We start from the raw sequence: 72089 nt of genomic DNA, 5'->3' as shown, positions 1-72089 counted from the left end.
GTATAGCATAGAAGTATATATCATATGATACATGTATAATCTATCATATGTAACAAATATAATATATAATTATATAATAGATTTATATTTATATAATATGTGTTTATATTACATATTGTACATAATATAAATATATTCATATAATACATAAATAATAGCTATAACAAGGGATTATAGTTCTCTGTAGGTGTTCCATGTCAGAGTTCCCCTGAAATGAGTTTAGCAGTATAGAACCACCAACTGGTATTTATAAAAGGAGCTTCATAGACTTCCTAACCCTCAACTGGAGAGAGAGAACTCCAGCGGAATCACCAGCTTCAGAGACCAGGAAATTTGATTTTTAAAATAGAATTAAATCTGAAGGCACCAGTGAGTGAGCTAAGAGTGACTCTTCTCTATGTTCCAAAGAGTTGGGACACTAATGCATTGTTGGTAGAGTTGTGAACTGATCCAACCATTCTGGAAAGCAATTTGGAACTATGCCCAAAGGACTATAAAACTGTGCATACCCTTTGACCCAATAATGCCACTTCTAGGTCTATATCCCAAAGAGAAAGTCTTTGGGTGGGAATTTAATTGAGGTGGGAATTTAATTGAGAATTGAAGGAAGCCAATTAAAGCAGGAGGTAAAGATGAGAAAGGAGAGTATTCCAGGCTTGGGTGACAGCCAGTGAAAACACTTAGAATCAGGAGATGAACCGCTGCGTTCAAGGAACAGCAAAGGAGGCCAATGTCACTGCATCACAGAGTATGCGAGGGAATGTAAGGTGTAAAAAGACTGGAAAGGTAGGAAGAGGCCAGGTTATGAAAGGTTTTAAAAGTCAAACACAGAAAGTTATATTTGATCCTGGAAGTGATGGGAAGACACTGGATTTTATTGAAGGGGAATAATATAGTCAGGTTTTTGCTTTGGGAAGATCACATTGACAACTGAGTAGAGAACGGATTGGAGTGGGGAGAGACTTAAGGCAGCAGACCCACTAGCAGCTATTGCAATAGTCCAGGTGTGAGGGGATGAGAGCTTGCAGTAGGGTAGTATCAGTGTTAGAGGATGTAACAAAGATAGAAAGATAGAGGACAATGAAGAGAGAGGATGAAATGAAGATGAAGATAGAGGATTAGTGAAGAGAGAAACAAGGGGAATTGACAGCCTATTGGGGGTAGGGTAAGAAAGAGTAATGTGTCCAGGATGACACAAAGGTTTTGATTCTGGGTGACTAGGAGGATGGTGGGTCCCTCAGTAGTAATAGGAAGGTTAGGAAGAAAGCAAGGCTTATGAGAAAAGATGATAAGGTTAGATTTGAAAGGGCTGAGTTTAAGATGTCTGCAGGACAGCCAGTTAGAGATGCCCAATAGACAGCTGGATATTCAAGACTGAAGGTGGGGAAATAGGTTACGGCAGGACTAGTAGATCTGAGAATCATCCACATAGAGATGGAAAATTGAAACCATGGGAGCTGATGAGATCACCAAGTGAAATAGGATAGTGGAAGAAGAGAAGAGGGCCCAGGACAGAACCTTGGAAGACACCCATAGTCAGCAGGTGTGACCTGGATGAAGATCCAGCAAAGGAGACAGAGAAGTAGTCAGACAGTAGGAGGAGAACCAGGACAGAGAAGTGTCCGGAAAGTCTAGAGAGAAGGCATCAAGGAGAAGTGGGTGGCCTATAGTGCCATAGGCTGCAGAAGTCAAGGAGAATGAGGATAGAGAAGAGACCTTCGGATTGGATAATTAAGAGATTTTTGGTAACTTTGGAGAAAGCAGTTTGGGTTGAATGATGAGGTTCAAAGCCAGACTTTAGAGTTTAGAAGAGAGTGAGGGGACAGAAAGTGGAGGCATTTAGCCACGAAAGAGAGGCGAGAAATATAAGATGATAGCTAACAGGGATGAACAGATCAAGAGAGAGGTTTTTTTTGAGGATTAGGGAGATATAAGCATGTTTGTCAGCAGTAGAGGAGCAGCCAATAAACAGAGACTGAAAATTATTGAGAGAGTAAGGATGGTAGAGGGCAGCTAGGTGGCGCAGCGAATAGAGTGGTGGTCTTGGAGTCAGGAAGATTCATTTTCATGAGTTCAAATCTAGCCTCAGATACTTACTAGCTGAGTGACCTCAGCCAAGTAATTTAACCCTTTTTGCCTCAGTTCCTCATCTGTAAAAGGAGATGGGGAAGGACATGACAAACCACTCCAGCTTCTTTGCCAAGAAAACCCCAAATGGGTTCACAAAGAGTCAAACACAACTGAAATGGCTGAACAAAGGATGGTGGAGGAGAAAGTCTTTTGGAGAACATAGGATGGAATGGGAGCACTTGTGCATGTAGAAGGATTTGCCCTGGCAAGGCATCTCTTCATACAAGATAGGGGTGAAGGAGGTCATGGAAGAAGGCATCTGAGTGAAATGAAATGAGGAGGATAAAAGGGAGCTCTCAGTGAACGACATCAATTTGGTTTTCAGTAAAACATGAGGCAAGGTTCTCAGCTGAGAGCTGGGTGAAGGGAAAGCTGTGAGAGACTCAAAGAGGAATGAAGGAGTTTGGAAAACCCACTGTGGTGAGTGGTATTGTGAACTCATTAGGTAGGTGTAAAAGGATTGCCTAAGTACAGTGAGGACACAGTTGAGATTATATAAGCCAGATTTGTAATGGATGCAGTCAGCTAGGTTTCATGATTTTCTCTAGATTTGTCCAGTAGCATGAGCGTAGGAGCAAAGGCAGTAAATGATGGGATTAATCCTAAAGAGGAGTTTGGAAGGGCAAGATTTTCCAAGGTGGCAAGACCCTCAAGAGAAGAAGACAGTATAAAACTGAACTGGTTCACCAAGGGGTCAAGATGGAGAAGGGAAGAGAGTGTAGCCAATATAAGAGTGATGACCTAGGAAAGAACCAAAGGATGGAGAGGTTAGAAGTTGCTGCAAGGACAAAGTACAGAGTTCGGAATTGCAGAAGACAAGGTAGAATAACAATAATTACCAGATAAAGGAATTTCAGAGTTCATGAACATGGATATGGAACATTTGTGGTTGGTAGTAAAGGGATGACCATCTCTTTGAGTAGCTGTGGTAGAACAGACAAGTAGATCACAGGAAATAAGTAACTGAGGAACTGAGAGGTTAGGGTATATGAGGGAGTATCAAGATGTATGGTGAAGTCCCCTAGTATGAGGGCAAGATTTGGGGAGGAAAGAAAGATTGTGAGCCAAGCATTAAATTCATTGAGGAAGGAAAGAGAGTGTCCTGGAGGTCAGCAGACACCAGCTACTACAATCTTGATTGAGTGATAAATATGGATTGAATAAACCTCCAAGGAGGAGAGGTTACTGAGTAATGGTAGGAGAGGGAGAGCCTGGAAGTGGCAATAAGGAGGCAGGAGTAATCGACTTCCCCACCTTGACCAGTGAATGGGGAAGTGGGGAATTGGAAAGGGACATGAGTGAAAGCCCTAGAAAGGATCACCAAGGAAGCTGTATCATTAGGAGAGAGCCAAACCTCAATGAGTGCAAGAAAATGCAGTAAGAAAAGGTTTAAGAGGAAATCTAGTTGATTATCTATGGGGCAGGCCTTCCAGAAGGGTTGGGCAGCTTTAGGGTGGGAGGTTGGGGAGGTCGGGTTGGGGAGGATAGGAATAAGGGAGGAATCAATAGGGGATGGAATTTGAATAAAGGCAACCAGGAATTCAGAATCTCTGGGATGGGTTGGGTATGATGGAGCAGAAATGTTAACAGTTGAGGAATGTGTTCAGGTAGGTTATCATTGTCTACAGGGGTTCAGCCTGAGGTAGACTTGTCCCAGGGAGTCAGAAAAGCTCTATATGTGTGGAAGGCTGGAGGGGGGAAGGAAATAGAAGAGGGAAGAAGGGCACCCAGGCAAAGACAAGACAATCTGTGTAGAGCTACAGGAGGTCAGAGAAGATGCTTAGAGGAGAGCAAAGGAATGGCCCAGGCAAGGCAAGCTATGGGGAGCTATAAATTCATTTATTCAACAAACATTTATTAAGCACCTACTGTGTACCAGGCACTGTGCTAAGCACCAGGGATACAAAAAAAAAAAGCAAAAGTCCCTGTGCCCAAGGAGCTTACAGTCTAAGGGATATAGATGGCCAGAGACATAGGATGGAATGGTGCAATTAATGGTTGTTAAGTTCATAATAAAAAATAAGAAAATTAAATCAATATTTTTAAAGGATGGATTGAAATTCAGCCAGCAAAAGACAGCCAGGGCCTAGGAAACAACCTGAGCAAAGGCATAGAGGCAGAAGAACACAGGGCAAATTCAGAGGAAAGTAAATGGCTTAGTTTGACTAGAGTGTAGAGTTTACTGAGTGAGGCAAAGCCAGAGAGGCAGGGGCACCAAAATGAGAAGGCCTTAAAAAAAAAACATCTATACATATGACAATTCATAATTTGAAAGCTAAAGACTACTTGCTTTAGGAGAGAGAGAGAGAGAGAGAGAGAGAGAGAGAGAGAGAGAGAGAGAGAATAAGAAGAAAGAGAGAATAAGAACAAGGAGGAGGAAAGGAAAGAAGGAAGGAAGGAAGGAAGGAAGGAAGGAAGGAAGGAAGGAAGGAAGGAAGGAAGGAAGGAAGGAAGGAAGGAAGGAAGGAAGGAAGATGGAAAGAAGGGAGGGAGGGAGGGAGGGAGGAAGGAAGGAAGGAAGGAAGGAAGGAAGGAAGGAAGGAAGGAAGGAAGGAAGGAAGGAAGGAAGAAAAGAGAGAGGAAGGAGAGAAGGAGGGAAGGAACAAATGAACAAACAAATGAAGAAAGAAAAAATAGTGACTAGGGAGTGACATGTCAAAACTAAGAATGGCTCCAACCCTATTTCTCAGAGTCAACACAGGCCAAACTATATGGTGATTGTGTGTGTGTGTGTGTGTGTGTGTGTGTGTGTGTGTGTTTAATTGTATCACCAGCTAACAACACATAAATTCAGAATGATGTCATGGCTGTCTGAGTCTCTGACTCGCTCTTTTTATCACACACCCGTCACGCCACAGTTCTCTGAGGCTCCCAGGGTACCGATGCCTGACTCAGTAATAAACTTTGACAAGCTTTATATAAAACTATAGCTCACCTTCAATTCCCAGGGCAGCCATTGGGTGGGTGATTAGTCACCCGCACACATCTTATCTGTTTGAAAATAAAGGGAGCTCATGTTGCTTCCCTCAGATTAGGGCTGGGGCCTCGCAACAGGAAGGCAGCCCATAGAGATGACTGCAGTACACAGAGCACATAAAAGAAGGAAAAATAAAATAAACTAGGCTCTACATTCCTATCACAAAGTAAGAAACTTTATGAGTTAATGGTAACACTGATGTCTGAAAAGCTAAAAGTAAAAAGTTGTTTTTATCCATGGTATCCCTCGAACTGAGAATTGGTCAGTTATTTTTTTTTTAATTTAAAAGGGTAGTTGACTGAGATGCACTAGTTTTTTTTAAGTTTAATTTCATTTCTTAATTAACAAAAGCCTATTTTCTCTCCCTTACATTAAAAAGAAAAAGAAAAACAAAACCCTGTAATAAATATGCACAGTCAAAAACAATGTCCTCATTGGCCATCTCTAAAAACGCTACATCTCATCCTGTACTCTGAGCCTACCACCTTCTGCCAGGAGAGGGGTGGCACACCTCATTATTGCTCACATGGACTGGTAAGTGAGATCCCTTGAGGACTGGATTAAACAGGACCTCAAACACTGTAAAATGGATATGGGGAGGGTAGAAAGCTGGAAGCGATTTGAAAATTCAGGTCCACACTGGCAATTATGGCAGAATTCAAAAAACAGCTGAAATAGGGACAAAGATGAGAAGAAAGGCCCTTGGGATTTGGATTGGGTGGCCTTTAAGACTTCCCAGCATCCACTGGGTTCATCATGGGGGCTTTTATGAGTCACAACCCACACCGAGCCAAAGGGAGAGGGGAGAGGAAAAACAATTTGAGGTGTAGAGTCCACAGCTGGAGCCAGACTGGATTCCTTACATGGTTGGGCTCAGGCACAATCACTTTTCATCACTTTTAGGGGCCCCACCAGGTTTAAAAGCCCTTTCTTGGATCTGAATATTGTTCAGCTTCTTTTAGCCCGCAGAGCATGAATAGGAGCAGGTGAGCTCTTTTTTTTTTTTTTTTTGGTCATGATGGCCTAGTGGCTAGGGCACAGGACTGGGAGTCAGGAAGACGAGAGTTCAAATCCTGCCTCCAACACTTACTAGCTGTGTGACCCTCCCCCTCAACCTCCGTTTCTGCAGCTATTAAGTGAGGGGATTGGACCCAACGGCCTCCAAAGTCCGTTCCAGCTCTACATCTGTGATGCTTGACTTTACAAGTCTTGCACTGACAGAAGCTCCTGGTCAATAGTCAACTCTTCATTAGACCTAGTCCATAGCAGCCCACCAATCCAATGATTACTCATTTCCTTTGTTTCTCTCTTCTGCCAGGCAGTAGCAGGAAGAACAGATGTGTGGTAAGTAAGTGGGGGTGAGGGGGCTGGTAAATTCAGGCAGGAGGCCTAAAAATCAGAAACCCAGAGGGCTGACAGCACTCAAGTCGTCATGTCAAATTAGAATGATACTCAACAGTTCCTTTTTTAGTACTGCAGACCTCAGAAGAATAGGACTCTAAGGGTAGAAAATTTAGGCTCCCAAAAAAGGTGTAAAGAGGAGATACCATATCTCAGGGCAGGGGAGCCAGAGGGAAAGCCCCTTCAAGATTCACCAGCTGTGTTTATTAACAGAGCCAGCAACATCCTGCACTGAAAGACACATTGATCTTTAAGAGCAGTGAAATTCAAATATAAATATACATGGAGTCAGAGGACCTGGGCTTGGTCAAGTCACTGATCTGGACCTGAGTTTCCTCATCTGAAAAATAAAAGTAAAATACTATTACTACTACCTTGTTCTTGTTAGGAACGTACTTTGTAAATTTGGAAAGAACATTCTAGGAGTACATGAGTAGTTTTTAGATCCACAAGTGGGAACTCACTCTCCAGCCCCCAACCCTAACATTTTTTTTTTTTGGACCTGGGTCTTACTATCTCAGGCCAGAAATGTAGCGGCCACTCACAGGCCTGATGCCATTTACTGATCAGCATGGAAGCTTTGACCTGCTATTTTTTCATATTTGGCTATTTCACCCTTCCTTAGGCAGCCTGATGACCCTCTGAGGGGGGCCACCATACTGGTAACAGACTTGGTATGGACCCTTAATGGGGTTAATCCTGCTGTAGCTCAGGACTCCCAAACACAAGCAATCCACTAGTCTCAGCCCCCCCAGCAGGAGAGATGACAGGCATGGACTACCATGCCTGGAACCCAACCCTAACAGTTACAGAGAGTTGCCCGAGTCTCCGAGACGTTAAATGACTTGATCACGGCCAGAGCTACTGTCAGAGGTAAGATTTGAACCCAGGTCTTCCTTACTCCAAATGCAGCACTATTAAATAAACCACATATTCTCTCTATTATTGTTGCTATTATTTGTAAAAAAGGAGGCAAGGGAATGTTGTTGTTTGTCCTTCATTTTCAAAGATGATAACTGAGATTATAGATACAGAGCTGGAGGGACCGCAAAGGCCTAGACCCAAGCCTTCCTAAAGCCCAGTAATGATAGTAACCTGCCCAAAGTCACGCAGCTACTAAGTCACTGAGGCAGGATTTGAATCCAGGTCAACCTGATTGGAAGTCCAGGGCTCTATCTATTGTGCTGTGTTCCCTCCGTGGTTCTGGATTCTATGATAGATCTCTCCCATCCTGGGTCTTTCCCTCTTCCTACACGAAGAGCTAATGATGCATCTGCAGAAAGAAGCAGGCATTTCTAAAGTATTTTAGTAGAAGTTTCCATGGTAGTAAACGTTTAACAGCTGGCTCTTCCAAAAGGACAACCCACTTTTAAGCCCAATCCATATTAGTAATGTTTTCTCTATTCCAAAAAAATCAAGCCCTCATCTGAGGAGAAATTAGTATTTCTCTCTTATATCAGGACCAAAGTTTTTCCCTTTTTCTACGTCTTCATCCAGACACTAACCAGCATGGTAAATCTCTCTTAGAGATTTACCCAGACCAAGATCTAATCAGGCAGTAAAAGAAATTGGAAGGTTGGACCAATGAATGTATTCCTGTTCATTGTGTTTGCTCAGACAGGTCTGGGGAAAGACTGATTCTCCCTATTATCAAGACAGGTGATACGCAAATTGATGTCTCTGACCGAGATTTGAGTGACCTAAGTCACATACCCCAAGACCTTCCTTTTAATATAGCCCACACCTCCCATTGCGTTAACCAATCCGAATTGATTCCCATCCCTCAGGAACACCTGCTCTTCAAAGGGCATATGAACTGTGACCCCACCACCGTTAGGGGTCTTTGGTCTGAGAAAGACAGCCAAATGACCATCCTTTTATTAATAACCTGCTGGCCTTATTAATAAAATGATTAAATTACCCAGAAGCTATGTCTCTCAAACCTTTTCAATCATCCCAAGCATAAAGGTTCACGTTGAAAATTTAGCATTCAGAGGCTGTTGGAGCTGGCTTCAGAAAATCCACCAAGGATCTATTCACTACCCACTCATGTACTATGACTATCACAATAGAATTTTTCAAAAATGAAAATTCAAATGCAAAGCCAAGAACATGTTTGTCCACCAGAGGTCTCCAGTGGCTTTTCAAATCAACAAAATGCTAACTAAATCTGCTTGTCTACAGGGTGACTGAGTGCTACTCCCTTCCCTCTTCCCATGAAGACCCTGACCTCTCCTAGAGCAGGGACAGATAGACTGGGGAGAAGGGAAGAGGAAATAAACAAATGGCATGGTAGGGAGAAAAGAACCCAAGGTCTAGGTTTAAATTTGCCACTTCACAGCTATATGACTTTGAGTAAGTCACTTCAAATAATCACTTCACCCCTTGGGTCTTGGCATAGATGTAAATAATGTGTATGTGTATGTATATACATATAATGTGCATATATATATATATATATATATATACATATATATATAATGTATACAATATAATTTATATACAGTTAATGTAGCAAATGAGGGGCTAGACTAGATAATCTCTAAATCTTCTAAATCTGTGATCTATGATCAGTTGTGAAGTGCAGGGCGCCACGGGAGGCACTGGTGTTAAGGAAACAAAAATGGCACCCTCCCTGTTCCCATTACTTGTCCACAGTCATGCAGTCAGTAAATGTAAGAGCTAGGATTTGAACCCGCTTTCACGCTACCACATCTATAAAATGACAGGACTAGACCAGATGATTTCTAAGGTCTCTTCCAGTTCTAAATCCTATAATCCTAGTTCCCATTCAGGTTTTTATGGGTTCAGAAAAGCAGACTGTTAAATTTTCAATGTGAGCATTCACATCTCAGTAATTGGCAAACTACAAATCAGGGCTTGATTTATTATTTTGTTGATTTGTCTAGACTTAAGAAAGTGATGAAGAAGAGGTTAATGATGCCAATTACTTAAAAGTGTGTCTCTAGAGAAAATCTGGAACTAATATATTTTAATAGTTAAAAATGTTTAATAATATAATAGGAAATATTTAACAAAAATTTTAAAACATATTTTTAAAGTGTGTCTTGCATACTTTTTTTCAGAGCCCATTGTTACACATTTACCAATACCCCACCTAAAGGTTGCCAAGACCAAAGTCATTTTCTAATAATATTATTAAAACATCACAATTACACTTCCAGAAAATTGCAAAGTCTCTCTATAACATGTTCAACCATGTTCAGATTCATTCATGGTTCCAATGGGATGAATAATAATTCATATGTCTACAGTTCTCTGCAGTTTACAGCTTCCCAAAACAACATTTCCCCTAACATTTGGGGGCTTTTATTTTTTCCCACCAGAACCAATTTCAGACTACTAGAATGCAAGTTCTTTGAAGGCATAACCTATTTTTTAGGGTCATTTTTGTCTCAAGAATGTGACATGGAGTATAGACCTTTATATTTTATCAAATTGAACTGTACTGACTAATGACATAAAATAAGTTATGCTTGTATGCTGCGGAAACAAATAATACCAGGGGAGATTTTACTTAATTTGCCAAGGGAAATAACATTTCACATTCAGCCATCCATCAAGAAACCAGGGCTTGCCATCAAGACTATGACTGATGCTTCATCCTATAACCTAAAACCTTCAAACTAGAAACCCAGAGGCCATATTCTATCCCTTCCTTGGGGGAGCTAATCCATTCAGTTTTGGACTCTGCCCTGGGGCTGAGCGGTCCTGGTTTGGGGATGAGTGAAAATTCAGCTAACTTAGATCTAGGCAGCTCCAGTCACTCACCAGGAAACCAAGTCCTACCCAGTGCAGGCAACTTATCTCCTGTCTCACTTTACCATGACCCACCTAGCCCGCCCCCCTTTTAAACTCTTGCTCTGGGAATGGTAATCAAATCAATAGTGCTGCTGCTGCTGAAAAGAGCATAACAATGAACTGCCTCAGTACAGCCTCAGACGTTTACTAGCTGTGTGACCCTGGACAAGTCACTTAACCTCTACTTCAATTTCTTTAGCTGAAAGAACGAAGACTATAACAACACCAACTAGGGCAGCTAGGTGGCTCAGTGGATAGAGCACCAGCCCTGGATGCAGGAGGACCTGAGTTCAAATTGGGCCTCAGACACATAACACTTACTAGCTGTGTGACCCTGGGCAAGTCACTTAACCCTATTGCCTAGCCAAAAAAAAGAAAAAATTTTTTAAAAAAAAGAGTCACAATTTCCCTGGAAACTAAGCCTAGGCTACACAAGGACCCAAGAGTTACGAACACAGGCCTGATACGTCAGGACTGGGTGATGGGTGCCCAAAGGAGAATTTGGGTTTGCTCCCTTCCCCAGGCCCTGCCTTGCCTCAAAGCTTATACTCCCACAAAACTGAGGCAGGGCTGGGTACAGGGGTCCTGAGGCTGAGACCTGGGGGAGCAGAGAGAAAGGCAAGGAGGAGGTGCAACATCTAAAATGCAATCATTTGGCTAATCTAATAGAGCCGAACAAACATCATGGGTTTTGCCAGTTTATAAGCATGTGGTGGGAGCCTGCCAAGATCAGGAAAGAGAAAATATGGATCTGCCTGGTGAAAACAAACATTTTCAGCAGGCTCAGGAAGCTTTCCCCAGTGTATAGGGGACATTTGGAGAGTGCCAGTAACAGGGAAGCAAAGGTCACTGGCAGGACTGTAGTTAAGTGGGATGTCTGGGGATGTCGTGAGAGTCAGATGAAATAATGCAAACAGTAAGTGCTACATAAATGCCTTGTTGTTGTTGTTGTTGTTGTTAGCCCGAGTCCCCAGCTGCCACTCTGTGGATAGCTTCACTCCCTGAGCCTTCTACTGCACTCCCACTGGGCTCAAGCAATGTTTTTAGAACCATACAGGGGTGTGCTGGTATATGTTTAACAACCAAACTCTCTAGACAAAGAAGGAAAAAAAAAACAACATGCACATACACTTTTAATCTGCTTTATTAACACTTTCTTAAGTCTGGACCATTCACAAAACAATAAAGCAAACCCCGATTTGCCAGTTCCTGAGGTGTAAATGATCACAATGAAAAGTTAACAATCTGCTTTGGCAAGCCAATGGGCCCTGGCTGCAGCAGAGTCTGGTGAGATGTCAAGGAAAACCACAGTGTGGGGCCAAGGGAGGGTGGGTAGTTTCCTATACATTTCACAGGACCTAGAGCTGAAAGAAATTTTGGAGGTCACTTAGTCCACCCCATTCATTTTACAGTTGAGGAAACCGCGTCTAAAGTGGCTTGCCCACAGTGACTTGCAGCTAGGTGGGGCAGTGAATAGAATGCCGGCTCTGGAGTCAGAAACACTTGCTAGCTGTGTGACCCTGGGCAAGTCACTTAAACGAGTTTGCCTCAGTTTCCTCAACCATCAAATGAGCTGGAGAAGGAAATGGCAAACCACTCCAGTATCTTAGCCGAGAAAACCCCAAATGGGGTCACAGAGAATTGGACGTGACTGAAAAATGACTGAAAAACAGGAAGTAGCAGAGCCATTGTCATCACTGCCCTTAAGTAGTGCAGAAAAAAAGGGACGATGGGAGGGACAGAGGAAGGAAAGAAAGAAGGAAGGACTTATTAAGTGCCTACTATACATCAGGCACTGGGCTAAGCACTTTGATCCTCACAGCAACCCTGAAAGGTGGGTGCTGAGGAAACTAAGGCAGGGTCACACAGCTAGTGTCTGAGGCTGGATTTAAACTCAGTTCCTCCTGATTCAGGTCTACTGCTCTATGATTCAAAGCCAGGTCTCCTGACTTCAGATCCAGGACGCTCTTTCCAAACTTGAACAACGGGAGAAAAACAATAGATCCTGGTGGAAACAATTTGGGACCCAGAGCCAGGAGTCGGGTTGTAGGCCAACACACCAGCTGTGTTCTCCTTGGAACAATACAATTAACTTCTTGAAGTCTCATTTTCCTCGTCTGCAAAATTAGGATACTAATTCCTCCAATTCTTCTCGCAGGGGAGTGTGGTGTAGGGCAAATGAGAGAATTTATGTGAAAGGCGTAAAGTGCCATATGTCGTTTCCCTGATTCTCTTCAGTGTGGTAGGTACAGCACTAGGTATGGGAGTCAGGAAGACCTGAGTTCAAATCCTGCCTCAGACACTTGCTAGCTGGGTGACCCTGGGTAAGTCACTTCCCCTCTGTCCGCCTCAATTTCCTCATATGCAAAGTGGGGATAATAATAGCACCTACCTCCCAGGATAGTTAGGCAGCTCAAATGAGATAATGCACAGGAAATGTTTCGCAAACCTTAAAGCACTATTTAAATGTGAGCTATTGTTTTTATTCTATCTTCCTAACGTGATTCCAACTTTCTAGCCCTTTACTTACCAATGGCATGATTTCTTTTAGGCCTAGCCTGGTTCCTTTTAGGCTGCTATGTGGCATAACGGGTAGAGCAATGGACTTCATGCCAGGAAGATATGAGTTCAAATCCCACTGCAGGATATAAGATGCGTAATCCTGTGCAAGTCACTTCTGGGAATAACAATCATACCTACCTCACAATGCTATTATGAGAGTCAAATGGGATAATGATGTGAAAAGTGCTAGGTAAATCCTGGCTGATATTAGCAGTATCTTGTCCGTGGACAAATGCCAATCAATGCAAGGTCATCTGTAACTCTGTACTACGCCAGTGCCTTGGTGTCTGAAAGCTTGTGCCTCAACAGCAGTTTCCTCTTCCAAAGCACGTGACCATACATCATCTCCTTTCGTCCTCTCCTTTAAGCCTTGAAGGGAGTCAGCAGAAGCATTATTCTTCTCATCTTCTTGATTAGGAACTGCAGATGAAGGGGTCAGGCCAAGGGGTACTCAGACAATTGGTGAGAGAGTCGAAACTGGAACCCAGGTTTCCTGATGCTGACTGAGCCCAGCACTCTCTGTTTTCTTGGGACCCCGTGTTCACCAAGCAACTGAAAACTGTCTAACCTGCCCTCCCATTCCCACTTTGTCAGACTCCTATCTCCCCTCTTCCTCCTCCTCACTCCTGCCATAATACAAGGAAACTTCAACATACATATGGAGGCTGCCTCAATTTCCCCAACTGCCCAATCCCTCTGTCTTCTTGTCTTCCATGGTGAATTTCTCTACTCTACCTCAGTTGACCCCAGGGATGGTCACACCTTTGTGATTTTGTCATTACCAGCAAGTGTTTTATTTCCACCTCCATGAACTCCAAAATTCTTCCTCCTGGTCATCATCTTTTATCATTACACCCTTCTTCCTTACGACCTCCCAACACTGCTCTTCATCCTCACAATGACCTTCAATCTCTCAACCTCTGAATATTTTCCCAGGCTCACGGACTCATGGACTGCCTGACTACACCCTCATTCTTGACTCCTTGGTGAGCCAATTCCAATCTACAATGCACTCTATTCTTCAATCTCTTGCCTGCTTTTCCTCCCTCTTATCTTTCCAAACCCCAACCCTGAATCAGTCCCACCATCCATTTATGTTCTGCTGATCAGAGCCAGAGGAAACTGTGAAGTCATGCTGATGGAGCTGGCTACAAATTTGTTATCAAATCTCATCTTGGCCCTCACCTCAGCAAAGCAATCCTTTTACTTCTCCCCCATCAATTCTCTATCCCACTCACTGCAGCAGCTATTCCAGATTTCAGAAAACAATGATGACATAAAAAACAAAATACATCCATAAAACCTTATTTTTAAAAAAGCCATTCCTGCAAAGCATCTCCATTCCCCTCTCATTCTCTTCTAAACGTTCTCCGTTCTGACTTCTGCTTTCATCATCCGACTGAAACAACTCCATCCAAAGCTACCAATGATTTTTTAACTGCCACATTTTATTAACTTATTATTATTTTATCAACTCCATCTTTGTCGACAGCTTTGCAGCATTTGACCCTGTTGATCACCTTCTCTAGGTTGTCATGACCTTCTATCTTGGTTCTCCTCCTACCTGACTGTTTCTCCTCGGTCTTTTTGCTGAATTTTTATCTAGGTCATGCCCACTAGGGGTAAGGCTCTGTCCCGGGCCTTCTCTTCTCCCTCTGTCTCACCTGGTATCTCACCAGTTCCCATGGGTTCAATAAGCATCACTATGCAGTGACTCCCAGATCTACGTATCTAACCCTGACCTCTCCCTTACCTTCTCATCCCATATCACCAAAAGCCTACGTGACTTTTCAAACTGGGTGGCCCATAGGCATTTCAAACTCACCATTTCTAAAACCGAACTCTTTCTTTCTCTCAAAACCCACCCCCATTCCAAGCTTCCCTATTAATATGAAGGGCACTACCAGTCTCCTCATTACTCAGGCTCACAACCCTGGAGTCATCCATGACTTCTCACTCTCACACATCCTATGTACCTAATCTATTGCCAAATCTTATCATTTCTTCCTCCACAGCATCTCTCATATACTCCCTTTATCTCTAATTACAGAGCTACCTCCCTAGTTCAGGTCCTCACCACCTTTAGCCTGAACTATTGAAATAACCTCCTAATCCGTGCTCCCACCTCAAGTCTCTCCCCTCTCCAGTCTATCCTCCACTCAGCTGCCAAAACGATTTTCCTAAAGCACCCATCTGACCATGTCACCCCTTTATTCAAAAAACTCCAGTGGCTCCCTAGCACCTCACAGATCCAGTCTATAGCCTTTTGTTTGGTATTAAAAGCCTGGCCCTTTCCTACTTTCTTCAATTTTCCTCTCCGTATACTCCATCATCCAGTTGTACTTCATTGTCCAGCCAACTTCTTGTTCCTCACACACACAGCATATCCCAAATTTGCATTCCACTCCCCTCTGCCTAAGATACGCTCACTCCTCACTCCCAACTCTTAGAATCTCTGGCTTCCTTTCACACTCAGCTCAGTGGCCATCTGCAGCATGAGGTCATTCCTTCCTGCTTGCCCCCCTCAGCTGCTAAAGGCTTCCCTTCTAAGGTTACCCTCCATCTACTCTACAGATATCTTGCATGAACCTGTGTAAATAAATGTTATCCCCCAAGTTGAAAAGTAAGCTCCTTGGGGGCAGGCTCGATCCCATGGTTTCTACACATATCATAACCAAGAGAAACACCACACAGCTGATTACAGCATGGAAGAAGGGGTTCGTTCCTTTTCTGCTTGCTATGCAAAGGCTGGATCTATTGATGAAAGTACGAAAACCTTAAGTAAAATGTATGTTTAATCCAAATTACTCCATTCTCCAGTGGAAGATTATTCAAAGAGCGCCCTCTTGTGGTCACTGATGCCATCTTCCACATAAATGTATTAACATGGCGGGAGTTAGACAGAAGAGGTGTTTTTAAGGGTCAGATAATGCCAGAATGCTAGAGCTGGAAGAGGCCTTACATGGTCTGGACCATCTACTGGAAAACAAAGGGAAGTCATTCTTTCACTTGTGACTCAGTCACAAGATCTTTAAGGGATGGCAGAAGAAGGAAACCTGGTTCGGCATTGGCCAGTTGTATCACCCCAATCTTCTCCCAGAGCTTCAAATGAGGGCTTCCAACTTCCTTGGATTCTGCTAATAAGCCGGAGAGGGGAGAGTATGGTAAAGTAGATATGAAGTCAGAGGAGTTGGGTTTGAATCCTGGAGTTACTATTTACCACCCACGGGGCCTCTGGCAAATCATTTAACCTTTTTGGGGACACAACTTCATCTGTAAAGTGAGGCTGTTGAATGAGGATAGCATGGTGTATATAGTCCAATGAGCACTGACCTGGGTGCAAATCTCTTTAGGCAAGTCACTTACTCTTACGCAGCTAAGTAGCATAGTAGACAGATAGGCTGCCAGGGCCTGGAACCAAGAAGACAAGATGACTCATCTTCCTGAGTTCAAATCTGGCCTCAGATCCATACTAGCCATGTGACCCTCGGCAAGTCACTTAACTCTCTGTCTCATTTTCCTCATCTGTAAAATGGGCATAGTAACACATCTCCCAGCTTTGCGAGGATAAAATGAGAGATCTGTAAACCTTAAAGTGCTATATCAATGCTGCCATTAACCTCTATGGGTTGTTTCTTCATCTGTCACATGGCCGCTGAGGTCACTTTCAGCTTTAGTGCTATGATCCTGTGAATAAATGACCTCTGAGCTCCCTGTCCTCTTTAACTATGTGATCCTACAACAATGTCCATTTGCCTGAAAAAAAAAAAAAGGAATTTGATTTTAGACCCAAGTTTATATTCTGGAAACTGTCTTTGCGCTATCCCTCCACAGGTGTAGATCACGACCCCTGCATGACATCTCATCCTGTGATATTCTTGTCAATCGATCAGCAAGCATTTATTAAGTGCCTACTATATGCCAGGCTTGGTGCCAGGCACGAAGACCAGACAATGAAACAGTGCCTGCCCCCAAGAAGCAGACATTCTATCAAGGGGAATGTGCATATGTAAGCATAAAATATATGGAAAATAAATAGAAGGCTCAGAACCTGAAAAACAATGCCTAATGGCTATGATATACTCTTCAGCACTTCATCACTCCGCTCAGTGAGGCAGGGATCAACCATGGCTGCTGAAGGCTGAAGCGCCTGCTTCCCACCCGCTTCCCACCTGCTTCCCACAGACCTGAGGCACAGAGGGAGATGCACACTTCCAGACATGGCCAAGGTATGAATTGTTTTGTCCTGGCTCTTCCGATTTATTGACTAATTCCCAAATGTTGACTATTTCCTTACAAAGAAGGCTTTTATTTTGAGAAAGCAGGGGAGACGTATGAGGATTCAAAAGGAAAGAAGAAACGTTTTTAAAATACCCAGCAGCAAGCAGAAGGAAGTTTTGAAAGAAGTGCAGGCAAGCAGGGTAGTGATAGTGTTACTGTGTTGAATCTGTGATGTTTTTAAAGCAAGCTGCAAGATATATACTCACAGCTTCACACACAAGCTTCTTTTTTTCCGTTGTTCTTTGTAAATGCAACTGTTTGTATTTGTTGATGTTTGTAATTTAAAAATCAAATTAAAGGAAAATTAGGGAAAGGCACTAGCAGCTTAGAGATGAGGAAAGGTTTCACGCAGGTGTATCATAAGCAGGGTTTGTTTTTTTTTTAAAGAAACAGGGTTCTAAGAGGCAAAGGTGAGGAGAAAGTACATTTCAGGCAAGGAAGACAGCAAGTATAAAGGCATGGAGCTGGGAAATGAAACATCTCAAGGGGCAACAAGGTGGCCACTTTGGCTACACTATAGAGTACAGGAAGGAGAATTAAGCATTAAGGCTGAAAAGGTCAGCCGGAGACAGATTATGAAGGGCATATCTAATTGTCAAGGCAATAGGGAGCCATCAGTGTTTGTGTGAGAGGGTGTCACGGTGAAACCTGTACTTTGGGAGAATTGCACTGAGCGGAAAATGGACTAGTGCGGGGAGAACTAGGTGACGAGGAGACCAATGGTAGAGGATTTATCCAATGGGCTAGAAGGGCTTCCTCTGGATCTTTTACCCTCTAAATCAACCAGTGCCTCTCTAGGGCTTCCCACTATGGTCCATTATGCTCACTTATATGAAGAGCACCCCCTCCACTTCTGGTCATACATGACCCTAATAACATCATTATCTTTAATGACATCCATTTTTGAATCTCCATTTTAAGGAAGACACCTAGACTGGCCATGTCTTCACTCTTCTCCAGAAGGCACTCCTGGCTTTCCTTGACTTTCTCTACAATGCCCCAGTACCATATACCTTTTATCTTTTCTCTCCTCACCTCTTTTAACTCCCTTCTGTATACTGTCTTCCCCTGTTAGTATATAAGCTCCTTGAGGGCAGGGTCTGCCTTTCTTTCTGCTTCATTTCTCTCCCCAGAACTTAGCACAACATCTAGCACTCAGTAAGTAAGTGATAAGTGCTTGTTGGGCTTGACTTCTCACATAGAAGTTATCTCTGGTAAACATGCTATGACCTTCTTATCCTCATCATGCTTCTTTCCACTGTTCTTTGGGTCACTGGTCATTTGGATCCTTCTGATATCCTGGTCTTCCGTTATTTCCAGCCATAGAGCATCAGCTAGAGAAGGCTGGAGTTCAAGAAATGGGCTATTGTGACATCCAGTAGCAAGTACTCAGCACTTTCCCAAATGCAGCCCAGTCTAAAGGCCATATCCACAACAGCTGTGTTACAGCACAGGGGGGAAATACTGTATTTGAAATGGGAAGTTGTCAAGTCAAACCCAACTCAGTGTCTGACCTTAGGTGAGTCAAAGTAGATAAGTGGTGCAACGTTAGAGTGCTGGGCCTGGAGTCAGGAAGACTTGAACTCAAATCCAGCCTCAGACACTTACTAGCTGTGTGACCCTGGGTAAGTCACTTAACCTCTGTCTGGCTCAGTTCCCTCAACTATTAAAAAAAATTAATAACACCAGGGGTGTTGTGAGCATAACATAATATTTGCAGAGTGCTTGGCAAACCTTAACATGCCATATAAATGCTTGCTAATCTTATTAAACCTCACTGGGCCTCAGTTTTCTTCCCTATAATAGAAGGGGTCATTAAACTAAATGACCAATGAAGCCATGAATCTCAGCTCTGGTGTGTTCTACAAAATGGGAAAGGCTGTAGATGGAAGGTGATAGAAGATTGCACCTGCTGTTTACAGACCACCTGAGTCAAATATGGAAAGAGATTAAGGGATTTAAGAGATGTTGTCATCAAGCCCACCCCCTTCCTTTACAGATGAGAAAACTGAGGCCCAGAGCAGTTGTGACTTTCCCAGGGTCCCAAAGCTAATAAATGTCTGAGACCAGGTTGAAAGCCAGGTCTTTCTGACTCCACGCTCAGTGTCTTCTCCACTGTGCCATGCTGTTTAAACTTCTTCCTGAAAGTTGGCCATAAGGTGATGGTTTCACTTGGCCAAGGAAATCCATGAAATGGACAAAAACACCAGGGACAACAGCTACCATGAATGGCATTTTCTGTGAATACTCTCAGCTGCAGTATTGAATGAAACAAAATACTATGTATGGAGCAAGTCATTCCAGAGGTAGTATAGGAAATAATTTTTAAATGAAAAATTAAGTTAATAAATAATCTTTATAATGATAGCAAACATTAAAATTAACTAGACATAGCTTTGGCTCTCAAGTTGGATCTCAGAAGAATTCCTGCCTCATTCGCTCATCAGTGCCTCTGTGGAGTGTGTGTATGTCATTTTTTTCCTCCTTACATTTCGCTGGTAAGCTGCTTATTCAAGTAAAGAACAGCCTTTGGGTTCAGGATCCCCAGAAATGACTAGAAAGAAAGGAAAAATGTCAAATCACATGCCTCTATATTCCACTTTGCACATCCCTGATATTTGGTTTAGCTAGACTTAAGTAAGTCCTTCCTACTGAATTCTCTAAGGAAGAAATGGCAACCATGCCCCTTTTCCCTCCAAAACCATAGGTAACCCTTTGTCTAGACCAGGAGTGGGGAATCTTTGGCCTTGAGGCCACATGTGGCCTTCTAGGTCCTCAAGTGAAGTCTTTTGACTGAATCCAAACTTCACAGAACAAATTCCCTTAATAAAAGGATGAGTTCTATAAAATTTTGGCCTCAGTCAAAAGGTCACATCCAAGGAAGTCTAGACTCTACCTATACTTATTAAAAAAAAAAAACCTAGGATATCTTAACAAGTGGGATTGTCACCCTGAAATCTCCATGATTAACCCCACCAAAGCTTATTACTGTTGATATGAAGACAAGATGGAATCATTGCAAAAGACAAATGGTGATTTGGAACTTTTTAGCAGCAGGATACAAATTCAAGATTTCATCAAGGTTTCATCAAAGTCAATGCCCACAACCATGACCCCTTTTCTCTAGGGATGGGGGAATCAAACCTGTCACAAAATGTCAGGCACAGAACATTAAAATGAATCCAAAACATGTCAATATCACTCAGATTCTTCCCTCGCTTTGACATGTTCAGCGTCATGGCCCCCAAGCAGCACGGGACTCAGCCACAGACCCAGATATAGACATTTATCCATTCAATATCCAGGGAATGCTTCAGCATCACAAGATTCCTAAATACCTCTCCCAAACAGTTGGAAGCCAGGACCATATGGAATAGACACAGAGGGGAAGGGGGAAGGCACTGGACTATTGAAACCAAGCCACCACACCTTGTAGTCTTACCTGGATGTGCGCTCATTTTCTCTCCTATACATTGCTCAGTGAACATCACCCAAGATCAGCCTCCTTAATATCTACAGACCAGCACTGACCCCACCTAGTTATTCTCTACTATTGAACCTAGGTACAGTAGAGCTTCTGAAGATATGTGACTCCACATCACCGTGCTGCCATTCAAATAAACTCAAGTGGCTCCATATCACCACCAGTATCATCATCATCATCATCATCATCATCTTCTTCTTCTTCTTCTTCTTCTTCTTTTTTCTTCTTCTTCTTCTTCTTCTTCTTCTTCTTCTTCTTCTTCTTCTTCTTCTTCTTTTCCTTCTCCTCCTCCTCCTCCTCGTCATTCAGTCATGTCCAACTCTTCACGACCCATATCACAACAGGCCCTTCTCTCCTCCACTATCTCCCAAAGTCTGTTCAAGCTCATGTTAGTTGCTTCCATGAAGCCATCTACCCATCTCATCCTCTGCCGTCCCCTTTTCCTTTAAGCCTTCAATCTTTCCCAGCTTCAAAGTCTTTTCCAATAAGTCCTGTCCTCTCCTTATGTGGCCAAAGTACTTAAGCTTCAGCTTCCGGGTATTCTAGTGAATTAATCTCGAATTAAGCTCTCTAAGTATGGACTGATTTGATACCCCTGCTGTCCAAGAGACTCTCAAAAATCTCCAACATTATTCAAAAGTGTCACTTCTGCAGTGCTCAGCTTTCCTTAGAGACCAGCTCTCACAGGCATGCATTGCTACTGGAAAAACCACAGCTTTGACTACATAGACCTTTGTCAGTAAGGTGATGTCTCTGCTGTGTAGTGCACTGTCCAGATCTGCCTTAGCTTTCCTTCCAAGGAGCAAGTATCTTTTAATTTCATGGCCGCAGTCACCATCTGCAGTGATCCTGAAGCCTGAAAATATAAAATCTGACACTGCTTCCCTTTCTTCTCCCTCTATTTTGCCAGAAGTGATGGGACCAGTTGCCAAGATCTTAATTTATTTTGTTTAAATTTCAAGCCAGCTTTTACACTCTCCTCTTTTACCCTCATCAAGAGGCTTCTCAAATCTTCATCGCTGCTCACATTTATATTGCACCTACTATGTGCCTAAGAGTGCACTAAGCGCTTTACAATTATTATCTCATTGGATCCTCACCACAGTCCTGAGAGGTAGGTCCTATTATTACCTTCATTTTAGAGTTGAGGAAACTGAGGCAGACAGAGGTTAAGTGACTTACCCAGGGTCACCCAGCTAGTAAGAGTCTCAGTCTGGATTTGAATTCGAGTCTTGTTCCTGGCTCCAGACCCAGTGCTCTCTCCACTGTACCACCCAGCTGCCTAAGTCCCAGCTAAAATCCCACCTCCTATAGGAAGCCTTTTCTGATCCCTCTTAATGCCAGGACTTTCCCTCTGTTCCTTACCTCCTGTCTGCCCTGTCCGTATCTTGTTTGCACATAGCTATTTGTCTGCGGTCTCCCCAGTTAGACTGGAAGCTCTTTGATCGAAGGGAAATGTTTTTGCCTTTCTTTGTATCCCCATGCACTTAGTGCCATGTCTGGTATTCAGTAGGCACTTCATAAATGCTTACTGACAACTGAGACCTCCAGAGGTTTTCCCAAAGCCACCCAGCCTTTCCTCTCTTACACACACACAGGCAGCTCGTGAGCATCTGATATGCCTAAGAGCGGTCGGTCGGCACACTCTAGGAGAAAGATCCCTGGAGTGGCTGTTGGAAGACCTGGTTTTGAATCCTGGTTCTGCTTCTTAACACTCCTGTCACTTAATTTCTCTGAGCCTCAGTTTCCTCAGCTATAAAAGGAGGTGATTAGAAAAGAAAAGCTCCTCTCAGAAACTAGAAAAGGCTGGGAAACAGGAGAGAAGGGCTTAAAATAAAAAACTAAACCAAAAACAGGCTGGGAAAGAGGCATCTTCCAAACGTAAACTGCAGAACAAGGGTGGGGGCAGGAGATGGGGGTGAGGGTATACAGGATGGGCGATGGGAAGTGGGGGTGGGAAGAAATTCCCTATTTTACAGGACCTTCCCTAGAGGAGATCAGGCAGCGGTAACTCACTCTGTAGACCTCTGTCTCTCCAACATTTTTATACAATGAAATTAAGTTGAAACGAACATCACAGAGCAATCTGGAAGTGGAAAGACATGCATCCAAAGTCACAGAGGATTCTGGAAGCAGGTAGAGATCATCTCCTAACATTGCATGAGAAGCCGAGATACTTCTGCTTCACTCTGTATAATACTCTATTTGACAAGATTACAGAATATTAGAGTAGGAGGGCACCTTAGGACTCATCAATCCAGTCCCTTTGTTTTACAAATGAGGGGCAGAGAGCAAATGACTTTCCCACAGTCACCTGGGCTATGAAGTGCCAGAATCAGATCTTGAATCTAGGCTTAGACACTAAGTCCAATATTCTTCCTTTTAGCGCCGGGGGGAGAATGGGGAGAGAGGCATGTCTTGACCCGAAATTGCATCTTGGTAGGAAGTTCCCGGTGAGGAAGCTTCCATTCCTAAAGCAGATCAGCAGTCTTAGAGGGGTGCTGGAGGAAGTGGAAATGGTTAAATAACTTCCCAGGGTCACACAGAGGAAGAATTTAAAACTAGATGGTCCTAACTCCAAAACAGGCTCCCTGTCCACACTGCCTCTGGGCTCCATTTTGAATTAAATCCATTTCTATGAGTTAATCTTGGATTCAGGAAGACTTGAATTAAGTTCTTCCTCTGATACTGACTACCAATATGAGCATGGATAAATCATCCTCTGATCCTCAGGCAATTCTGGAAGACTTCATCTAACAAGTTGCAGAACCACCTCTCCACACCATGAAATCCACATGGCTGTATGGAAAAACGTGTTCTGAGTTCCAAAAAACTAATTTACAAATAAATGGAACACTGGGGACAGCTAGGGGGTTCAGTGGATAGAGTGCAGGACCTGGAGTCAGGAGGACCTGAGCTCAAATCCAGCCTCAGACACTTACTAGCTGTGTGACCCTGGGCAAGTCACTTAACCTTGTTTGCCTCAGTTTCTTCATCTGTCAAATGAGCTGGAGAAGGCAATGGCAAACCACTCCAGGATCTCTGCCAAGAAAACCCCAAATGGGGTCACAGAGAGTCAGATGAAGCTGAACAACAACGAAGGGGCAGGATGGATGAGGGGCTAAGAAACAAAAGTGGGGCATACATTCTGGGCACAGATTCACAGTCTTAGGTGGGGAAGGAACTTCAGAGGGCATCTAGTCCAATCCATGGACCGGAGTAAGACTGTCCTCTACAGCATATCTAAGGAGCGCTCAGCCACACGCTACTTATTCAACGATGGTGGCAGAGAATTCATTACGTCCCAAAATAACACTGTCCTCTGAGATAGGTAAAAGTGTTAGGAAGTTTTTCCTCAAATCAAATTGAAATCCCTCTGCTACATGTCCATTAGTAAATTCATGTCACCATCTCCCTGAAGTCATGGTCCTCTTTGAGAACGAAGGACAAACCACAACCTGGGAGTAGTCCGAGCTGCCTGAATGGGGATCCAGCTGGCCAGTTCCAGTTGGGTAACAGCTCATCCTCTTCTCTCTTCTCCGCTCCTCTCCTCTTCTCATCTCATCTGAAGGTGCTCTGCCCAAAGGAAGGTAAATTTGGATGGCTGAAAACTACCTAGTTAACTTGGGGCTTACTGGATGGATTTTTTTCTCAATGACCAAGCCTTAAACCCAATTCACTCTGGATCTCATTGACTGGACAATAAAAGGTCCCTGCACAAGCACCACTTGGTGGTTAATTTTGGGGCCCTCCTGGCTCAGAGTGAATATAAATACTGTTTCTCTTTTGGCCAGCAACCCTGAGCGTCTTCCCCTCCCAGTTTGAGTTTTTTATTATTATTAAAGTGGCCACCCTTTGACTCACTTCTTAAAGAGGTCTATGCGCTGAATGGGCATTGCCTCACTTGTAGTGAGAACAAAAAGACCTTAGCTTAAAAAGGGCCAAGGACTGCCACTGCCTCCTGGGTCATCTCCAGTCATCCTGATCAATACCTGGCCAGTGGAACCAGATGGCTCTGGAGGGGAAAGTGAGGCTGGTGACTTTGCATAGCCCTCCCTCACTCAAATCAAAGTCAATTGCAAGTCATGTCAGCATCTCCCTGATGTCGTGGTCCTCTTCAATAAGGAAGGACAATCACACGTGCACAACCACAAACGTGAAACCAACTTTCCTGTCCAACCTAAATTTTCTCTTCTCCTGGCTAAATAAACATCACCATTTTCTTCAACCAATCCTTCAATGATATTTCCCGGACCATCATGTCATCATAGATTTAGAGTTGGGAAGGACCTCATAGGTCATCCAATCCAACCTACTCATTTTACAAGTGATAAAATTGAGGCCCAGAGAGGTTAAAAAACTTATCCATTGATGAAATACTTCATCCCATCAGTAGTAACCAGCAGGACTGAAATTCAAACCCAGAACTTCTAGCATTCACTCCCATCTTGCAGTCTTTCTACGATGACACCCACCTCTCCTCCACAGTCTAGACTTCCTGTAGTTTGTCAGTGTTGTGCCTAAAGTGTGGCTCCTAGGACTGAACCCTAGTTCCGATGGGTTTTGACCAGGATAGAGCCCAGACAAACCACCTCCTCCACTGCTCCAGATACCTTGCTTCTCTCAATGCGGCCTAAGATTGGCATTTTTTCCACATATTAAGCCAAAACTATCCATTGCCAGGGAAGACCACTTTGGGAAGGGCCCCAGCTATGTTTCACATCGCCCACACCTAGATTCTCTCCAGAGTCTTCTTCTCCTTCCCTTCCTGCACAGCCCCCACTCTAAGGCACTCTTCATCCTCATCCCTTTACCATCCCTTTACCTTTGGCTGCACCTGCTAACAACGTAAGTTCCTTGAAGGAAAATGCCATCTTATTTGTTTATATTCTGGATCTCTACCAATTAGCAGAATACCTATCACATTATAAGTACTTATCTAGCTATCTGTTTGTGTATGTACCCATCTGCTTCTGTCTGTCTTTGTCTACCTATGGATCTACTATCTACCTACCTACCTCTCTATCTATCTATCCACTACCTATCTACCTAACAACCTATCTACTATCAATCTATTATCTACCTACCTTCCTATCTATCTACCAATCTACTTATCTACCTATTGATCTATTTAGCTGTCTATCTATTTATCTTTCTATCTACTTACCTATCTATTGACTATTTATCTATCTATCTGCCTACCTATATATCTACCTATCTACCTACCTACCTATCTTTTTATCTACCTATTATCTACCTTTCTATCTACCTATCTATTGATCTATCTATCTATCAATCTATCTACATACCAATTAACTATCTATTTTATCTGCCTATCTATCTGCTATCTGTCTACCTATCTACCTATCTGCCTATCTATCTACTTACCTATTTATCTGTCTACCTATCTATCTATCTATCTACTTACCTATTTATCTGTCTACCTATCTACCTATCTATCTATCTATTTATCTGTCTATCTATCTATCTATCTATCTATCTATCTATCTATCTATCTATCTATCTTATCTGTCATTCCTACTCATTGCTCTTCATTTTGCTCCCAAGTGACAAGTAAAACCAGTCTACTCTGTCTCCCCAGAGCTAGGAAGCAGGGTCCTCTTCCAGAGCGGCCTCTCTTCCCCACTCCAAATCCAGGCACTACAGTTGCCAATGATGACTGGCCACCTGCCAGAGCTTGCAGGAGGATCCCTAGAGAAGCTGGAGCCACACACTGCATAGCTGCGGCCACCATGCGAATGGAGCCCAGGAGGATGCCAAGGACAAACACGGGCAGGGTCCTCTCCTTATCAGGCTGCTCATAGACCAGGTATGGTCCCTTGGAGGCCTCCTCCCGGAATTGGGACTGGAGCTTCAGCAGCATGTCCAGCCTTGACCCTTCAGAGCAGATCCGCCAGCAGCCATGGAAGTGGGGGAGGCATTTAGATGGAACTCCTGGTAGTACAGAAGAGAGAAGGGATGGTAAAGGGATATTTCCCATCCACCAGCACAGATTTGATCCCTCCCCAACCAGGGGCATGTACATCACCTCCACCCACCATTGCCAAAGGCAAGAGAGGAAAGTCAAAATGTCTTCTCAGGATGCAGGGGATGTCTCTGAGTCAGTTACAGAGGTTACTTACTCCCTGTTACCCAATCACTTACCTTGAATCCCTGAAGCAAGACCCTCCTGTCTCCTACTTTCCTGAAGGTACAAAACAAAAATTCATCAGATTCTCCAAGGGGAAGGCTTCTGAAAAGGAGGAAGCCAGCAGGGAAAGAACCTCAAGCAACTCTCTCAGAACCTCAGTTTACCATCTGTAAAGGATCTTTACCCTGCCTCCCTCATAAGGATGTTGCAAGAAACAATGAAATAATGGATTTCAAAGCACTTTAAAAAATGTTAAAGGCCCACCCCTCCTGAAGAGGTGTGGAGCCTGCTTCTGGCCAGAAATGTCTAAATCCTCTGGACTTTCTCTGTAATAAACCTTCTTGATACTAAATTTTTGGTGTCAAGAGCATTTCTAACAATTTGGCGCCCAACTTGGGGCTCAATCTAGACTTTGGAAGGGACAAGGTAAGACATCCCTGGAAGAGCGCGCCCACTGTATTTCAGCGGTCTTGGTGAGTTGAGCCTTTCCCAGCTGAACTCCTGATCTGGGACCACGTGGGAGAAGTCCAGGGGATTGGGGAAGCTGCCAGCAGACCACGAAAGCCAATATATTGGGCAAAGGAGTTTTGTGAGATGGAACTGTTACTGATTAAATGGCCCATTGCAGATACCTCTGGACTAAAGAAATTAGTTAACTAGGAATTTTATGGTGATAATCATTTAAGATCAATTGAGCCCCAATAATGGCCAAAATCCTGAATTGATCTTTTCTTCCTGAATAAGCTAAGAAAATGTAAAGAGCTATTAAAATGGAATTGATGATGATGATGATGATGATTGATTGATTGTTACAATTATCACTCAGATCCTGCTTCGTCCAGGAAGTTAGACCAGATAATCACAATCCTCTACTCCTACAACACTGTCTATCCCATTCACCGGGCACCAACCGCCTCCTGCTTTGTACCGTTCTGTAGCCGGCTTTCTTTCTTTCTACTATGTTCACAGCCTAGTTCTCCTGCTAGACTATTTGCACCTGGAGGACAGGGACCCACCTTTTACTTCTTTGTATTCCCTGAGTTAATTTGCATGGGAGGTGTTTAGTAAATATTTGCTAACTCACAAATTTCTAGTCATCTACTTATTAAACGGGAGTGACTTTGGAGAAAAATGTCTAAATCAAACAATAAGTATTTATTAAGTGCCTGCTATGTGCCAGGCACTGTACTAGGCCCGGGGAAGCAAATGAGTCAGTCCCTGACCTCAAGGAGCTTGCATTCTATAGGTGGAGACTACAAGCTATAAATATATTCAAAATAAATAAATGCAAGTAAATGTGGGGGGGGGCAGTCTTAGCAGTCAGAGAGAGGAGGAGTCAGGATGGGTCTCACGTAGTAAGCGACATTTGAGAGTTTTAAAGAATATAAGGAATTCTGAGAAGTAGAGGTGAGGCAGGAATGAATTCCAGGTATGGGAGATTGCAGGTACAAAGGCAAGGTGAGGTGTCATGGTGGAGCAACAGCAAACCTTGCTAGGCCACAGTGTGCAGGAAGCAGAGCAACGTGTGATGATAAGCTTGGAAAGACCAACTGAGGCTGGGTTGGGAAGGGCTTTAAAAACCAACCAGAGTGATCCTGGAGGCAATAGGGAGCTTCTGAGGCTCACTGAGTAAAAGAGTAACATGACGCAGACAGACAAGCATTTTAGGGAAATGTGCAATGGTGGCTGTGGGACCGATGGCCCTTCGTGGTGTGGCCTGCTAGCAAGTCTTACGCTTCTCAAAATCCTGAAGAATGCATAGCTCAGAAGGTTCAGTGCTGCCCCTCCCTCCCCTGACACCACCATCATCCTCAACTGCTACCATTCATTTCTCCATCATTCCAGAGAACTGGAATTTCACCAGTAGGAATATTTCCTCCATTGCAAGCCCCTAAAGTCTTAACAGCTGGCTCTTCATGAGTTGCTGTGGTCAAAACAAAAACACAAAATTCATGACCTAGCAGTAGCCAATCTTCTGGTGATGGATGCCTTGGCATTTAGATAGGTTAGTTTGCAGATGACAGGCATAGAACCCCCTACCCCAACCAACACACCACAACCATCTGTGGCCCAGACCTTTCTACCTTGGAAGGACCCACCAGAGCTTGGGAGTTATTGGCAGAGTCTTTGAAGGCCCAGGGTCTACTTGGCATCATGATTGAGATATCACAGAAGAACTTCAAGCGAAGGCCCCAAGACCCACACCAAAGAGAAATTATCATAGGATTATAGACTGAGAAATTGAAAGAATGATCTTTACAATCAGCCCTGGAGTCAGGAAGACCTGAGTTCAAATTTGGCCTCAGACACTTACTAGGGCAAGTCATTTAACCCCAACTGCCTCTTTAAAAAAAAAAAAAAGGAAAGAAAGAAGGAAGGAGAAAGAAAGAAAGAAAGAAAGAAAGAAAGAAAGAAAGAAAGAAAGAAAGAAAGAAAGAAAGAAAGAAAGAAAGAAAGAAGAAAGAAAGAAAGAAAGAAAGAAAGAAGAAAGAAAGAAAGAAAGAAGAGGAAGGAAAGAAGGAAGGAAGGAAGGAAGGAAGGAAGGAAGGAAGGAAGGAAGGAAGGAAGGGAGGGAGGGAGGAAGGAAGGGAGAGAAAGACAGAAAGAAAGAAACAAACAAACAAACAAAAAAGAAAGAGGAAGGAAGGAAAGAAGGAAGGAAGGAAGGAAGGAAGGAAGGGAGGGAGGGAGGAAGGAGGGAGGAAGAGGGAGGAGGGAAGGGAGGGAGGAAGGGAGGAAGGAAGGGAGGGAGGGAAGAAGGGAGGGAGGAAGGAAAGAAGGGAGGGAGGGAGGGAAGGAGGGAGGAAGGGAAGGAGGGAGGGAAGAGGAGAGGAAGGAGGAGGAAGGAAGGGAGGGAGAAGGAGGAGGGAGGAAGGAAGGGAGGAAGGAAGGAAGGGAGGAAGGAAGGGAGGAAGGGAGGGAGGGAGGGAGGGAGGGAGGGAGGAAGGAAGGAAGACCTTTGAGGTGATCTAGTCCAACTCCTTCATTTTACAGTTGAGGAACCTGAGACCCAACAAGGTTAAGTAAGTAGAGCCAGGATTTGAACCCATGCCCTTTGCTCCAAGGCCAGCCCCCTTTTACATCTGCACCGGGAAGGTTCCAGCTGCCCCAAAGGTTGCCACTGACCTTCCTTCCACTGTCCATGCCAGACGCCTTCTTCCTAAACAAGAAGAAGAGGATATCCTTAGAAGATGCAAGATGTCCTTTCAAACAGGGGATACTGAGGACAAGGCCTGGAGTGACAAGGCCTCAGGCTGATTCATCACTGGTCCCAGGTGACAGAAGGCCTGGCCAGGATCAGGGCCTCCTCCCAGGATACTCAGATCACGAAAGGGTAAGAGGGGACAGGAGGCTTGAGGGCTCATGTGGGGCCAGGGTGTTTGTGCGTATTGTATAGTATCAATCAACAAACGTTTTTACTATGTTTCAGGAACTGTTGCAGATACAAGGAAAGGCAAATACACTGTTCCTGCCCTCAGGGAGCTTACTGTCTAATGAGGGAGACAGCATGCAAACAACTTTGTATGTCATGAATTTGTGTCTTCAGAAACACGTTTGCATGTTTCTGCATCTGTGTGTGCATGCGCTGTGTGCTGTATGTGTAGCTGTGTGTGTCCATCAGTGCACTAATACGCAGTGTGTCTGTTTCCACATATGTGCATTCATGAGATGCACTCAGTTTCGGACAGCTCTAAGAATTTGGCATCAGTGAAAGTGCCTCAGTCTACCCATCCTCAACCTGAGCCCTCAGTAAGCAAGACAAATTGGTGCAGAAGGGTAAAAAAAAAAACTTCAGGTATGGGGAAATGGTTATGGGTCAGACCAGGTGCCTTATGCCCAGAAGCTGTACCACATAACCCAGTGACCTCCAGCCCAGCCATCCCTGAGGCCTCAGGGGGATGGGAACCACAAGAAGGGTAGCCCATGGCAACACAGGGGTCCTCAAGGCAGCAGAGCTGACTAGCTACTAAGGGGCACTTCCCAGGAACAAGGGATTTGCATAGATTGCTATCAGGACTATCCCCTTCTCACCAGTTGGGAGCTGCCTAGTCACACCTACCCCTACCACAAACCCTGAGCTGGAAGAAACAGTCTTACTTGCTCCTGGTATGGGTCCCATTTATCTCCTCTGGGCCATAGTATTCAAGCTCTGAAAGAGAGGAAAAAAGCTCATCTTGTCCTAAGACAGAAGCTCCAGGCATCTTCTGAACTTCAAAAACGCATCAGTCTTATTGGATGGATTCTGTTGTCACCTGCCCTACCTGTCCTGAATTCCCTTCCTCATGCCAACCAGGAATATTCTTATTTTTTTCTGCTGTTTCCTGGTCTGGAAAAGGGGAGGCATGACCTCGTCCCTCCTGAGGACGGGGTAAGAATCACAGCCAGTTGTGTGTATCTCTTGAGGCACATGTGTATAATTTAAAACCAGACTGGAAAATATCCATCCATAGGGTTGGGCCGTCTTCACAACGAAACCAATTGAATTGCACAATTCATTTATTGGTATTGTTTTAGGTAAGAAATCAGTCATGGGAATAATCTGACTAGCTATTTCTGGAGCCCAGATAACTGCCTTGACAGGTCACTTGCTTGGCCCATACCATCATCTACGTGAAACAGCTGTTCCATCTTGGCCTCCTCCTCTCTCTTCCAGTCTCCAGCTGCTGTTGCAAGGATTCTCATGATTCGAATCCGCTCCTCCTTCCTTTTCTCCCTCTCTTTGGCTCGCCTTTCTTCTAGCTCCTTCCTGCTGCTGCTGGGTCTCTCCGTGAGGGATCTAACAGGTTACAGGCTCAGTCAGATTAAATACTGCCAAGGAAGGCTTTGCAACTAACAGTTTGGAAAACTCTGAAGTCCAGATGAGATATGAACTAACTCTCAGAGAAGGTGTTAGGCATCTCCAGAGGGCAGAGAAGGAAGACTGAATGGGGAATATGAGATGATATAACCTCATGGGTTACTGAAATTCAGCTGTAAGTGTGTGATGATGAAAAAGCAGATTGTAGTGATTGTTCTATGAGCTTTCAAAACAGGAAAAATTGAGGACACTGGCTCTTACATCCAGATTTCTTTGTTTTGTTTTGTTTTGTTTTTTTGGTTTTTTGGCTAGGCAATGGGGTTGCCCAGGGTCACACAGCTAGTAAATGTTATGTATCTGAGGCCAGAATTGAACTCAGGTCCTCCTGAATCCAGACCCGGTGCTCTATCCGCTGCACCACCTAGCTGCCCCCCTCTTACATCCAGAATCATGGAAGTCTGCCAATCCCCAAAAGTAGAAAAATCCCTAGGCTAGAATGAGAAGACCTATAAGTAAGTCATTCAGTCAATAAGCATTTATTAAGCACCTACCATGTTCCAGACACTATGCAAAGCACTGAGGATACAAAAAGAGGCAAAAGACAGTCCCTGCCCTTGAGGAGCTCACAGTCTAATGGGTGTTAGCCTGCAGTTAGTAATCTTAAATCCTTCCTTGGACAAGTATTACCTTTCCAACCCTGAGCAAGGTCATGAAAGTAATGGTCACTGCTTGACCATGTTTTTGCCCTTCTTCAGATCCTCAGAACTTAATGACTAATATGTAGCGTGTTTAACAAATGGTTTTTGACTGACTGATTGGCTGAAACTCCCCCAGCCTTTTCCCCATCTTCAAAATGAGGGAGGTGAACAGGATGGCCTTTAAGGTCATGTACAATTCTCGATCAATGATCCTACGAGCCCCTAGTTCTAGGCCTGGCTAAGCCACTAACCAGCTAGGTGACTTTGTTTCAATCAATTCCCTTCCTTCCATCCACAGTTTCCTCAAGTGTAAAATGAAGAATTTGGATAGGGTCGTTCATTTGCCAAGCGTTTATGAAGCACCATTTATGTGTAGAGCACTACGCTAGGCTTGGGGTGGGGCAGGGGGGAAGGACAAAGTTTCAATGTTCACCAAGGTCCCTGGAAGTTAGCTCTAAGTGATGTCCTTTGAACAATTAAAGATGGAGGGGAGCAAACTCAAAGACCTGAGGACCAAAGGGGTCTTCAGGGAAGAAATGTACTAACATTGACATTAAGGGATCGCCATCCGTACTTGGATGGAAACGTCTCCCAGATTAGAAAAAGAAGACCCCTTACCTCATTTGGGGGACAGGACCCTTTGTGATTTTCACAGAGTGACTCGTGGCTCTCATAGTAAGGTGAGGAGAAAGACACCACAATCACCAAGACATAGAACACAGAGTCATGGAATCAATTGAATCATAGAAAGGACTAGCCAGAGGTCAATTGGTCCATCCCTCTGCCTCAAGAATGGGCTCTAAGTTCTACAGAGGAGATTCCACATGGTCTGGATTGGAAAGAGCCCCAGATTAGGAGTCAGAGAGTCTAAGATGGAGCCATCTCTGGTACAACCCACACGATCCGGAGCAACTTATCACCCCCCTCTGGACTCCAATGGCCAAATGAAGGGATTGGCCTAGTTCAGGGCTTCTTCACCTGGGTTCTACAGACTCCCAAGGGTCTTTGGATGATTTCAAAGGGTCTGTGAACTTAGATAGGAAAAAGTTACATCTTTACTTTCACTAATTTCTAACTGAAATTTAGCCTTTTTCCATTATAATTAAAAATAATAACAACAAAGATTATTATTGTGAGAGGGGGTCCAAAAGCCCCACCCTTCCTCCAAAGGGATCCATGACCTGGATAATTTTTAAGGTCCCTTCCAACTTTAAATAATATGATCCTAAGGTGACGTCCCTGGGATCCTTGGTATTCCAAAGAGAAGATTCCATGAACTCTGAGGCAGTGGCTAGCAACGGGAAATGTGTGATGCGCTGACTGACAGATAAATGTTTTTTCCTGAGTTTTTCAGGCCCAGGACAACCTTCTGTGGCCACATAGTGAGCAGAAAGTGCTCTGAGCTTGGAGTCCCACCCTCAAATGGGAGGTGCTCCCTACTCTTCAGCCTAACATTTGTTTGAGAATCTGTCCCTTCAAACCCCAAGGATCCTTCGGGTTCCTTTAGAGATCAGAATAGTAGTACCAAGAATAAGCAAGTGGAAGAGAAAAATCATTTCATGAGCCCAAGCAAAGAACTCAGGCTACAAGACAGCCCCTCCCTCGGCTCTTCAGAATCTAAAAAAATCTATAACATGGGGTTGTCAAGGGGGCTCAGATGAGATGCCAGGAGAAGCACTTTGCAAACCTTAAAAGGCTGTGTAAATACTAGACATGACTATTATTATTACCACTATTATTATCATCAACAAAGAGGCCCTATTGCCTTGATGATAATAATAGTTGAGGTGGATTCTGCTGTTTCTCCTTTTCATTGTTTCTCCTCCATCCAAAAGCACATGGTCATAGGAGCTCCTTAACATTCCTTCTTAAGGCTCCTGCTTCGGTATCTAGATTCTCCAGCCCCGGCCCTGTGCTTAAGCAACGATGGCACCAGCTAAACATGTGCCCTGATCTGAAATCCTTCCTGACAGTTCTGCACATAGAATCATTGAGTCCAGAAAGCAGAGTGCACACTCTCTCTCTCACTCTCTCTCTCTCTCTCTCTCTCTCTCTCTCTCTCTCTCTCTCTCTCTCTCTCTCTCTCTCTCTCTCTCCCTTTCTCTTTCTCTCTCCCATTTTAACTGGGAAGTGTAGTATATTCACTCATTAGCAACCACTTAAATATTTGTAACCAGGGTCTGCGCAGGTAGGTGACACAGTGGATAGAGCACAGTGGATAACGTCAGGAAGACTTGAGTTCAAATGTGACCTCAGACACTAAATAGCTGAGTGACCCTGAGCAAGTCACTTCACTTTGTTAGCCTCAGTTTCCTCATCTGTAAAATGAGCTAGAAAAGGCAATGGCAAACCACTCCGGTATCTTTGTCAAGAAAACTCCAAATAGGGTCATGAAGAATTGGACACTACTGAAAACTACTGAATGACACTAACAGGGTCTGGTACCTTCATAATATGACTAGGATAGAGTCCCCCACATGAATAAACTGGACAATCTGCTTCTGAGAGAATCATGATGTTTGGGATTGGAAGTGCCTTGGAAATATTCATAGCAGCTCTTTTTGTGGTGGCAAAGAATTGGAAATTGAGAGGATGCCCATCCATTGGGGAATGGCTAAGCAAGCTGTGGTACGTGAATGTAATGGAATACTATTGTGCTATAAGAAATGATGAACAGGTTGACTTCAGAAAAACCTGGAAAGACTTGTATGGTCTGATGCTGAGTCAAGTGAGCAGAATCAAGAGAACGTTGTACACAGTAACAGCCATGTTGTGCGATGACTAATATTGATAAACTTAACCCTTCTCAGCATTACAAGGATTAAGACATCTCCAGAGGCCTCGTGATGGAAAATGCTATCCACATCCAAAGAAAGAACTATGGAAGTTGAATTGCTATCATTTTTTTTCTCTTCTGTTGAGTTTTGTTTCCTCTTTCTGATGGTTCCTCCTATTGGTTTTAATTTTTACTTACAACTTCCCTAATGTGAAAATATGGTTAATAGGAATGTAAATGTATAGCCTATATGAGATTGTGCGCCTTCTTGGGGAGGGTGGTGGGGAAGAATGGGGAGAAAAAATTTTAAACTCAAAAGCATATGGAAGTGATTGTTGATAAATCAAAATAAATTAATAATTTTTTTTAAATTAAGTGCTTTGGAGAGATTAGAACACATGTAGACATTCTGTAAATGGTTCTAGTTAGCTAATAGTGTCATGAAAAGGTGGTTCTTTGACTGGAAGTGGAGGCAGTCTCAAAGGCCCATCAGCCTTGGCTCAGGCCTTTTGACAGTTCTCAATTCAGCTACTTTGGGGTGTGATTTATGTCTGGTGAGAGACAACACAAGAGGAGGGGCTTGGGAGCTTCTCCCCTCTAAGGCTATGGCACCCTGTGAAAGGGCCTTGGTCCTCGGCCTCTGTGCTTACTTTTTTCCTTTTTCGGTGAAGGAGATTAATCTGGAGGTCAGGAAAGTGAATCACTAGAGTCTTGGCATCAGAGTGCAGGCCAAAGTTTGCAGCCAGCCCAGCCTCACTGAACCGAAATCCAAGGGAGGGACATTCTAGATCCAGGTCAGCAGAAGCTGAGATGAGGATTTATCCGAAGTCTGGACACATCTAGATATGAATTTGGAGGGACTAGTATTATGTGGGAGCTGAGTTATTGGGGGAAATGTTGATATATTTGCTCTTGCTCTATCTTCTAGGTAAAAGCTAATTGGTATTAAGTTGGTTAGATAAAATTAGAGCCCTAGCCACTGGCCCCAAAGCCACAGTTCTAAACCCCAGTCAAACTGGAGCAGGCAAACCTTGTACTTCCTTGACTACAGGCCTATGATGGCAATCTAGGCCCAACATTCCCATCATTCCTCCCTGTCCTTCCATGTCAAATTGCTCCCCTTACTTTAAAGCCCAACTCAAATGCCCCCTCCTCCAAGAAGCCTCCCCAGGGCCCCCTGATCAGTAGCATCCTCCTGCTATACACCTCTTACTACCTCATTTTGTAACTCTCTAATGCACCTAATATGTAATTGCAGGGCAAAAGGTGAGGGAGCTTTTCCTGGCATGGGAATGGTGCCCAAAAGGGATGGCAGCCAATAGTGAAGAGACAATATGGGCGCGGTACCTAGCTCCACAGGCAGGCTGGAGGCGCTGACATACAGCAAGGTATTCACTCTGATTCCCCTTCCCCACCCCATCCCACCAAACCAGAGCCAATCAGGGTTCAAACTTTAATAGAGAATTCTCAATTAAAGAGCTGATGTGTTATTAACAGGAAACTACCCCACAAACCCTAAAGCACAACAGTGGGGTAGTCAGCCATTGAAACGAGGGTATTCTCTGAATTGCCTAACAAAGTAAAGAATCTCAGGGACCCAGAAAACTCACCTCTTAAATGTGCCACAGTAAGCAAGGGGCCAGAGAAGGGGGCAATGCTGGTCTACAGATCCCCTAAGCCTTGGCATACACACATCCTGGAGGCTGGCGCCATACCAGTCAAAACTGGAGAGTGGGCACCAGACCTCGTCTATCTATACTTCATATCTCCTCCAGGGAATGGGCAAGAAAATAAGCATTTTAAAGTACCTACTATATGATTTTTATAAATATTATCTCGTTTGATCCTCACAACAACCCCAGGAAGTTGATACTAATTATTATCCCCATTTTAAAGCTGAAGAAACTGAGGCAGATGGAAATGAAATAACTTGCCCAGGGTCACAGAATGCCTGGTGAATATGAACTCGGGTCTTCCTGACTCAAAGTCCTTCTTTCAATGCACTGTGTGTGCTTCTTAGCTGCCTGATATAATACATATGAGCAATACCCTCTGGAAGTACTCTGATAGACAAAAATCTAGACATCACTGGGGTGGGGCAAAGGGTCAGTCCCTCACTTTACCAATATAACTACCATGTAATTCTTTTTAATGGACTGCTTTATGAAAAGATAAAAAATGATTCAATTTACACACGATTTTTGAGGAACATTTCTAATGAGTAGGATAAGATTCCTTTTAATGCAATGGCCAACAGTCCCGGCCGCCATCTTGGTATAGAGGAACTGAAGCCCTTCAGGCCTCAGTTTCCTGATCTGCAAAGCGAGGGGACTGGACTGCATGGCCTCAAAATCTCTTTTAGCTCTCTGACCCCACGACTGGGAACCATGTAGAGAGCCAGCCAGCCAACTAATCCTGGAGAAGGGGCAACAGTAATGGTGGTCCCCCTCTTAAGGGAGGAAAATCAAAGGTGAAGTTAATAAGGAATCACAGTCTCATCAAATAACATTTATCATCAGCAATAATAACAGAACATCCACAACCGATGCCTCAAATGTACAATAGATGGCCATTCTAATGATGACTAAAGTATAATCTGCATTGAATTTGAGAGTGAAGAATTATTCTAAAAAGAGTCCACTTCATGCCTCTTCGGGATCTCGTCCTGCTTTTTGTAAGATTCCTGATTATTACTGATGTTAAATTATTCTGAGGTGCTGCTGAGAAGGACTCAGCTTCTGGACTCAGCATCTGAAGAAGAAGCTAGGGAACAAGGAGAAAGGTGTTTATTACCCACTCTTGGTAAAGCCCAAACAATCCTTCCTTGGCCCGTTAGCTCAGGGAGCCTGCCCTCAGGGACAACGCCAGGGCAGGACTGACTGCCTGGACTGCTGAGTCTGATCTGATGAGTCCCCAGGGCTGCCCAGCCGGGAAATCAGGAAGACTTCTGGCTGAGGGTTCAGCTCTGCTCAGAAAGGACCTTCCCATGGGACCTCCCAAAGCACTTGCTGGTGTGCTAATACAATACCAGTACAATAAATGCACTTAGGATGGAATGCTGCGAATTACACACACTGTGTCTCTTTCCCTACTAAATCATAAACTTCATGAAGGCAGGGACTGGGTCTTATCTGAATAGTGCTATCTCCCTCCCCTTCCCAAAGCACTGTCCTGAATACAGGAGGAACTTAATACATATGGAAGATGGCTGATTTAGATTTGGAAGGGACCTCAGAGGGTATCTGCTCCAAATCCCTCATTTTATGGATAAGTGAGGCAAAACAAGGTTAAGTGACTTGCCCAGGGTCACACAGCTAGTGTCTAAGATAGTATTTGAAACCCAGGTGTTTGTGATGCCAAATCTAGTGTTCACTCCATTATACCACACTGACTAGTTAGGTGACCCTAGGCAAGTCACTTAACCTCTGGATGCCTCAGTTTCCTCAACTCTGAAATTGAGATCGATGAAAGCTCTACTTCCCAGGGTGGTTGTGAGGATCAAAAGAAATAATTGTAATGCCCTTAGCACGTGACTGGTACATGGTAGGCGCTTAATAAGTGATTATTCTCTCCCCTCCCCCTTACTATCTCTCTGTTGATATAAGACTTCAATGTATTGGTTAGTTTTGCCAAAACGACTTTTTTTTCCTTTTGTTATTCCTTGCTTTAAGGATTTGGATCTCTGGAAAGGAAGCAAGGAGGATCTAGTTGGGAAATGTAAGCCTTGTAAAAAAAAGAAAAAGATATCCTTAACTATTTTTTAAATACAATAAAAGAGACTTGAGTGAATGAATGAGGGGATGGTGATTAGTCTTGTCTTAATTTAACAGTCGTTTATTAAGCCCCTGCTGTGTGCACGTGTGGGGCTACAAGGACAAAAATGCTAATGACCTTTCCCTTGAGAAGCTTATTAAACCTAAACAAATTGGTGAGTATCCACTAATTGTAAGAAGGAGAAAGCAGGAATGACTGGGAGCATGAAGAAAGGATTCCCATAGAAAATGGAACCTGCCCCAAGCCTCGAAGGAAGCTTAGGCTTCTAAGAGGCAGAGGAAAGGAGGGAGCGCAGCTAGGGGGCGCAAAGGATACAGCACCGGCCCTGGATTCAGGAGGACCTGAGTTCAAATGTGGCCTCTGACACATAACACTTAACTAGCTGTGTGACCCTGGGCAAGTCACTTAACCCCTTTGCCTAGGCAAAAAAAAAAAAAAAGGAGGGAGAGTCTGCTAGAAACAGTGGATAAAATCAGGGGAGTTAGAGGGTTGGGGCTGGACCAGAGAGCTCGGGAAGGATTGCCAGAAGAAGGAATACAGGAAATCTTCTAGGCCAGGAGATGGGCAGCTGATGATTTCAGCAGGACCTCCTTTATCCGGGGCTGTCTACAAAGCAGGGATTCAGAGGGCCAGGGAACCCCTTTACCCCCATGCAAAGTCCTCCATTAGGGTTTCTTTAGTTCAAAATATACAGGGGCTTCCTGTCTTGGCATAATGCAAACAACCCTCCCCTTCCTTCCCTCTCCACCTGGCCCCAGGCTGCCTTTCCAGGCTTATTCCATAGAATTCCTTTCCAGTTCTCTACCATCGAGCTAAAACGGCTTCCTCTTCCTCGCAGTTCCCCACATAGGACATTCCACCTTCCATCTCCACACCTTTGCACGAGCTGTACCCCATGCCTGGAATGCCCTCCCTTCTCATCTCCACCTCTAAGAATCCCTAGCTCCCTTTTCAAAGGTCCTCTCCTGCCACCTCCTAAAAGAGACCTTTCCTCTCCAGGCTGCTGATGCCTCCATCCCACATAAACCCATTACTGTGTGCGTGTGTGTGTATGTGTGTGTGCATGTGTGCGTGCACGTGTGTGCATGCGTGTGTGTGCATATGTGCATGTGTGCGTGTGTGCATGTGTGCGTGTGCGTGTGTGCATTTGTGTGTGTGTGCGTGTGCATGTGTGTGTGCATGTGCGTGTCTGTGTATGCGTGCATGCGTGTGTGTAGCAAATGTGCAGTGGTATGTACCGTTATCTTCCCCGGTAGAATGTGAGCTCCCCGAGGGCCAGGACTGAGCCTCGCAGTGCCTGGCACATTGCGAGCACTTAATAAATGCTCACTGATGGATTGATCGGATTGCTTTGAGCCAGATTGTTTCTTCTGACAATGACTGAGCAGCAGAGGGAAGGAGGTCACCTAGGCCAAGAGTTCTTCACCTAGGGGTCTGTCATCATGTGGTCTTTATGTATATGTTTTGATAACTATTCCAATAGCAAAGGGCAGGGAGGAGGAAGGGGCGGTGGAACGAAGGGGGAAAGTCAGAAGGACTTCCCAGATAAGACGGGTGAGCTCTCTCTGCTGCCCTCTCCCCACCTCTCCCCTCCGTCCCCCTCTACTCACCGAATAATTGAGACGACGATCATCACGAGACCATAGAGAGAGTCGAGGAAAAAACTGAGGGAAAGAAAACTGGGCGCTTCGCCCTCCTCGTCCTCGTCCTCCTGCCGACTCTGACAAGCGGGCTTTGGCAGCCGGGCCTGAATCCCCTGCCACCTCAGGAGTCGCTCCTCATCGCAGCAGACGCGCCACTGGTGGTGGAAGTGGCTGAGGCCGCCGCAGAGACTTCCTAGCGTGCAGACAAAGGGAGGCAATTTCCCGAAACCCCCAGGGGTGCTGGCCCCGGCAAGGGTCCCAAGGCTTCCCCAGAAGGGGCCAGCGCCGCCCAATCCCCTGGGCGGGTCCGCACCCAGCCCCCAGCCCAGGGTAGGCGCTCACATACCCCTCGGTCATCAGCCCTACCAGGATAGAAACTGGCTTCTCTCATCCCCTGAACCAAGTCTGAAGACGCTGATTACCTCTCTCCCTGGCTTTACCTCTTCCCTGCTTCCACTACAGAATCATAAGCTAACAGAAGGATGGGACCGAAAAGGGCACTGAGTCCAGTCTTTTCATGCTAAAGATGAGGGAGCTCGGCCTCAGAGAAGTTCCTCAACCCGCCCCAGGGTCACACAGCTAGTAAGTGTCTGACTTGGAGTCTGCCCCAGGCCTTCCTGACTCCAGGTCGCGAAGCCCCGGCCTCTAGGGCACACCTGCTTCTTCCTGGATCCAAGCGAACATCTTCGTCACCAAGGCTTGAACCTAGCAGGGACTTCATATATGTTTCTTGATTGAACTGAATGATAACTTCTCTGGGCCTCAGTTTCCTCATCTTTAAAATGGGATTGATAATCCCTAGACTCTCAACTTGTAGTAAGGACTTGACTACAGAAATTTTTTGTAAAATTCCATAGTGCCTAAAGAACAGGGTCCTAATAGTATAAGTAAGACACAGTCACTGTCCTCAAGGTGCTAGATAGATAGAAGGGGTCATGGATTTGGATGTCCCCCTATCCTCTCCAGTAGAGAAGAAGCTTCTTGAGGGCAAGTAATATTTCTTTCTTTCATTCTTTCTCCCTCCCTCCCTTCCTTCCTTCCTTTTTTGCTTGCTTTCTTTATCTCTATATCTCTGACTCCTAGGCTGCAATGCCTGGCACATAAGACCATTAGTAAGCCACTCAATCAGTGAATGTGTATCAAGTACCTACTGTATACCAGCCTACTTACTGAACTGAATTGAATTAAAAGGAACCTTAGAATTTTATTATTACTAGAGACCGTGGAGTGCAATTCCTTCATTTTACAGGTGAAGAAGCTAAAGCCTAGCAAGGTCCATGGTAACACAAGGAGATTAGGGAGAGAGACAGAGAGAGAGAGACAGAGACAGAGACAGAGGAGAGACAGAGAAGAGAGAGACAGAGTGAGAGGTAGAGAGAGGAGAGACAGAGAGAGAGGGAGGGAGAGAGAGAGGAAAAAGAGAGGGGGAAAAGGAGAGGGAGAGAGATGGACAAATAGAAAGACAGGTAGGCAGACAGAAAGGCAGACAGACAGATAGATTAGATGGATAGATGGGTGAATGGATGGATGGATGGATGGATGGATGGATGGATGGATGGATGGATGGATGAACAGATAAATAATGGATGGATAGATAGGTAGATGGATGGATGGATAGATAGATAATAGATGGATAGATAGTTAAAAGATAATGGATGGATGGGTGGATGGATGGATGGATGGATGGATGGATGGATGGATGGATGAACAGATAAATAATGGATGGATAGATAGGTAGATGGATGGATGGATAGATAGATAATAGATGGATAGATAGTTAAAAGATAATGGATGGATGGGTGGATGGATGGATGGATGGTTAGATAGATAAACAGATGAATAGATCAATAAATAGATAATAGATGGATGGATGGATAGATAAATAGATAGATGGAGAGACAGACTGATAAATAGAGGCAGACAGACAGAGATAGAAAAAGAAAGGAAAGAAGGAAGGAAGATTGCATATTTCTATAATGCTTTACAATTTACAAGGGGCTTTCCTTTGGAAAATCCCTTAAAGTGGGTAATGTAGGTGGTACTATGCCCATCTTACAGATGAAGAAACTAAGAGGTGAAGTAATAAGACAAAAATAGCCCAGCTAGGAAGCAAAAGAGCTGGGCCTTGAGCTCGGGTTTCCTGGTTCCACGTGTAACACTGCTAAAAAAAAAAAGGTTACAATCCAAATAAGAGCCTATAACCTAGAAGCAACTTCAGCTGTGGTATAAAGTTCTATACTTTAGACCAAACTAGATGCTTTAGGATTTTTCAATTATCAAGATTTCTCCACTGATTTCTTACCTGGGTCACCTGATCATGTGGAGAGCTAGGTGGCTCAGTGGATAGAGCACTGGGCCTGGAGTCAGGCACACCTAAGTTCAAATACAGCCTCAGACAATTAATAGCTATGTGACCCTGGGCAAGTCACTTAACCTGTTTGCCTTCATATAATCTGTGGTCGAGAACTGAGGCCCTTGAGGAAGGGCCTGGAGAAGGAAATGGCAAACCTCTCCAGTAGCCCCATGGCTAGTATGTGCCACAGGGCCACAAAGAGTCAGATGACTGAATGACTGAACAATACGACCTGAGGAGTTACAGAAGCCCTCTCGCCTCTACTTTGTCTCCCGAACAACGTGTGAAATTCCCTGGACAAAATGAGCTCTTTGGCAAGGCCCTCTGCTCTTGCAGGGATGGAGCTGGGATCCAGGGGGTCAGCTCCTCACTGCAAAGGAAGTTCCCCCAGTTCAGCTGGCCCTAGAGCTGGGCTTTGAAAAGGAGACAGCTGCCAGTTCAAGGGAGAGAGATAACTCCCAGAAAAAGAACGGACATTTATTAAGGGTAAGAAACACAGACCAGAAGCAGAGAGATAGGGAAGGAGAGGCACTCTCCAGAGAGAAAGCAGTAGATCAGACCCACCTCCAGGCAAGAGAGGCACAATAAATCGTAAGGCATAGGGCCGAGACAGGCTGGGTTCCTTGGAGAGAGGTCTATATATTCGCCTCCCAGAGAGAAGGAGCCAAGGCTTAAAGGAGAGCAACATGAAGAGATATACCCCTTTGCTGGTACTGTGAGTCACGTGGACTGTAGTGGTCCCTTGGGAATCCCTAGAGGGATTCCTCTTGCCTATTTATGGGCTCAGGTACCACGCTATGCCTTTTCTGTCAACTTAAATAAAATGGGCCTTATATTTAATGTCTTGTTAAGCTGAGTGCTAAGAGTTAGCGTGAAAGCTGAGGGCCCTTTCCTTCCCCTTTTCTGTGGAGACCCTGCCAGGAGCCAAATTCCATTGTCCTCTGGGGGAAAAATAGAGGGGGCGTGAACTAAAAGAGATTTCTTAGAGAACGCTTCAAGACCGAACCCCATCTATGAGAGTGAACCTCAAGGGCCTCAGTTCTTGACCACAGATTACATGTATATGGTCAACCCAGGTGAACTTGCATAATTCATCCATGATGAAGCCAAGTGCCATCTGCCTCTATTCCCACATGCTAGGACTCCTTATCACCTTATTCTTTCCAGACTAAGGCCAAAAGGCCTCCAAGGGTATGTTCAAAATTCATGAAAAATTGAGGCACCCAAAAGTAGTACATAAGAAAAGAGCAGAGCAAACTAGAAAACTCTTTTGGGGGGCCATATTTTTCCCCCATCAGGCTGAAATAAATTGTCAATTCCTTGAAAGCAGGGGCCAAGTATCATTGACTTTTATATCCCCTTTAACACAAAGTTCATAGTGTCAGACATGTAACAAAGTTTGTTTGAACAAAGTAAGTTTGTTGAATGGATGGGCAGATGGATGGATGGATGGATGGATGGATGGATGGATGGATGGATGGATGGATGGATGGATGGATGGATGGATAGATGGAAGGATAGAGGGATGGATGGATGGATGGATGGATGGATGGATGGATGGATGGATGGATAGACGGAAGGATAGAGGGATGGATGGATGGATGGATGGATGGATGGATGGATGGATGATGGACAGGTGGATGGATGAGTGGATGGATGGATGGGTGGATGGATAGATGGAAGGACAGAGGGATGGAGGGATGCTGGAGGGATGATGGAGGGATGGATGGATAGATGAGGGAGAGGATTCCACATTAATGAAATAAAATCCCAACACCCTTCCCACTTAATTAAATTCAAGTATTTGTCATACAAGTGCTATGTGCAAAGCACAGTGATAAGTCTTGGGAATACAATCATAGAAATTAAAAACTGTCCCTGACCTAAAGGAGCTTACGTTGACAAAGAAAGATATAATATGTAAAAAGATAAGTAAACATGAAAATATATGATACTCTGAGGAAACATCAATAACTGGCCGGATCTGGAAAAGATTTCCATAAGAGGTAACAACTGAGCCAAGCCCTGAAAGGAGCTGAGGATTCCAAGAGGCAGAGATAAGGAGGGAGTTCATTCTAATTGGTGCAGTGGCTAGAGCATTAGACCTAGAGTCAGGAAGACCTGAGTTCAAACCTGGTCTCAGACACTTACTAGTTGTGTGACCTTGGGCAAGTCACTTAACCTCTGTTTACCTCAGTTTCCCCACCTGCAAAATGGGCATAATAAAGCACTTCCCTTCTAGGGTCGTTGTGAGGCTCAAAGGAGACAGTGGTTGTAAAGTGCTTTGCAAACTTTAAAGCATTATATGAATGCTAGTCATCATCACCATCACTATTATTATTGCTATTTTAACTATTATGTAAGGCAGCCGGAGGGGATTCCTGTGCAAACGCATAGGTGGAAATACAGAGCTGAGTTCCATGCTTCTGTCAGTGGCTGAGGGAGCAGGAAGGAAAGCAGGTTCCGTTTACCTTTGGTCCATATGAAATCTGATGAGTTCTTATTTGCCTAAAAGAAGGAAAGGAATGGGGAAAATCATTTACATAGCACCTACTGTGTGTCAGACACAGCACGAAATACTTTATCTCTTTTCATTTAACCTCGTTTGATTCTCCCAACAGTCCTAGGAGGTAGGTACCTATTTTACATTTGAAGAAAGTGAGGCAGCTGTTAAGTGATTTGCCCAGGCTCACACAGCTAGTAAGTATCGGAGACTGGATTTGAACTCCAGGCCCAGGACTCTGTCCACTGCACTACCTGGCTGACTGAGGCTTGATTTAATGTAAACACATTAGGCGATGGATCCATAAGGAAAGGATGATCCCTCCAGGCTGGGAATCTAGAATCTCAGGAAATGTGAAGAGGTGCTAGGAGAGTATAGAATAGCTGCTTCTTCAAGAGGGAGCTTTCTAGTTTTAACCTGCTTTTAAAGTAGAACGAGATCTATTGTTCCCAATCAGAGGACGGACCACGAGGTGGCTTTGTCAAAGAAAAGCACGGTGACTCAACCAGACACTCAGGGAGAGATGACTCCCTATGGAAGGCTAGCGTATCTTACAGACTCTCTCTGGTATAACCTAATAGCTCTTAAAGCTTGGAAGAGAAGAAAAATTAGGAGTATGAAAAACAGAGCATGGGGGCAGCTAGGTGGCACAGTGGATAGAGCTCCAGCATTGGAGATCAAATACAACCTCAGACACTTGACACTTACTAGCTGTGTGACCCTGGGCAAGTCACTTAACCCCCATTGCCTCACCAAAAAGCAAAAAAACAAACCAAAAAAAAAAAACCTGAGCATGACAAACTGAGATGGCTCTGGGCCCCACACTCTTATATGGGGTGAGGGTAAAGAGGGTGGGAGAACCACACTGATGCCCCAGCCAAGTTCCTAAGCTACACAGTGAACCATAGGATCATAGATTTAAAGAGGGAAAGGAGCCTAGGGGTCATCAATTCTAGCCCCTTCATTCTATAGATAAGGAAACTGAGGCATAGAAAGGAACCCAACTGAGGTCACTCAGGTAGGAAAGCCCTGAGGCAGGATTTGAACCTAGGGCTTCCTGACTCTAAGTCCACAACACTAACCATTATACTATGCTGCCTCTCAAGGAGGAAACTGTGGAAGTTTCCTTTAAAAAAAAAAAGATCTAGACCTCTCCATATAATTAGCACATAAACAACCCCACTACCACCAACTCAATGAAGATGGTACCCAGAGGAAAACAGGGTCCCAAAAGAGGGGGAAGGGACCTTACAAGACAGGATATTAGACCGTAGAGCACTGAATGTCAAAGCTAGAGGTGACTTTAGAAATCGCCAGATTTTTTAATTCATGCAATCCTATCAGTAAATATTATTTTGAATGTACTCCTTCACATGTTTTTTTTTTAATTATTTATTTATAGAGTACATACATCTACTACTAAATGACTCACTCTATCCAATCTGACGGTTGCCTTGGGGTGATCTGAAGAGCAGAGGGTAAGTATGCTTGGGGTGGGAAAGAGAAATTTTCCCAGTGGTGCCTGAAGCTGCTCCTATAGGTGAGGCTAATTAACATTTAGGTTAAAACTGCCCAGAAGGACAGAGTTTGGTAATTACAAAGCAGCTAGAGGGGAGTGTTGGGATATAGGGGGTGAAGAAGGGTCGGTGTGGTTGTCTGGGAGATAATCTTTACCACTAGTCATTGCGTCAAGGGTGGGATTCCATCCACTTTCACACCCTGGGATTTGTAGATCCTTAAGGTCAGACCAAAACCTCTATTTCAAAGAACAAATCCCCTTAATAAAAGGATTTGTTCTATAAAACTTGACTCAGTCAAAAGACTGCACCCAAGGACCTAGAAGGCCACATGTGGCCTTGAAGCCAAAGGTTCCTCACCCCTGAATACCCTAGGACATAGAATAAAACATTAGAACCTAAAATGTTAAAGCCAAAGGACCCCAATTTTCTCATTTTCCATGCTCTCCCCCTCAGCTATGTCCTTCCTTCTTCAGGATTGCTTCTCTTCTTCATTCTAAGGACATTCTATCCATGTGAAAACATTACTTGGGAAAGAAGGGAGAGAGTTAAATTTCTCCCAAGCTCTCCAATGGGTAGGCCAGCTAGGAAAAATCTTTCATGGAGGATGTCTCCTCCAGTGTTCCATTTCCCAACCTGGGAATTCAGCCCAACTCGATGCTTTCTCCTCCCTGCCTGCCCAATTTCCAGATTCAGCAGCTCCTTTCTCATCAGATCACTGTGGTCTCCATGAGTACACATGTTCCAAGTTCAACATTCTTGCTCTCCCTCTCCCTCCAGCAACTATTCGGTTACAGTAGAGTCTCTTACCTTCCCCGGGAATCTGACTGACCGAGGCACCCAATAGGGGAATGCAGCAAGCTCTCTTGGGACGGGGAGCTGACCCCCAAAGCTGTGACAGGAGCAGGCACAGGACCTGGCATGTTGTGGGAAAGAGAACTGAACTCTTCTCTGGACCTATTTGAGTTAGAAAGAGAACACTTAAAGGGATCGTTTATGACACAAAAGAAGAGAAAGACTGTAATAGACAACTAGATTAAAAACTAGAAAAAACCTGGCAAGCATCCAGGCCAGTCCTTTCATTTTTTAGGGGATGATCTGTTCAGTCACACAGCTGGGAAATAACAGCACCAGGGATTGAACCCAGGTCTTCAGACACAAAATCCAGCCTGGAGTTGGGAAGACTCATCTCCCTGAGTTCAAATCCAGCCTCAGATACTTATCACTGTGTGACCCTGGGTGAGTCACTTCACCCTGTTAGCCTCAGTTTCCTCATCTGTAAAATGAGCTGGAGAAGGAAATGACAAACCGCTTCAGTCTCTTTGCCAGGAAAATCCCAAATGGGATCATGAAGAGTCAGACACAACTGAAATGTCTGAACCACACCAACTGTGTGCAAAACACTATGTTAAGTGTTGGGGGCGGGGATGCAGAGACAACTCCAAAATGTTCCCTGGAAAGAAATTAACACGTATCAAGCACCTGTGTGTCAGATACCGTACTAAGCACTTGACAAACATAAACCCCCTCACAACAACTCTGAGAGGTAGGTACTCTTATTACTCCCATGTTACAGATGAGGAAACTGAGGCAAAATGATTTACCCACACAACTAGTTAAATGTCTGATACAGGGTTCAAACTCGGGTCTTTCTTAATTACAGGCTCAGTGCTCCACCTAGCAACTTCAAGGAGCTTTAATGACCATGAGTTGATAACTTCACTTCAATTTTTAACCACCTTCGTTGTCAGGAAGGATGAATCTAGTCCAGTCCATAGGACTTTAATCAGGAAGACTTTCAGTCAAATGATTCTTACTTTTTTTTTTCCCTTGGGGGGGGCTGTGAGGCAATTGGAGTTAAGTGACTCGCCCAGGGTCACACAGCTAATAATTGTCAAGTATCTGGTCTGAGGCCAGATTTGAACTCAAGTCCTCCTGACTCCTGGCCCTATCCACTGCACCACCTAGCTGCCCCGATTTTTACATTTTTTGACATAGCCAATTATGGGAATTTGTTTTGCTTCACCGCAATTTGTTACAAGGGCTTTGTTTTTCTTTATTTTTCCAGTGGGGGCAGGGGGTGAGAGAAAGAGAGAAAATAACTGTTTGTTACTTGGGGAAAAACTTAATTTCCAAAGAAATTTCTAATGGAATTCGAGCTAGAAAATCTGGATAGCATGAGAGGAAGAGCCCAGCGCGTGTGGCCAGCAGGTGCCAGCTCTCCCTTTTAGAAGCCACGAAACCTTGGACAAAATCACTCAACCTCTGTTCGTGTCACTCAGCATCCTGCGTTTCCTCGTCTGTCTGACAAGCCTGCCTACCTGACAAGGACACTCACAAGACCATAAATTTAGAACAGGAAAGGACTTGATAAAATACCCAGAACGCCCCTTCATTTAATTGTGAGTCTGCAATCAGAACATGCACCTGAAAGGGTTTTGAAGCTCACAGGACTCTCTGCAAACGCAAGAGAAAATGATGAATGACTTTTCACTCATTCTGTGATTCCAATCCAACTGGACCAGTCACTGCTCCCTAACCTTGTCTTGCCCTCCCTCACCAAAGGCAGGCAGTGTCTCAAGTCCCAGGTAGGTACTTCCTCTCCCCTCCCCTGACCGAAATCCTTCTCTTCCTTCAAGACCCAACTCAAACGCCACCTCCTCCCTGAAGCCCCTCCTAATCCCTCCAGCTGAAAATGTCCTCTCTTTCATGATGGCACGTTTTGTTGGAGTTGTCCTTTGTCCCTATCAAACTCGACCTTGTGATATCCTTACACACGTATGTGTTTCATCCCTCTTATCAGACTGTAAGCCAGCTCCTTGAGGGATGGCACCCTCATGATGCTGTTCTCATCTTTGTCCCCCCAGCACTTAACACAGAGCCTTGGATGTATTGTTGGTCTAGCCCAGAGCTGTCACTTCATCCATGAAGGGAATTCCCAATTCGGGATCAACAGCTACTCTACAACAGATAGTCTTAGACATTTTCTTGGGACTGTGATGGTTTGGCAATTTGCTTAGGATTACAAAATTAGAAAAAGTGTCGAAGGCAGAACTTGCTGAATCCCAGGCTGCTGCTACAACTGCTATAACCTGATGAATTCCCTACCTTGAATGCAGTAGACACTTCATCAAAGCCTCGTTCCAATGTACCGAAGTCTGTGACACACACATAAAGTCACAGCATGTGATAGACCCTAAGGGACACTCAGGACTTTCCATACATTCTCCTCCCAGCCCCAACTATGGAGACTCCAGACAACTTCAGACTGGAAGAGAACCTTTATCATAGAAAATCTCAGCATCCAGACTTCCAGGTCACCTGGCCAAAAAGAAGGAGGAGTAGGCATTGCCTCCTATCCCCTCAGACCTCTCAAACCCCTCCAAGCAAGAATTACATACAAGAGACAAAGCAATTTCAGCCATCCCTATGGTCTAGGACACCTCTAATGAACTGCCTAAATGAATTAACAGAAAAGAAAGCTAATCCCTATAGCCTCTAATGGCTCACTCAGCAGCCTCACCTCCACCTCCCACCCTGCCCTCCTAGCATGGCTGTGGGAGTCAATAGGTAGGCTTACAACAACTCACACACACACAGAAAACCCAAAAGAAGAAATTTCTTCAGTCTGGGATAGTAGCATGGCACTGGTCCATGCTGCAATAGCACTCAGACAGAAATAATGAGGAAAGGAAATTCAAATAGCACAAGACTATTCTGTACTCACCAGAAACAGTAGGAGAGAATGGAAAAATGTGTTCTGAAGAGCAAAGGAGCTCAATTTGCAGCCCAAGGTGACATGTTCTGCAAACCTGAACCTAACTATTAGTGAAAAAGATGGATTTTCAATAAAAATTTCCCATCTCTAACCCTGACTACCAACCCACGCCACCATCATTACTGTGTTCCCATTTAGGATCATTAATCACATTTAGAATCATATTTCTAGATCCAGAAGGAAACTCTGAGGCCATCTGATCTAATTCTGGATCTTTACAAATGAGGAAGCTAAGGTCCAGAGAAGTTAAGTGATTTGCCCGAGGTTATAGGTTACAAATTCAGACTTTTTTTTTTTTTTGGTGAGGCAGTCGGGGTTAAGTGACTTGCCCAAGATCACACAACTAGTAAGTGTCAAGTGTCTGAGGCCGGATTTGAGCTCAGGTCCTCCTGACTCCAAGACTGGAGCTCTATCCGCTGTGTCATCTAGCTGTCCCAGAAATTTTTAACCTAAATCTTCTGCCTCTAGCCCCTCCGTTCTTTTTTAGTAGTCTCATTTATCACTTCCACAATCACCTCAACCACATTTCCTCTACTTCTGGTCACCTACCAGCTTTTGGGGTCTCAGAGACCGAGGGACCCAGTAAGGGAGGCTTGCTTCGTCTCTAGGCACGGGTAAGAAGCCTCCAAAGTTGAGCTGTTCAGAGGAACACTGACAACATGCTGGTACTTGGTAAAAACTATCATGGGTGGGGGCATCCTGGTTGAGCCAAGAAAAAAAAGAGACATGAAAGAGAGACATGAACATGGAATCAGACATGGAACTTGAATCCTAGTACTGGCTAGAACAGCAAACTAACCTGGGCCATGAGGCTAACCTCAACCAGCAGGAGAGACAGAAAGGATCCCTAGTAATGGATGCCGCTCTGATTTGCACTGGGACCAATACATACAAAATCCATGGTAAGAGGGGAACACATATTTCAAACTAACTTCATCTCCAACATTCTCTACCTGAACTCTCCTCTCCAGCTAGACTGGATTACTCTCTAGCCCCATAAAACCAATCCTGTGCTTTCTCACATACTCCCACCTCATCTCCACCTCTTAGAATCCCTGACTCAGCTCCAATGCTACTATCTGCAGGTGGCCTTTCCCATCCCACCCTCTACCTCATCCCTAGCTTTATACTTTGGTTTGGCAGTCTTGAAACGTCACTGTTCCGAGACTTCAAAGACCCATAAAAAAATCTTTTAAAAGTTAAATATCAATAGAAAAATCAGTGTTTTGTATGAGAAGTAATGAACTTAGTGTGCAAATTTTGTATCAGTAGCAGCATAAATGATGGATATTGTTTTATAAGTAATGATGGTTTTTCGAGGTCTGCAGTTTCATTCTTGCTAGTAACTTTGCTGCCAGGTATAATGATGACAGACTAGGCAATTTGTCATATAAGAAATTCTCTCAGAGAAAAGGACAGCTTTCCTGGATCGTGATTTCCACATTATCTATCCATTGGTTAATCTTTTAAACTTTAATCAGTTCTTAACATAGAGAGCACCAGAATTACCAAGAAATTAAGGCTGGTTTTTAAAATTGCCTCTCATCATCTCAAAAGTGTTTCACCATTTTAAAAAACAATACGATAAGGTCATTCCAATAGCCATCTTCCAGTTTAAACTTTATTTTTACATGAAATCATATATGCCTTCCTTCTATGGTTACCTTATATTTGTTATACACATAAACATATGCACAAACATCCATATATATACACATGTATATATGTACTCATATTTATATATACATATATATATACACACACATTTATATACATACATTATATATATATATATATATATAATATATATATATATAAACATATACATGTATGTATGGTGGGTAGTATCTTGTGGTATGTGGATACATATACATATATGTATATTATGTGTATGTGTGTGTGTGTGTGTATATATATATATATATACATACATATATATATATATATATATATATATATATATACATACATATATATATATATGATTCGAGGAAGAGATGGAGAGGAAGGACAGACACTCCTGAAATGGGGGACCATTGTGCAGATGGAGATGGAAGACAGAATATTGTGTATGGGGAATAATCAGCAGGCTCTTTAGACTAGAATGGAACGTGCAAATGGAAATAATTTGCCATAAACCTAGACAGGTATAAGGAAGCCAGACTGATGGAGGTTTCGCATGCCAAAATGAGAAATATGTATTGGATGCTAGGGACAATAAAGAGCTATGGAGCCATAGAATGTTTGGGGGGGAGGTCAGAAAGGAGGAAGTAGCATGATGAGCTCTGTGTTTTAAGAATATTAATCTGGCCGCTGTGTGGAGGATGGATTAGGCAGGGGAAGGTCAGAAGGCAGAAACACCAATTAAGAGGCTACTGCAATAATTCAGACAAAAGATGAGGAGGGTCTGCACGAGAGGAAAGGCTAAGATGAGGAGATGGATGTAGTAATGCTGTGGGGGGTATGATGGACAACAATTCTGCAACTGATTGGAGAGATGCCTCCTCCTTTTCAGAGCCAGAAGGACACGGTGTAAAGAACACTCACTGGCTCTAGAGTCAGAGGAGGACCTGAGTTCCAATCCCACCTCTGATACTTATGAGGCACGTGTCTCAGTTTCCTCATCTGTAAAATGAAGAGGTTGAGCGGGCCGACCTCCAAGTTCCTCCTTCCAGCTCCAGTGAAATCTATGATCCTGTGGAATTCCCATGGAAGAGCCTGGGGCATTCAATTCATCAAAGACTCAGACTCATCTTGATGCACAGTCATCATGCTTGTTGACTGGCTGACTAAAGGAAGGGCGTCTCTTCCCTTCTGTCTCCCTCTCAGTGTCTAGTGAAGCTGCTCACAAAATAAAGGCTGAGTAAGTATTTGAGGACTTGCTCACTCCTCCTCCGTCCTTCAGCTGAAGGTTTTGCCCCAATAACCCCAAACCCCAGAGAAGCAGTTGTACCCTAAGCTATTATCAGTCATTGATCCTCACAGGTGAAAGAGTTCTCCATTCTTTCTCAGAACTGGTTTTATTAGGGACAGCTCTTTATAGAGAAAGAATCCTTATTCAGGTTTGGGTCAAGTTAGATGATCTCTGAGGCTCCTTCCAATTCAGAGTCTGTGATTCTCCATACAGACTGATGGGGAGGAGTGGGAATAGCAGAAGGGGGCCTGGAGGCCAGAGCCGGTGAAGATACTGTAGGAATACGGAGGTGGTTTTGACATTTTTCCCTTGAAGGCCCCAAATTCCCTGATGGAAGACAGAATCGGGATTGAGACAAAGTAATCCCTCTTCCTTTTTCTCCCTCACCTTAAAGTCTATGAATTTCACTTCTGACTTCAAGTTTCGAGGTTCCTTATTCCTAGATAAGAAGAAAAGGAAGTCCTTAGAACATGTAAGGTTTCTTGCAGGCCAGGGGATGCTGAATGGAGGAAGCTAAGACAATAGGCTTACTAAGGCTCACCTGGAAGCCATAGCGTGCAGTACAACTAGGAGACAGTAGGACCCCTTTCTGAGTCCAGAGGGTGAAAGAGAAGGGCAGAGGTTTGGTGTGGTGCCCAGGTGTGGGCGTGTATCTGTGTGAGGGCAAGGGTGCATACCTGTGTGCTTGTGTGAGACCCAGAAGCGCATACAGTACATGAGCATGACCATTTGGGGCAGTGATTCTTAACCTGTTTTGTATCATGGACCCCTTTGGCAGTCTGGTGAAAACTTTGAACTCCTTCTCAGAACAATGTTTTTAAACGAATAAAATACATAGGATTAAAAAGGAAACCAATTATATTGAAAGACAGTCATAAAAAAATTCAATCACAGACCTTGGGTTAAGAACTCTTAACTTGGAGGAAAAATTGTCTGATGTTTCAAAGAGAAATGGACGTAGGTTTAGGTTCACCAGAACTGGATTCCCATGCCAGTCCTCTACTTAGTTACTACCTGTGCATGCACGTGTGACTGGACCTCTCTGGGCCACAGTTTCCTCTTATAAAATGAAGGTGTTCAACTACATGATCTCCTCAGGGCCCTTTGAGCTATACATCTTCTGACTTCATACTCTAAACTCCTACATGTGTATGTACACACACACACACACACACACACACACACACACACACACACACACTTTACTACTGTGGACAAAAGAAAATCTACCTACCAAAGGATGGACCTGTTGGTCTCATTCCAATCCAGGTTTCTGGGCTCTGGAAAAGAAAAAGGAAGGGAGAAGGTGGTCTCATTCTCTCCTCCAGTAACACAGGAGGTGAGCATAAGGGGTTAGGGGACAAGCATTTCACAAGGAATGGAATGGTGACTTTGGGGAGAGTTTGTTTTTCTTAAGAACCTCAGGGATTTGAAAATAAGTAATCACCACTAGGCAGCTGATATCGGACAAAGCCCTTAAAGTCAATGAAAGGTTGCTTTTGCATTAGTACTCAAACGTTCTGAAGCTTTTTATCTTTCTCTTTAGGACAAGAATTCTTAACCTGAGGTCCAAGAACTTTTGTTTTTTAATATTTTGATAACTATGTTTCAATTGAATTGGCTTTCTTTGTAATCTTCTGTATTTTATTTTATGCATTTAAAAATCTGCTGCATCTTATTTTATGATTTATTTTAATAAAATACTGGGTTTTATTGTATTATTATTTATTTTAGTAAAATTTTCTGTTTTATATTATTTATTTTAATAAAATCCTTTGTTTTATTTTATTGCTGATTTTAATAAAATCTCTATTTTGTTTTATTATTAATTCTTTATTGTTTATTTTAATAAAATCATATGTATTTTATTGTTTATTGTTTATTTTAATAAAAACATCTGCATTTTATTTTTTATTGTTTATTTTAATAAAATCCTTTCCTCTTATTTTATACTAATTGTTTATTAGCTTAATAAAATCTTTTAATTTTTTATTATTTATCTTAACAAAATGCTCTGTATTTTATTTTATTATTTATTTTAATAAAATCCTTTGTATTTTATTTTATTTGTGTTAATAAAATATCTGTGGTTTGTTTTATTATTGTTTATTATTTAATCTTAATAAAATCCTCTGTGTTTTATTTTATTCATTTAATACATTTTATGCATTTAAACATATGATTCTGCAAAGGGGTCCATGGGCTCCTCCAGACCACCACAGGGGTCCCAGACACAAACAAGGTTAGAACTCTGGCTTTAGAATGATAGATCTACAGCTAAGAAAAACCTTTCAATTCATCTAACCCAACTCTCTCTTTTTACAAATGAGGAAACTGAGGTACAAATTCATGTATTCAGGATTTGAATCTAGATGGTCTATTCCAAACCTAGTACACTTTCCAATGCACCATAATCTTTCTGCCTCTGTTTCTCTCTTTATTGTTTTCCCCTTTTCTCTAACAATTTTGGTTATTGGACAAATCTAAGAAAATGTGTATACTTCCAAATATTCTAAGTAAACTTAAGGTTTAGCTAGATCTCCAAATACATCATTTTTGGCAAACCTAAATATTTTCCCAAGTTTGAAATTTCAAATTTTCCATCCTTTGAAAAAAAATTAAGAATTTCGCCACACACATTACATACACATACACACAGAAGCCCTAAAAACACTACACTCTGGCCTTCTACTTTCTTTTTAATATGCCACAGCAAAAGTTTGCCTGATTTACAGTTCTTACAACATATAATTCTTGGGGAAAGGTTTTTTTTTCATCTATTACCTCATTATATTAAGATTTTCATTATGATTTTAAATGCAAAAGATAATGTTTGAAAGTATGATTTGCCCAAACTCTACTGGGCAGTTCTAAGTCTGCCCAACCATACCTAAACATGTCTAGTTTTAGTGCTCTACAAAGATATTTTCCCTGGAATTGTTAGAAATGCTTCACTGTGGTATTTGCCTACAATCTCTGGGTTTCCCTTCTCTCATCAATAAAATAAGGTATCTCCTACTCTATAACTCTACATTAAGGTCTTTTGATGACTGGGGCAGCTAGGTGATACCCTAGTGGACAGAGTGCCAGGCCTAGAGTCAGGACGACCTGAGTTCAAATCCAGCCTCAGACACTTACTAGTTGTGTGACCCTGGGCAAGTCACTTAACTTGTCTTTGTCTCAATTTCCTCATTTGTAAAATGAGCTGGAGAAGGAAATGGCAAACCACATCTTTGCCAAGAAAACTTCAAGTGGGGTCACAAAGAATTGGATACAACTGAAATGAGTGAAAACAACATGTAATTGAGTTAGGCAAAATTAGGGTGTATCCATTTCAGTAAAATCTTGAACTGTGATGTTTCAGGGGAATACACCACCTTGGCACTTTACATAGAGCATAGCTCAAGCTGGCCGCCATTGAAACAAGCCAGTTCAGCTTCCCCAGTCACGTGGGAAAGTTAGATGCAATAATCTTCACCCTCTATTATCCTCTAACTTTGTTTGGAAGTGGCTCCAGATTCCCAAGGTACTTGGTGGCCTTTGCAGTTCAGTTTTCTCGGTCATAATGCCCTGTACTAACTGTTCTCCATGTTCCGAAGACAACAAAGAAGCTTAGCTAAGCAGCCACCCCCCTACTCCACTTTGTCCACAACTTTGGAGTCATTTCCTCGAACGAGGCTGAATGATAGGATGGCTAAGACCCGTTCCAGTTTTCCCACTCTATAAATCTATTATTCTCTATTTGTAACAATAATCACATGAAGGAGTAAGACCTCCCAAGCATAAAGAGCCAAAGAAAACCTCCCATGTTTAAATCTTCCACTGTAGACTTATCATTACTATTCCCACATTTGGTCTTTTTTTTTCCCTAACTGAGCTCCTCTGAGACATCTGATATTTCTTTTAATACCCTCCTCCTGCCACCCTAGATGGTCACTAGATGTCTACAGACTGCCTGTTTGATTGGTTAATTGACGAAGGGACCATACCCTTTCTACTTCTGGATATGTCTGCAGGATAGAAGGAAGGAAGGAACTGGGGAAGATGGTTGCAGAGCTACTGACAGACCTGAGCTGCCATGCCACAAACTTCAAAGGGAAGGGAGGGGTGGGAATGGACCAGAAGGCAGGAGACCTGAGTTCCATACCCAGCTCGACCACTAAGTTAGCTGTGTGACCCTCATCAAGCCGCTTCTCCTAATCTGCAAAATTATGAAACTAGACCAGATGATCTCTAAGTTCCCTCCAGCTTTGAAATTCTTTGACTGAGTGAATGTGTAGTCTTTCCCGTGATGGTCTGGGGTATCTCCTTTGAGATTGTAACCTTGCCTCTCCAATGGAAAACGTGAGATGGAAGAGGACGTGTCAGCATGCCCCATCACTCCATCAGAGGGACACTTTGTCTTTCAAATGTTGGACAACCTCAGGGCAAGCCCTCTTCAAACAAAATCTCTGATCAGATCACATCTGTTTTTGCTGGTCTGGAGCACATACCCTTGGGTCTTGACAGCACTGGCTTCATCCTCGCCTGTTCTTCACCCTGGGCTCCGCCTAGCAAACTTGGACATTCCTCCCTCAGGCCTCCTCTCTGGCGGGTCCACATAAGATTTATCTACTTCTTAGTCTCCCGAGTTCCTTCTCCTCCCGTGAATCTGTTGGATAACACGTCATCATCAGTCACCATCCTCACCATCACCATTACTTTTATCACCAAGTACCATTACTACAAGTGCTGTGCCAAATGTCCTTTTCCCACATGCCATTTGAGAGCATCTCTCCAAGCTCTCTCTCCTGCAGTCACCAACACGTTATCAAGGATGAGAAGGCTGTGAGACCCCCACCTGATCCGAGTCCCCCATGGCCCTTTACATCATATAGGGAAGACACACTCCCTACACTCTAAGAATTTATATTCTCATAGAATTTTAGAATCTTTGAAACATAGAATAGGAAAGAACACCCAGATGTCATTTCATCTAGTCCCCTGCCTCCAAGCAGGCTGTGCCCAAAACATTTCAGTCGTGTAGTAAGTAAAATCCAAAACTTTCCTTAGTAACTTTCTCCAGTGTTTAATGGTCTTTCTTCTGTAACAATTTTCTCTTGTTATCACAAAACCTATCCAAAATTAGCCATCAACTAGTCAAAAAGCAAACATCCTTCTGGTGCTGGCCAGATTGCCATCACTGTGCTGGGGATACAGGGGGCATACAACAAAGTGTAACACATGGGTCAAGGAGCGCGTGATCTTCATGGTCAGATGAGTGACAGGCCCCATGAAAAGATAAGTAACAGTAGCGGGCAATGTGTGGTAAGTGAGGGCTTGATGATAGGGTCCAGACTTAAACATAGGAGACTGGAGGAGAAAGAAGTCCCTATGGCCTGGTGTGGTCAAGGTCACAAAGGAAGTGGGATTTGGGCTAGCATGAGTTCATAACCTTTTTCTGCATCATGGGCCCCAGTCTAGTAAAGCTGCATGTCTCTTCTCAGAATAATATTTTTAAATGTATAAAATACATTTATTTAAAATAAAACAAATATAAAATACATAGAATTACAAAAGAAACAAATTAAATTGGAATATAGTTATCAAAGTATTGTTTAAAACAATTTCACTGACTTGGGGTGAAGAACTCCTGCCTTAAAGGATGTATACAGTTCATTACAATGACAGGACAGGAGTTTGGGTGGTGAGGGAGAAAAGGCCTGGATATGTAATCCAAAGGTCTGAGTTCAAATTCTGATCATACTACTTAGCAGCTGTGTAATGTATACATTCATAGTGCCTCCGTTTTCTCATTTATATATAAGGAACTTGGATTACAATGAGCATCATTTAGTCCTTCCCAGCTCTAATTCCTATGGTGCTGTGAGAATAGCAACTTAGATAATTATGGGAAGAAGAGGTGGGCCTGTGCTATTTAATTGTAGGAATCATTTCTAGATTCCTTGAAGAAAGAGAACCTAGAAGCAAAATGGTCTCCATAGGAGGAAAGAAGACAGTCAGGAAAGCAGGGGCATGGGGAAGAATAGAACCATTCTGAAAGAAGCAGAGACCAGAGGAGAGACACACCAGACAACACAGAGATACCCTGGGGAAAATGACATCTAATTATCCCATTTAAAATTTAAAAATCTTAAAATAACATCTAAAAATTTTAAAAATTAGAGCTAATATCCCATTTATTCATTATGAGTGCTTTGGGATTGTGCAAGTCATTATGTTCATCAGAGTTCACAAGTCTTTCAAAGTTGGTTATCTTTACAATATTGCTGTAATTGTGTCCATTTTGGCCAGGAACCCTGGGGGTCTTCCCCTCCCAGAATGATTTTTTTTTTTGACTAGGTAAAAGAGGCCATTCTTTGCCTCATTTCTTACCTAGCCTTAATCACTTACTGGGCATTGCCCCAGTCAAACTGAGACCTTGGAAAGACCTTAGCTTAAAAAGGCCAAGGTCTCCCACTGCATCCAGGCCCATCTCCAGTCATCCTGATCTATATGTCTGGCCACTGGACCTAGATGGCTCCAGAGGAGAAAGCGAGGCTGGTGACTTTGCACAGCCCTCCTTCACTTAAATCCACCTCCAGGTAGAGAACTAATATACTTGGAGCACAGATTGAAGCATATTTTCTTGCTCTTTCTTTTTTATTCTTTTAAATATGGCTAATGTGGAAATATGCTTTGCTAGACTATATGTATATGTAATGGATTTTGTTTTTCTTGCTTTCTCAGTGGGTGGAAGAAGACAATTTGGAACCGAAAAAAAAATTTTAAAAGCTACATTTTGTTTTGTTTTTGTTTTAAACAGTATGATCCTTGCCCTGAAGGAGTTAGGTCATAGATCTTATGTTTATTTGTCTTTCCTTGTATACCCAGTGATTAGCACAGTGCCTGGTACATGAAGAACATTTAATTAATGCTTGTTGACTAATAGGAGCAGAGATCTAGGACCAGATGCCATTTAATTTCATTTCACAGATGATGAAACAGAGTCCAGTGGATGTTAATCGACTTGCCTGAGGTCACCCAAGTAGTGGCAGAGACTAGACATGATTCTCTGACAGCATAGCTACTGCTCTTTCCGCTTCTAGTTTTTTTGAGTTAGGAGAAACCTTAGAGATAATTTAGATCAGCCTCCTCATTTTACAAATAAGTTTTTCCTAATCAGAATCCTTGCTGACCTGAGATGAGTACAAAGATTGCCTAGGCTCCCACCATACGCGGCCCTCCTTCCCACCACCTGGACTACCACAGTTGTGACTAATAGGAAAAATCACAACACAGCTAAACTGGGAGTAAAGAAAAGGCTGGTGAAAAACTGAATGGATTTGATCAACGAAAGAGATAAAGTACAGAAAACCAAAAAGCAATTGAACATGTTGTACACTCATTTCAGACTCTTTGTGACCCCATTTGGGGTTCTCTTGGCAAAAGATACTGGAGTGGTTTGCCATTTCCTTCTCTAGCTCATTTGACAGATGAGGAAACTGAGGCAAACAGGATGAAATGACTTGTCCAAGGTCACACAGCTAATAAGTGTCTGAGGTCCCATTTGAATTCAAGTCTTCCTGACTACAGGCCCAGTGTTCTATCCACTATGTCACCTAACATAGTAACATAATATTCAATGAACCAGACTCCAATCACTGGGGGAAAGACTTGCTATTCCATTTCAAAAAAAAACTGCTAGGAAATCTGGAAAGATGTCTGGCAAAAATTAAGCTCAGACGTAACATCTCATACCTCATACCACAATAAATTCCAAATGGATTCATGTCCTATATATAAAAGGCCATATCATAAACAAATTAGAGGATCATGAAAGGAGATATCTTTAACAACTAGGGATAGGGGAACATTTCTTGACTAAACAAAAGATACAGAGGGTCACAGCGGACAAATTGGGCAATTTTGATTATATAAAATTCAAAGACATTTGCATAAACAAAACTATGTGAGTTCCTGATTAACTAGAAACACCCTCCTGGGACTGTTATCCACTTCTTAACCCTTAGGAAAGAAGGACCCACAAAACTCCCACCCCTATTTGCTTGCCTTTTATTAGGGTAACGTTAGCCTCTGTGGAACATTTTGGCATATTCCTAGGTGGCAACTTTAGAAAATGGGACAAAATGAATGTGCCTACTAACTATGATCGTATCCAAAACTCAGTATTGGGTCCTCTTCTCCTTCTTCTTTACACTCTCACTCAGTGATCTCACTAGCTTCCAAGGGTTCAATGATTATATCCATAAAAATGATGAGCATCAAAAATAAAAGGGGAAAAGGACATGTTTGTGCAAAAATATTTATAGCAGCTCTTTTTGTGGTGGCAAATAATTGGAAATTGAGGGAATGCCCATCAACTGGGGAATGGCTGAACAAGTTGTGGTATATGAATGTAATGGAATATTATTGTGCTATAAAAAAATAACAACGGACACCTAGGGGGTGCACTGGATACAGCTCCGGCCTTGGAGTCAGGAGGACCCGAGTTCAAATCCGGCCTCAGATACTTGACATTTACTAGCTGTGTGACCATAGGCAAGTCACTTAATCCTGGAAAGAGAGAGAGAGAGAGAGAGAGAGAGAGAGAGAGAGAGAGAGAGAGAGAGAGAGAGAGAGAGAGAGAGAGAGAGAGAGAGAGAGAAATGACAAACAGGATGATTTCAGGAAAACCTGGAAAGACTTATATGAACTGATGCAAAGTGAAGTGAACAGAACCAGGAGAACATTGTACACGGTAACAGCAATATTCTACAATGAAGAATTGTAAATGTTAGCTATTTTCAGCAATACAATGATCCAAGACAACCCCAAAGAACTAATGATGAATCATACTATCTGCCTCCACAGAAAGAATTGATACTGTCTGAATACAGACTGAAGCAAGTTATTTTTCACTTTCTTTCTTTCTTGCATTTTTTTATTTAAGTCTTCTTGTACAAAATGACTAACACGGAAATGTTTTACATGATTGCACATGTATAATCTATATCTGTTTACTTACCGTCTCATGAAAAGGGGAGGGGAGGGAGGGAGGGATATGGAACTCAAAACTTTAAAAAAAAATGTTTTAAAATGTAATTGAGGTGGGCAGCTAGGTGGTGCAGTGGATAGAGCACCGGCCCTGGATTCAGGAGGACCTGAGTTCAAATCTGACCTCAGACACAGAACACTTCCTAGCTGTGTGACCCTGGACAAGTCACTTAACCCCCATTGCCCAATAAAAAAAAATATAATTGGGGGGAAATTATGTGTGTGTGTGTGTGTGTGTGTGTGTGTGTGTGTGTGTGTGTATGTGGAGAGAGAGAAAGAGAGACAGAGAGAGAGAGAGAGAAGAGAATGATGCACAGCTCTACATGTCTAGTCCTGGTTTCTCTCCTGAGTGCCAGTCCTTCATTACACACTGCCCACTAGACATTTTGAATAGGTCTTTGAATAGATCTCTCAGCATCTCAAATCCAATATGTCTGAAACAGAACTTATTATCTTTCCCTCAAAATTCATTAGTCATCCAAATCTCCATATCTTTCTAGTCACTAAGATTTGCAACCTCAGTGTTTAAACGCTAAGTGGTAAGATGAGCAGGCAGGCAGAGCTATCTCTCACTTTGCTCTCCAATACTTTTGTGCAGGCAGAGTTTCCTTGGTACTGATTCCTTCTTTGGGACATGACTTTCTCTCCAGCACCCCCCTCAATCCTAGTCTTGTAGGGATGTGGAATCTTTTCCCCTCAATCCTAGTCTTGTAGGGATGTGGCATCTTTTCAAACCTACTGCAGAGTGAAGGGGATTATTGCAACTTGAAACTGTTAACATAGCCATCCACCATTGTGATTCTATGCTTGCTTTAATTCACTTTTGGTGAATGTATTCTCTCTTCTCCAGGAAGTGTTTTTTAAAAAATCAATAAATTTTCTTTCTCCATTTTTTTCCATTTAGTATTTTATTTTTCCCCAATTATACATGAAAGCAATCTTTGGCATTCATTTTTAAAATTTTGAGTTTGGGGGTGGAGCCAAGACGGTGGAGTGAAAGCAGTGACTTGCTTGAGCTCTCCCCCAAACCCCTCCAAATATTCATAAAAAATGGCTCTAAAAAATTTCTAAAGCAGCAGAAGCCACAAAAAAAACAGAGTGAAACAAATTTCCAGCCCAAGACAACCTGGATGATTGATCAGAAAGGTATATCGCACTAGGCTGGGAGCAGAGCGCAGTGCGGCCTGGGCGTGCAGGCTGCTGCGAACCTGGAACAGGCCTCAGAGGACTGAATTGCAGGCAGCTGTGGGGTTTTCCAGACTCCTCAATCCATGAATGCCAAAGACAACTTAGAAGGTCAGTGGGAAAAGTCTGTTTCTGCGGTGCTGAGACAGGAAGGCGGGGTTTCAACTCCAGTTCCCCAAGAGCATGGTCGGGGAGGGGGGGCAGCTGCCTCCTGAGCTTCTGGCCCACAGACTGAGGGGGAATCCAGTGGCTGATCAGAGAGGGACTGCAGGGATCTCTTTGCCAGTGCTGAGGCAGGAATCTCTTGCTTTGCCTGTGTTTGGATGTGGGTCACAGTTCTGGGTGGCAGTGCTGGGGTGAGGAGGAGCGCTGGCGTGGTAGAGCTTGTAGTGGTTGTGGAGAGGAACCCCTCCTCACAGTTATGGGACAGAAAGGAATACTTGTGGTCACAGGCCAGGAAAGGAGTAAACACCTCGCCCCTTATCATACCACCTTGCAAGAACTGAAAATTTACAGGTCCCTACAAGTATCTCTGAAAACAGCTGTACAAACCCCTGAAGCTTGGGACAGTACACTCTCCACATTGGAAGCAGACTCTTACCTTAACAAAGAGTTTAAAACTCAAGTAATTGGCCAGGATCATGAGCAAGCAGCGCAAAAAGAGTCAGACTATATTATCTTACTTTGGTGAAAAGAAGATCAAAATATACAACAAAAGAAGTCAAAGCTCCTACATCCAAAGCCTCCAAGAAAAATATGGATCAGTCCCAGGCCTTGGAAGAGCTCAAAAGGAATTTTGAGAAGCAAGTAAGGGAAGACGAGGAAAAACTGGGAAGAGAAATGAGAGTGATGCAAGAAAATCATGAAAAACAAGTCAACAGCTTGCTAAAGGAGACCCAAAAAAATACTGAAGAAAATAACACCTTAAAAAATAGCCTAACCCAAATGGCAAAAGAGGTCCAAAAAGCCAATGAGGAGAAAAATGCCCTAAAAAGAAAAATTGGCCAAATGGAAAAGGAAGTCCAAAAGCTTACTGAAGAAAATACTTCCTTAAAAATTAGAATAGAGCAATTGGAAGATAGTGACTTTATGAGAAATCAAGACACTGTAAAACAAATCCAAAAGAATGAAAAATTAGAAAACAATGTGAAATATCTCATTGGAAAAACAACTGACCTGGAAAATAGATCCAGGAGAGAGAATTTAAAAATTATTGGACTATCTGAAAGCCATGATCAAAAAAAGAGCCTAGACATTATCGTTCAAGAAATTATCAAGGAAAACTGCCCTGATATATAGAACCAGAGGGCAAAATAGAAATTGAAAGAATCCACAGATCTCCTCCTGAAAGAGATCCCCAAAGGAAAACTCCTAGGAATATTAGCCAAATTCCAGAGTTCCCAGGTCAAGGAGAAAATATTACAAGCTGCCAGAAGAAACAATTCAAGTACTGTGGAAACACAATCAGGATAACACAAGATTTAGCAGCTTCTACATTAAAGGACGCAGGGCATGGAATATAATATTCCGGAGGGCAAAGGAGATAGGATTACAACCAAGAATCACCTACCCAGCAAAACTGAGTATAATCCTTCAGGGGAAAAAATGGTCATTCAGTGAAATAGAGGACTTTCAAGCATTCTTGATGAAAAGACCAGAGCTGAATAGAAAATTTGACTTTCAAATACAAGACTCAAGTGGAACATGAAGAGGTAAACAGGAAAGAGAAATCATAAGAGACTTATTAAGTTGAACTGTTTACATTCCTGCATGGAAAGATGATATTTATAACTCATGAGACCTTTGTCAGTATTAGGGTAGTTGGAGGAAAAAATTATATTATGATAGATAGATAGATAGATAGATAGATAGATAGATAGATAGATAGATAGATAGATAGAGGGCACAGGGTGAGTTGAAGATTAAGGGGTCATATCTGGAGAATAAAATTAAGGGATGAGAGAGGATTATACTCGGAGAGAAGAAAGGGAGAGGTAGAATGGGGTAAATTATCTCACAAAAAAACAGAAAAGAAAAGTCTCTTACAGTGGAGGGGAAACGGGGAAGGTGAGAGGGAATGAGTGAATCTTATTCTCATAGGATTTGGCTTAAGGAGGGAATAACATACACATTCAATTGGGTATGGAAATCTGTCTTACCCTACAGGAAAATAGGGGAGAAGGGACAAGAGAGCAGGGGGATGATAGAGAGGAGGGCAGATTGGGAAAGGGGTAATCAGAAGTAAATACTTCTGAGGAGGGACAGGGTCAAAAGAAAGAATAGAATAAATGGGAGGGCAGGATAAGATTAAGGGAAATAGAGTTAGTTTTTCACAACATGTCTGCTATGGAAGTATTTTGCATAACTGCACATGTACAGCCTATGTTGAGTTGTGTGCCTTTTCATTGAGGGTGGGTGGGGAGGGAGATAGAGAGAAAATTTGAAACCTAAAGTTTTAAAAACATATGTTTAAAAAAAATGTTTTCACATGCTACTGGGAAATAAAAAATACAGGAAATGGGGTACAGAAGTCTGTCCTGCAGTACAGGAAAATAGAAGGGGAAGGGGATAAGAGAAGGGGGGGAGAGATAGAAGAGAAGGCAGACCAGGGGAAGGGATATTCAGAATGCTTGCCATCCTGGGGTGGGGGCAGGGGTGAGATGGGGTGAAAATTTGGAACTCAAAATCTTGTGGAAGTAAATATTGAAAACTAAAAGTAAATAAATTTATATTAAAAAAAATAAAAATAGTAAAATAATAGAAATAAATAAAAATACAAAAAAAAATAAAATAAAATTTTGAGTTCCAAATTTCCTCCTTCCCTTTCTGCCCCCTCATTGAGAAGGCAAGAAATTTGATATAGGTTATACATGTGCAGTCACACAAAACACATTTCCATATTAGTTGTGTTTTGAAAGAAAATATACAAAAAAAAAACAACCCCAAGAAAAATAAAGTTAAAAAAAGTACGCTTCAATCTATATTCAGACTGTCTCAGTTCTTTCTCTGGGGATGGATAGCATTTTTCATCATAAGTCCTTCAGAGTTATCTTGGATCACTGTATTGCTAAGAATAGCTAAGTCATTCAAAATTGATCATCTTACAATGTTGCTGTTACTGTGTACATTGTTCTCCTGATTCTGCTCATTTCATTTTGCATCAGTTCATGTGAGTTCAGGTTTTTCTGAGAGCATCTACCTCATCACTTCTTATAGGACAATAGTATTCCATCACAATTCTATACCACAACTTGTTCAGCCATTTCCCAGTTGATGGGCATCCCCTCAATTTCCAATTCTGCCATCACAAAAAGAGCTGCTATAAATATTTTCGTGCATATAAGTAAGTCCTTTTCCTTTTTGTTTTTTATCTCTTTTGGGATAGAGACCTAGTAGTGGTATTGCTGGGTCAAAGAACATGCATGGTTTTGTAGCCTTTAGGGCATAGTTCCAAATTGTTCTACATAATAGTTGAATCAGTTCACAATTCCATGTCCAGAACATTAGTGTCTCAATTTTCCCACATCCCTTCTAACATTTGTCATTTTCCTTTTCTGTCCTATTAGCCAATCTAGTAAGTGTGAGGTGCTACCTCAGAATTGTTTTAATTTGCATTTCTCTAAAGAATAATGATTTAAAGCATTTTTAAATATGGCTTTAGATAGCTTTGATTACTTCATCTGAAAAGACTTCATATCTTTTGATCATTTACCAGTTGAGGAACGTCTTTTGTTTTTATAAATTTGACTAATTTCTCTATACATTTGAGAAATGAGGCCTTTATCAGAGAAATTTTCTTCAAAATTTTTTTCACAGTTACAGTTACTAACTGTGTTTCCCTCCATCCTATTTCCCCCATTTATTTTATTTTCTTTCTCCCTTCATCCTGTCCCTCCTCAAAAGTATTTTGCTTCTGACCACTGCCTCCCCCAATCTACTGTCCCTTCTATCAGTAACCTTCCTTATCTTATTTCCTTCCCTACTACTTTCCTAGAGTAAGATAGATGTCTATACCCAGTTGAGTGGGTATGTTATTCCCTCTTTGAGTCAATTCCAATGAAAGCAAGGTTCGAGCATTCCCTGCTACCTCCCCCATCTTCCCTTCCACTATAAAAGCTTTTTCTTGCCTTTTTTATGGGAAATAATTTCTCCCATTCTACCTCTCCCTTTCTCTCTCTCTCAGTGCATTCCTCTTTCTCATTTCTTAATTTTGCTTTTTTAGATATCATCCCATAATGTTCAACTGACATCTATACTTTCTGTCACATACACCTTCTGACTGCCCTAATAATGAAAAAGTTCTTGTGAGTTATAAGTATCATCTTCCCATGGAGAAATGCAAATAGTTTAGTCTTATTGAGTCCTTTATGATTTCCCTTTACTGTTTACTTTTTTATGCTTTTCTTGATTCTTAAAAGTCAGATTTTCTATTCAGTTCTGGTCTTTGTATCAGGAATGCTTCCAAGTCCTCTATTTCATTAAATATCCATTTCCTCCCCTGAAGGATTATATGCAGTTTTGCTGGGTAGGTGATTCTTGGTTGTAATTCTAGCTCCTTTGCTCTCCAAAATATTATATTCCCAGCTCTCTGATTCTTTAATGTAGAAGCTGATAAATCTTATGCTACCCTGACTGTGGCGCCACGATATTTGCATTGTTTCTTTCTGACTGTTTGCAATATTTTCTCCTTGACCTGAGAGCTCTAGAATTTGGCTATAATATTCCTGGGAGTTTTCATTCTAGGATCTCTTTCAGGAGGTGATTGGTGGATTCTTTCCATTTCTATTTTACCCTCTGGTTCTAGAATATCAGAGCAGTTTTCTTTGATAATTTCTCAAAAGATGATATCTAACCTCTTTTTTTAATCATAGCTTTTTGGTAGCCCAATAATTTTACAATTATCTCTCCTGGATCTATTTTCCATGTCAGTTATTTCTCCAATGAGATATTTCACACTGTCTTCTGTTTGTTTCATTTTTTTGGTTATATTTTATTGTTTCTTGATGTCTCATAGTCATTAGCTTCCACTTGCCCAACTCTAATTTTTGAAGAATTATTTTCTTCAGTGAGCTTTTGTATTTTCTTTTCCATTTGTCCAATCCTACTCTTCAAGGCATTCTTCTCACTGGACTTCTGTACTTCTTTTAGCATTTGGCCTAGTCTATTTTTTAAGATGTTATTTTCTTCAGTGTTTTTTGTGCCTCCTTAGTCAACCTGTTGACTCTTTTTTCATTGTTTTCTTGTATCACACTCATTTCTCTTCCCAATTTTTCTCTACCACTCTTACTTGATTTTTAAAATGCTTTTTTTTTAGCTCTTCCATGGCCTGAGACCTATATATCTATATCTATATGTATATCTATATCTATATCTATATGGGTTTTTTTTTAAGGAAATCAACAAGCATTTATTCAGTGATTATTATGTGCTGGCCCTGTGCTAAGCACTGCAAATACAAATACAAGCAAAAAGAAAGACAATCCCTACCGCCAAGTAGCTTACATTCTAATGAGGAAAGGCAAAACAGAAAAGGGAGCTAAAAAGGTTACCAGGGGATGAAGGAGATGGCATGATGAAGGCATAGCACTGAAGTCAGAAAAGTCAGAAGCATAGTTATGAGGGGAATGAAGGTTGGCTAGTCTGGGTCATGCTCAAAAATAGAAGCCCCAGGAAGAACTCATCAAAAGGCAAAGGAACATGGTCAAGGGATGCTCCATGGTAAGAAGATCGATGGAGGGGGTAGGTGTATGGATGGATGGATGAATGGGTGGATGGATGGATGGATGGATGGATGGATGGATGGATGGGTGGATGAATGGGTGGATGGATGGATGGATGGATGGATGGATGGATGGATGGGTGGATGGATGGATGGATGGATGGATGAATGGGTGGATGGATAGATGGATGGATGGATGTTCCAATGTAAGGAGACCCCAGGAACTCATGTCCCTGGGTAAGGAGACCACTGGGGTCAGTGCGTGGGTAGATGATTGGATGCTCCAAAGTGAAGAAGTACCAGGCATGGAGGAGGCCCCCAGGCTTCAGAGTAAAACTGAAGCATGATATTAAAGTCCAGAAAGTCAGAAGCACACCTTTAGGACCCCGACACAAATTTGGTGGTCATGGTTGGTGAGGATCACCATATTTCCCAGCACAGTCACTTCACAAGCAGGAGCCAAGAGTAACTCAGGGCCCAGAGCACGCAGGGCCAGAAGTGTGCGAGTAAATGGGGAGACTATTCGTATTTTTCTTGGAGGTCTAGGAGGTAGGAGTTTTGGCTATGCTATCTTCTGAGTATGTGTTTTGATCTTCCTTGTTACCATAGTAACTTTCTATAGTCAGAATTTTTTCTGTTGTTTGCTCATTTTTCAGCCTGTTTCTTGACTTTTAACTCTTTGCTAAAGTAGGGCTCTGCTTCCAGGGTGGAGCCTGCACCACCCCAAGATTCAGGGGTTTTGTGCAGCTGTTTTCAGAGACGCTTCCAGGGAAATGTAAGTTTTCAATTCTTCCAAGGTTGTATGATCGAAGGAGAGGTGTGTTTACTCCTCTCCGGGCCTGTGTTCTGGTCTGTGAGTGACCACAAGCTCTCTTTTCTGCCCTAGAACTGTGAGGAGGGTTTCCCCTTCACTGTGGCCACAAGCTCTGCTATGCTTGTGCTCCTCCTCGCCATGGGACTGCCACCCAGGACTGTGACCCAGATCCAACCAACAAAGTGCTGTCCCTAGTACCAGCAAAGAGACCCTTGTAATCTCCTTCGGACCAGTTGTTTGACCCCCTTACCGTCTGTGGGCTGAGAGCCCTGGAAGCAGCTGCTGCTGATTCAGTCACTCTCAGGGCCGGCTCCGATATCTGGGCTCCACCCTCCCCCTCCTCTTCTTTTAACAGGAGCCTCCAATCAGCAGTAATTGAAATCTCCTTCCCTTATGGGTTCCCAAATGTTCCCTTAACATTGCATCCAGGCACTAGTACCCACAGCTTAATGATTAACCATGGTTTTAATGGCATGATGATTTAAGCAAAATTTAAACATAAAACTTACACTCATGACTCAGCCTCAGAGAACAGGAGGATTCTTCTTTATTCCCTGGAACTACAGAACCCAGAAGTAGTTAATAAGCAAGCAAATACGACAAGCTTCTCCCCTCACTCTAGCTAGAAAGATTTCATGCTTCTGACTGTGGGATAGAATGAAATCCTTCACCTATTATCCATGCCAAGTGGCACAGTGGATAGAGCAACCTAGAGTCAGGAAGACCTGAGTTCAAGTCTTTCCTCAGATTCTTACTAGGTGTGTGACTCTGGACAAGGCACTTAACTTCTGCCTCGGTTTCCTCATCTGTAAAATGGGGATAACAACAGCTCCTCCCTCTCAGGGTTTTTGTGAAGATAAAAATGAGATAATATTTATAAAGCGGTTTGCAAACCTTACAATGTTATATAAATGCTGGTGGTCATGATGCTCTGACCACCGACCATCCTGCCCCACTGTGCCCCACTCGCTTCCACCACCTCCCCGTCTCAAGAGTTGCACACGCGGTCCTCTCTCAGTACACCGTGGTCCCTATCGGCTCTGGCCGGTGTCCTAGCTGTCCTCCACCCCGGCAGCCCCTCCTTCCCAAAGCTGCATCTATTCACTCCCCATCCCTTGGGGGGATTCTATTACATCCCCCCCCAAACCACTGACAAATTGAAGCAGCTACAGACAGGAATCCCCACACCTGGTCCATCTTCAACCTCCAATTCTCACTAGGGATGATGTTACAGGTGTCACTGTGGGACTCCTCACTCTCCCTCACCCCGCTCACCAATCACTTCCATCTCCACGACATCCTCACCCACATTTCCTCCGGGGTGGGGACCACCCTAGTCCAGGCACTGATGAACTCTAACCTAGACTTGTGCCAGTCTCCTGACTGGTCTCCCCGCCTCCATCCACCCTCAACCCAGCTACCAGAGTGATTTCCTTAAAGTTTTTGCCCGGCCACATCACCCATCCACTGAGTAAACGCCCCTGGCTTCCTATTTCCTCTAGAATCAAACAGAAACTGCTCAGTGTGGCCGCGAAAATGCTTCAGCCCGTGGTCTCTTCCTCCCCTTCCAGGCTTCCTACGCGTGACTCCCCCCTGCAAACTCGAGGGTCCAGACGTCCTGGCACAACCGCTGTCCCTCCCACGGGGTGCTCCACCTCCCCTGTGCATGTTCACGCCTTTGTCCTGGCTGGCCCCATCCCAGGAATGCGCTCTCTCCCTCAGTCCACGTCCCGGAATCTCCGCTTTCCTTGAGCACTCAACCCAAGCACCATC

At 43.2% G+C, this 72089-nt stretch overlaps 1 protein-coding gene across 2 annotated transcripts; it reads right to left on the bottom strand.

The window, feature by feature from the left end:
• Window positions 1–19510: 19510 nt before the first annotated feature.
• CUNH16orf95 (chromosome unknown C16orf95 homolog) lies at window positions 19511–70877 on the bottom strand. 2 transcript variants are annotated; one of them, XM_020989217.2, is made up of 14 exons: window positions 70826–70877; window positions 58056–58213; window positions 54797–54842; window positions 53950–54001; window positions 51198–51347; window positions 47681–47827; window positions 45322–45358; window positions 40465–40690; window positions 31410–31585; window positions 30907–30958; window positions 29935–29968; window positions 26823–26862; window positions 26346–26612; window positions 19511–19727 (listed from the first exon to the last, which is right to left on the bottom strand). In XM_020989217.2, the coding sequence occupies exons 2-14, from the start codon at window positions 58162–58164 to the stop codon at window positions 19681–19683; spliced, it is 1383 nt and encodes a 460-aa protein (XP_020844876.1). In that variant the 5' UTR covers window positions 58165–58213; window positions 70826–70877; the 3' UTR covers window positions 19511–19680. The 2 variants fall into 2 exon arrangements, with proteins under 2 accessions (XP_020844876.1, XP_078005524.1); XM_078149398.1 differs by lacking the exons at window positions 30907–30958; window positions 31410–31585; window positions 70826–70877 and having other exon boundaries at window positions 58056–58531.
• Between the last annotated feature and the right edge of the window lie 1212 nt (window positions 70878–72089).

The sequence above is a fragment of the Phascolarctos cinereus genome, unplaced genomic scaffold (assembly GCF_003287225.1).
Source record: "Phascolarctos cinereus isolate Bilbo 61053 unplaced genomic scaffold, phaCin_HiC Scaffold_2;HRSCAF=192, whole genome shotgun sequence".
Taxonomy (NCBI): domain Eukaryota; kingdom Metazoa; phylum Chordata; class Mammalia; order Diprotodontia; family Phascolarctidae; genus Phascolarctos; species Phascolarctos cinereus.
This window is presented reverse-complemented; position numbering and strand designations above follow the sequence as displayed.

Coding starts and splice junctions, on each gene's coding strand:
- CUNH16orf95 (XM_020989217.2), bottom strand. CDS start 58,164: ATGTGGACCCGCCAGAGAGGAGGCCTGAGGGAGGAATGTCCAAGTTTG. Junction 51,348..53,949: donor TGAAATTCATAGACTTTAAG/GTGAGGGAGAAA, acceptor TGGCTCAACCAG/GATGCCCCCACCCATGATAG. Junction 40,691..45,321: donor AGATTTCATATGGACCAAAG/GTAAACGGAACC, acceptor TCTGCACGCTAG/GAAGTCTCTGCGGCGGCCTC.